The sequence below is a fragment of the Pleurodeles waltl genome, chromosome 12, assembly GCF_031143425.1.
Source record: "Pleurodeles waltl isolate 20211129_DDA chromosome 12, aPleWal1.hap1.20221129, whole genome shotgun sequence".
NCBI classification, from domain to species: Eukaryota; Metazoa; Chordata; class Amphibia; order Caudata; family Salamandridae; genus Pleurodeles; species Pleurodeles waltl.
The window spans coordinates 144868013-144940101 of record NC_090451.1 but is presented as its reverse complement, the minus strand read 5'-3'; the positions used below and the strand labels follow the sequence as shown (position 1 = coordinate 144940101).

The 72089-nt window shown below is 46.1% G+C and overlaps 1 protein-coding gene across 2 annotated transcripts; it reads left to right on the top strand.

Annotated features, from left to right (window-relative positions):
• Positions 1–16024: 16024 nt before the first annotated feature.
• LOC138268003 (E3 ubiquitin-protein ligase TRIM56-like) lies at positions 16025–62603 on the top strand. Of its 2 annotated transcripts, none has more exons than XM_069217309.1 (2): positions 16025–16157; positions 58303–62603. In XM_069217309.1, exon 2 carries the CDS (start codon positions 58303–58305, stop codon positions 60265–60267), a length of 1965 nt encoding a protein of 654 aa, XP_069073410.1. In that variant the 5' UTR covers positions 16025–16157; the 3' UTR covers positions 60268–62603. The 2 variants fall into 2 exon arrangements, 1 of the variants encoding a protein (XP_069073410.1); XR_011199900.1 differs by lacking the exon at positions 58303–62603 and adding an exon at positions 22742–22922 and having other exon boundaries at positions 16036–16157.
• Positions 62604–72089: the final 9486 nt, after the last annotated feature.

Here is a 72089-nt window from a genome sequence, read left to right as displayed (position 1 = left end):
TTTGTACAGTTGGGTAGGAGGATCTCTGTCACTTGGGACAAGAGGTGGGGTACAGGACCTGGCAATTAAGTTGATGGGGGCACCTCTCAATTACAAAACGGTAGGCTCTAGTTATTTTAAACTGACTTCTGCAGCCTTGTGAAAACTCTCTACAGATCTCAGCCAAGTCCACCTGTTAAATTGCCCTTTTAAATTTCTAGTGCTCAGGCTTCTTACATGGACCTAATGGCAATTCCACTACAGAAAGACACAGATTAACATGCATTTTATATACACATGGACAAACCAAGGCAGGTTGTATGACTACCTAGAGACTCGGCCTCCAGAGCCACATGTCTATTTCACTGGCAGCTGGTGACATTTAAAAGTGGTGGGGCGTAATATTTCAGAATGAGTGTCCAGAGTGCGACTTAAATCGTCTTAAGGGAAGTTTGGGGGGGTGTTCTCCCCTGAGAAAATTGTGAAAAAAGAGTGAGCAAATGGTGCATGTTCAAACAAATATGAGAAAACAAGCAGGTTAATTATGCACTTGATAAGGTGTATTATGACATTAATAAAGAGATTTCATATGATATTGACGTAGGTAGCTGCCTATTCAGAAGAGCTTCATTACAGACTTTCAGATACCAATGCCTTAGAGATTTTTTTATCTTTTAGGCCACAAAGACAATGACAGCAATTGTAATTGTGTAAAGAGCTCCAATGCCCTCTGCCAAATTTGTGCTAGATAAAACTGCAAAGAAAACATATATAATACCAGGATGTTTTGAGATTTGCCAAAAGTCATAAACACAACCTATGCCTAGCTATGTGTATACTGGTCACAATTACTAAGGGAGGGGAAATCTCCACATGCACAGCTGGACTTTTCAACTGGGCTCTGAATATTGTTCTTTTTTTTATGCTGAAAAGAAAGACAATTCATTACAAACAATGGGGAGAAGAAAGATCGAAAACCAATAGTACAATACATTCCAAGTAAAAGTGCTTTGTGCCATATTTTCCTTTCCCTAAGCCACTACCTAGACTGAACCCAATCCCCAAAAAGCCCACATATTGTCTGCCCCTTACGTCTAGGCTGACTCCTCTTGCGTTGATACAGTGCAATCTCCAATTGATATATAGATAAAGGTAGTCCCACCCACTGCTGACATGAGGGGGCTGTTATACAGCCATTGAAATAAAAATAAAAGCTTTGTGTGACATTCCCCCTCTCTCCGATACACCTGAAACCATAATATCCGGTGTAAGCACCACATCATATCCAACCACCCCTTTTTAACACCTATTTAATCTCTCCTTTCAGCGGCTTAAATTTTACACACGTAGCAAACATATGTATGATATCTGGCCCCAATACCTGACATCTCGGGCAGTGGGTCCCTCTAACCTTCCTCATTTAGCTATTTGAGATGGGGTATAATATAGCTTATATATTGTCTTATAATGCTGTGCTTGTAGTGCTGAAGAAATTAACATTGTATATCCAAATTCAAGGGATTCGTAACATTTGATACCTCCCTTATTGAGACTGCTTTCCCACTTCTTGCTATATTTCTCGAGATCATTGGGTTGATCTGACATAAACACTGAATATAAAAAGCTTCTTGACAGTCGGCCCCCTCTGTTACCTTCTCTAAGAATGTTTATTTTGCAAACCCCTCTATCCCTCCGTTTTTTTTAGCTTAAAAAGTCTCTTATTTGTAAATATTTAAAAAATTCCCTTTGCTCCAATCTGTAACTTTCTCGGAGATCCTCGAAATAACTGATCCCAGTACCCTCGTAAAAGTCTCCTAACCTTCAAATCCCTTGCAGGAACCACTTGGCAAAACAACAATCTTTGAATATCTCTGGGAGAATGGGATTATTATCTACTGGCGTATAGCGATTAAACCTGCGAAGTTCTGCTTTCTTCTGCCAGGGGCGCCAACATTTAAAAGCAACTTCTAAAACCTTGAATCAAACTTTCTTGTAGTAACTAGGTTCCACCAACACCAACAGTCCCCCGTTAGCTATTGGACCAACTAAAAGCTTGTAAATATTTGGTCGATATTCTACCCCTATTATACAATAATTACACACCATCAACGGACGCATACATTGGAAAGCCGCTGCCATTAGATACAATTTTAAATTTGGAACAGCCCATCACCCCTTCTCTCTCGCTAGGGGCATTAATTTACTAGCTCTTCTACTCTTACCGTATGCCCAAAAAAATCTGGCTACTAGCTAATCTATTGCTATAAACCATGATTTTTTAAAAACCAAGGGGACTGTCCAAAATAGATAAAGTACCTTGGGGAGAAATATCATTTCAATCATATTGCATCGCCCCATTATGGGCATATGCAAATTATTCCATCTGCTGAAATCTTGCTTTGCTTTCCCCAGAACCGGCTTCAGGTTCGAACTAACTATCTTCTCCACCACAGGGGTAATGTCTATACCTAGATATACTGCATGGTCCACCTTACGAAAATCTTGAGTAGTCGTGTACTTATTCACCAACAAATTAGTCTTTTCTCTATTTAATGAATACCCCAAAAACTCGCCAAACTTACTCGTCTCCTTGTCTATTTCTCTTAGAGCTTCATCCGGATTGGCTGTTATAACAGCGATATCGTCTGCAAATACCAATACCTTGGTATTCCATCCATACCTGTGAGCTGGCAAGATGGCTGGATTCTTTTCTAATGGTCTGCGCAACGGGTCAACATATATTACAAACAGCAATGGGAAGCATGGGCACCCCTGTCTGGTGCCTTTCCCTATTTGTATGCTATCAGATTGTCCTCCCATTAGTTGTATCCGCGCGCTTGGGTGCATAATAATAGCTTTTATTGCCAGCAGAATATTTTCCCCCAAACCATACATCTCCAGTATTTGCCACAAATAATCCCAGTTAACCCTGTCAAAGGCCTTCTCCGCTTCCAATAATGCCACTGCCATAGGTTCTTCTGCCATACCAGTTGCATCAAACAACGTGATGACCCTTCTGATATGATCAGTAGTGACTCTGCCGGGAATAAACCCATGTTGGTTTAGTGTAACTCATTTCTTAATAACAGTAGACAGCCATGTTGCAAACATTTTTGAGTAGATCTTAACATCGCTATGTATTAATGTAATTGGCCTATATGAACTTGGATTATGCAGCATTTTCCCCTTTTTTCAAAAATACTGCTATATTAGCAGAGGACCAAGAAGGAGGAGCTCTACTGCTTTTTTGCACCTGAGTTAGCAAGTCTAACATAGGGCTCTGAATATTGTTCATTGAAGGAGTAACGCGGCCACTTTTGAATCTGCCCAGACGCCACAGACTATGTGGACTGACTGTCCCCAAAGCTCTCAGGATAAATCAAATCCAAAGTTTTGGAGGTATGCACACTAAATGGCAGAAGCACCAAAACAATCCAAAATGTACAAACTGAGGGGCATATTTATACTTTTTGGTTCAAAACTGCACTAATGCAGTTTTGCATCAAGATGTTTTTCACCGGCTTGCACCATTCTTGAACGCCAGCCGGGCACAATATTTATGGAATGGTGTAAGCCGGCGCAAAGGGTAGGCTAGAGTTGAAAAAAAATGATTTTAGCCGGGTGGCGGTGGCGGTATGGGAGATGGGGATTTTGAATCAAAAAATGACATTAGGTAGGTTAGAGAAGAAAAAAAAGACTCTAACCAGCCTAGCGTCATTTTCTGATGCAAAACCATCCATACTACATGGCCATAGCACCCAGTGCCATGTAGGAGGTGCCATTTCTGGGCCCTCAACAGCACTTTAAAAAAACAATACTTACCTGGGATGGGGTCCTCCATCCTCTGCTGTCCCTCTAGTGTGGGTGGGGAGTCCCTAGGGCCTTGGGAGGGTACTTGTGGGCTTATTCCATGGTGTTCCACCATGGAAATAAGCCCACAGATCCCCTAACGCCTGCCCTGCCTTTGCACCAATATTTGACCCCTCCTCCCCGTGTGTGATTTTAGAACGGGGGATTAATATGGCACTGAGGCCATAGAGTAATTTTTTGCACTGGAATGCCTACCTTGCATCTCATTGACGCAAGATAGGTTTCCAAGTCCAAAAAATGACTTTAACTCCATAACTTTGGTGCTAGACGGGTCTAGCGCCAAAGTATAAATATGGAGTTAGTTTTGCACCGAATTTGCTTCAAAATAATGACGCAAACTCAGCACAAAACAAGTATAAATATGCCCCTTAGGCCCATATTTATACTTTTTTGTGCCGCCATTGCGTCATTTTTTTGATGCAAATTTACAAAATATAATTGTATTTTGTAAGATTGCACAACTTTTACGTCAAAAAATTATGCAAATGTGACACAAAAAAATAAGTAAATAAGGGCCTTAATCATCTGACTTTGTGTTAAGCGAAAATATCGAGCTTGAAGATGTGTTCCCTGTTCTCATTGCGTATTTTGTTTGTGAATGTGAATCTACACTAAGATGACAACATATAATAATCTAAGAAAAGACCATGGACCCTTTCAACAGCCTGACACGAACCATGCAAATTGGTCCAGGGCCATTTTCTATTAATCTACCACCCCTGCCCTCATTTAGGAAACAAGGAGAAACACCCTTGCAGTTTCTCATAGTTCTGGATAATGTGACTTGCTCTTGGCATACTCCTCTGTAACCAGCACTTAGCACTTGTTTAAACACTGGAAGCAAAGCCTGCAGCATCATTCAGCACAGAAGGACAACACATCTGAGCCAAGATTCGGAGAGGAGGGCTGAACTTGCCCACCGTTTTTTTTTTGGAAGGCAAAGGGCTGCACTATCCAGAGCCCTACTTTTGGGGCCAGACCAGAGTCTGTGCAGGGGGATCTTCACCCTCGCTGACCTGGAACATACCTGCAAACCAAAGAATAACTTCCACCGCGAGCGGGTTGAGAAGAATGTGGCTGCTGCCTGTTGGTATTTGAGCCCAAGGCCCACAGTACACACCCGGTGCGAGCGCCTAGGATCTTGTGTTCTGCTTGTATTTTGCAATGATGGTCACGTTGCGCGCTTCATGCTAATTCATCACAACGTACCAGCATTTTAACAATCATCGTCAGTGAACAGACCCCAACCTCACCTCGCTCTTCGAAGGTAGAGATTTACGTGATAAATCAATTCACATCTTTATTGGTTAAATTTACGCGGGATATGAATGCAAAGCTATTTTTTTATTTAAAGTTTAGCAAGGCTCGACCGAGGTGGATATGTCTGCACACTTACCTCTCTGTCGTTCTCCCTCCTTCTCTCTCTCTCTTTGTCGTTCTTGTAGAGAGCCACCCGACGCTCCTTTACTTTGTATTCTGTTCCGTGCGTCCAGACGGAGCACGGAACCGAGGTGATATAATAAAGTCGGGGCTGCGCTGCCGCAGTTCCACTTGAGACAGCAACCACCTTGAATGCGTGGTCCCTTACGAAATATAGTGTGGCCCTCGCTACTTTACAGTGGTGACGAGCGGGTCTCGGAACTCCCGCGTCGTGGACTATTCACACTACAGCTGACGAGTAGTGCAGAGTGCAACACAAAATAAAAATTTTAAACGCAACCGGCACAGCGCTCTCGTGCTGTGCTGAGAGGAACAGCGAAGAAAGTGTGACCAGGCGGGCACACAACCGTATACTGAAGAAGCGAGCCGTGCCCTGCCTTGTGAGGTGTGCCCCACCTCCCTTCCGGCACAAGTCTCCTGGTGATCAGTGTCACCGTCGGGACCAATTAGGCTGAGCGACGGTGCCCCGTGGGTCTTTGCTGCGGCCTGGACAGTGTGTGCACATGGCAGGAGAAAAAAGAAAGGCGGCCTTACCTCCGGCGCTGGATCAGACACTGCGCTCACACCGGAGGCCCTGCAACACCACGTGGGAGGTAGTGCGCGTTCAGAAACACACGTGCACACCCCGTTGTGGCAGCAACGTGACGCTCAGGCTGTGCTCCCCAGGGAGGGGAACGCAGCACACGGAGCCAGAGGGGCAGGAGCCCCGGACAAGTAAGGAGGGAGATTAGAAAGCCCAGTAGGACCCTTCAAAAAAGAAAAAAAAAACGGGGAAAATATAAAGAAAAGAGAATAAAAGAGGTGGAGCCCCTAAGGATCAAAAAAAAAAAAGAGAAGCAAGAAGGGCAAATAAAAAACCAAATGGAGCCCTAGAAAAAAAAAAAAAGAGGATAAAAGAGGTGTTACACAACGTGGGGGGGCACAGACACACAAGCAGCCAGGGATCAACACTGGAGAACACGCCAAAGAGTAAATAACATTTGAAAAAAAAAAAGGATATCACCATTGTTAAATAGAGACTACAAGAAAGGAACCTGCAGTACAACAGCAAAGCGCCTACATAACTAGAGAAATAATGAGCGCCCCACCGCAGGAAAACCCCCAGCTGCCCATGCAAGTAGGTACCAGTGCTCACTCCTCAATCACTGCGCTGCCCCCATTCAGCCAACTGATTGATCCGGCTACAGCAACGCCAAGATGGCGCCTCTGGTTAAACCGATTAGAAAACTATTTCTGCGCCACAAGAGAGACAGACGGGGCAGTGCGCAGATCTCTCATGCTGCTGATGGGAGGAGACGAACTGCAAGAACTATTCGATGCACTTTCAACGCGGCAGTGGAAGCCCTAAATAAGCATTTTGACCCACAGCTGAACTCAGACTTAGAATGTTTCAAACTCGGGCAGACCCAACAAACTGATGTTGAGTCAATGGACATGTTCTATGCACGACTAAGGAAGCTAGCAAGCTTGTGCATAGGCCTCAATCAACAAGAGGAGATCAGGGCACTGATTATTCAGGGATGCCGAACGTATGCACTAAGGAAGTTCATCCTAAGCCAGCAAGGCATGCCCCTCAACGACATCTTGGTTTTGGCACGTTCACACGAACTATCAGCAGTACGGGCGGATGCCATGGCGGCAGTAAGAGGACAATTGTTGGCAGCTGCGTCAACCACACGTCCAGTCCAGGTGAAAGAAGAGCAGATAGACCCCATCCAAACTCGTCAACCACCAGGACGCAGACCGAACTTCGTCAGACAGGGCGCGCGCACCTGCAGAAGCTGCGGGTATGAACACAAACCACCAATGGGGTGCCCAGCGAAAGGAAAAATGTGCAATAAGTGTGGCAAAGACAACCACTTTGCGAAAGTGTGCAGGTCAGGAAGAGGCTGGCAAGGAAACCAGAAAGGAAGGGACGCCAAGGTTAGGAGTGTAACCAAAGAAACTGATGAATCCAGTGAAAACACGGCTCAAAGAACCCTAGTCTTCGAAGAAGACGAGGATGTAGACATCTTTGTGATCTCATTCACTGGCGGGAGACAACAGAAAAAGCGACCACCACCCATGAGCAACAATCAGATCAACGGCAAATCGGCGACGGTGCTCATAGATACTGGAGCATCTGTAAGTGTAAGGGATGATACTATAGTCAGGCAGTTGACCCAAACACCATCGCGTGCCCCAACTACCACCAAAATATATAACTACGGGGGCCAAGAGCCGCTTCCTCTGAAGGGCACGGTGGAAGTGGCAGTATGCAGCGGGCATGTGTCAACACAGGCAAAGTTCTGCGTGGTGACCGGAGACTGAGGCACTCTGTTGGGGTGCCACACCGTGGAAGAGCTGGAATTAGTATTCTTCGCGCGGCAAGTATATGACTCCCATGCTGAACACCTGTTGACGAATTTCCACAGCTCTGTGAAAGGTTGGGACGACTTAAAGATAAAAGAATCAAACTACACATAGACCAAAGAGTTACGCCCGTTGCCCTAAGACACCGACGTGTACCGTTCCATTTGCGACCAGCAGTGGAAAAGGAGCTACAGCTGCTTGAAGACCAAGGAGTGATTGAGAAGGTGGAAGGACCTACATCATGGGTTTCGCCATTGGTGATAGTGCCAAAGCCCAAACAACCAGGCGCCATCCGTCTCTGTGTGGATATGCGCATTCCTAACAAGGCCATCAAAAGAGAGAGACACATAACACCTACGATGGATGACATCATAGTAGATCTGAATGGGGCGCTGTGGTTCTCGAAATTGGACCTTAATGCCGGGTAACATCAGTTGGAACTGGAGCCCGATAGCAGGAACATTACTACATTCTCAACACACGTGGGGCTCCGGCGATACAAGAGACTGAGCTTTGGGGTATCTTCGGCATCCGAAGTATTCCAAAATGTGATTAGAGAGATGCTGTCAGGACTGCAGGGGGTGATCAATTTGAGTGATGACATCTTCATCTACTCCAAAACCAGAGAAGAACATCATCGACATCTCAGGGCTACACTGTAGAGGTTAGCGGAGGCAGGGCTAACACTCCACAAGAAGAAATGCGCGTTCTATCAGACGTCGGTGGAGTTTTTTGGCTATGTCTTCTCAAAAGATGGTCTACAAGTGGACCCCCGTAAAGCTGATGCCATCCGTCAAGCGTCGGTTCAGAAAAATCCCACAGAAGTAAGAAGTTTCTTGGGCATGGTGACCTATTGTGGAAGGTTCATTCCGCAACTTGCGACAATGGCAGAACCTCTCAGACAGCTCACAAAAACTGGGCATCGGTGGGAATGGAGCCCAACAGCAGACAAGGCGTTTGCTGACATCAAGACAGCGCTACTAGACAAGTCAACAATGGCTTACTTTAACCCTCACCGATGTACTGAGGAGGTGGTGGATGCAAGTCCGGTAGGCCTTGGCGCTGCTCTTCTCCAGGAACAGAGCCTGCAGGAGTGGGTTCCGGTTGCGTATGCCAGCAGAGCATTGTCTTCAGTTGAAACACGATATGCCCAGATAGAACGAGAAGCCTGGCGATTCGGTGGGCGTGCAAACATTTTCACCTGTATCTGTATGGACAAGAATTCCAGGTGGTGACCGATCGCAAGCCCCTAGTCGCACTATTTGCCGGGTGCCCTCGTCTGGTGCCCCCGTGAATAGAGCGGTGGACTGTTCTGCTGCAACCTTACCGGTTTACCGTCATCTATCGACCGGGGGTGAAAAACCCCGTGGAATATTTATCTCGCCACCCATCCCCAATAACGACTGATAACTCTCAAGAGAAAGACGAGGAGAGCACTGAGGTGTTTGTCAACATGGTGTTACAATCGGCATGTCCCAGTGCCCTTGGTGTAAGAGACATTGTGAACGCTACCAAGGTGGATATGGTACTGAACCAAGTCAAAGAAGCACTGGATCACAGAAAATGGAAGCTTTTCCTGGAAAAGACAAAAGTGGCCAACCACGAGTGCAAAGTAGCGATGCAGGGGATGTGGAGGGTGTAAGATGAGTTGTCCACGGATGTTCAAGGATTGGTTCTTCGAGGAAGGAGAATTGTACTGCCTCAGAGTTTGTGGGCCCGAGTTGTGGAATTAGCACATCAGGGCCATCAAGGTGCTGCGAAAACCAAGGCAAGATTGCGGGCAAAGGTGTGGTTCCCTGGCATGGACAGTCAGGTGGACGAATTGGTGGGGAAATGCCATTCATGCGTCATCACATCAGGGGAACCACCCAGCTGCCCAGTCATCACTGAGCCCGTCAGAAGCCATGGACAAAAGTGAGCATGGATTTTGGGAGCTTCCCGGATGGGCGGCTGACCGTCGTCCTCATTGACTCATGCACAAAGTTTCCCGTTGTGTCGTCCACGGCATTCGAGAATGTGAGGCCAGTACTTCAAAAGGCATTTGCCATGTTTGGTCTCCCTGACGAGGTCAGACCAGACAATGGGCCCCGGTTTCATGGACAAGAATTTCGGTCTTATTTGGAAGGGCTAGCTATACATCATCGCAAGGTCATGCCCTACTGGTTGCGGGCCAAGGGGGGATGTTGAGAGGTTTATGCGAACTCTAAACCGAGCCCTCAGAATAGGTGTGAACAAAGAGAAGACAGTGAACAATGTCTGCAGCAATTTCTGGGTGCCTATCGCCAGACACCTCACAGTACTACAGGGTGTGCGCCTGCCACGCTGATGTTCAAAGTCCCGCCTCGGGATTGCATCCCATCTGGTCCTCATTGGACATCACCAGAGCTGGATGTTGAAGCCACCCAGCGGCGCCAAGAGCGCACTAATCGGAAAGCCACTGAAAAATGGCAAAGTCAATTCAGGGGCTTTCAGGAAGGAGACATGGTGGTAGTGAAGAATCGCCGGCCAGGAGGGAAATTCCAAACTCCTTTTGAGCCTGAACCCTGGCAGATCATCAGTGTGAGGGGTGCCATGATAACAGCAGCCCGAGGCAGGCAGAGGGTAACCTGGAACGTATTTACACTTCAGGAGAGCAGGGGTTTCAATCACATCGGGAGAGGAAGGAGAGGTTGATGACTCGATGGTTGCGCCCCTGGCTGAGGAGGTATGGACAGAGTTTGCTCAGGTAGTGGTGCCCAGTGAATGACACCCTCCGGGTGAGAACGCTGGCCAGGAAGAATCACTTGCCAGAGGTGGACGATATCATCTATGCCCCAACCCGGTGCCGAACAGCCAGCACAAAGACTTTGTCTGTACCCTGGGCCACGATGTCGTGGCATCGCTGCCTGTTCACCAGACTGAGGAAGAGCCTGCGTTAGAGGCTGAAGAGTTGTTTTTAGAATCCTGGGTGACCAGATGACCCTTATGAGCTGACAGGGGGTGTTATCCCCAGGCCTTTGTATCTTTTGGCATTTTTCTGTTCTGTTTCTCATTGTGTTTCTTTCTCATCCCTGAGTTTCTACTTCTCTTGTATTTGTTTGTTTAAGTCACAATCACTCTGGTGTGGGATTTCTCTTTGTTTGGTATCGGCCTGTATGTACATTCATTTCCTCTCCTGTGTGAAGTAAAACATAGAAGGGATGTAGAGAGCCACCCGGACTCTCCTTTACTTTGTATCCTCGCGGAACCGAGGTAATAAAATAAAGTCGGGACTGTTCTGACGCAGTTCCTCTTGAGACAGCAACCACCTTGTATGCGTGGTCCTTTACGAAATATAGTGTGGCCCTCGCTACCTTACAGTTCTTTCTGCCTCTCTCCCTCTCTCTGCTTTGTGTCAAGCAAAAAGTAAAGATGGAGGGCGAAGGTTGGGTCAAGTGGCCTGCTAGTAACGGGTCCTTCAAGATCCCTGGCACCCTTTATCCAACAGCTGATTCGCCAAATAGAAAAGTAGCCAAGACAAATCTTTCTTGGTCCCCAAGATATATAAGCGGCAGGACAACTCCCAACAATACCATGACAGTCTCTTTCTCACATAAACGCATCACCTGTGTAGTACACGAAACAAATAAAAAAGATGTTCTTCACACTTCGATCTTCCTCTTTGTCATGATTATTCCCTCCCGAATCTCGCTTCTCTTCCATTCCCCACCACTAAACACTTGCCTTCACTTCCCCTCCCTTATCTTTCCCAGCTTTATTGTGCCACCTACTTTTTTTTTCTTCTGAAGGAGGGTTAAAAGTGGCTGGCTAGACGTGTTCATTGTCCATTTGACAGTTTGTGACTCGACTCCACTGTGCCACTCAACTCCAGCCTGGCCACAGCATGAGGTCAGGTATGGTCTCGTCTCGCTCTCCGAGATGGGGGCGAGACAGGCTGGCACAATTGGCCAATCACGTCACTGCATTCCGTCTCTCAGCCAGTTCAGATGCTGCTCCAATGCATCACATCATGCAACACAGCATGAGAGAAGCATCAGGACTGGCTTGAGCGGGAAAACTCACTGTTCATTAGGATAGGGGAGTTGGAGCTTTGCTCAATCCCCGCTCACTAATGTGCAGGTGGAGAGAAGCTTCTAGGCCCATTCTGTGACACACAAGCGGTGCAAACGTACAAAATACAATTGAATTTTGTAAGTTTGCGCCGCTTTTATGTCAAAAAAAGTCACAAATGAGGCGCAAAAAAAGCATAAATGTGGGCCTTAGTACGCTTGTCAGCTGGCTGGAGAAAGCCAGCAGACCAACCCGGCATGCTGACTTTGTGGGATTATGTGTTGTGCTCTCACTGCGACTATATGTATGTGTCAGTGTCCATCATACTGAAGCCCCACCCCCTTCAGAGCAGCTGACAGCTGCCTACAGCTGAAGGCTGGTTGCCGTGGGTACATACATAATAAAGTATAATTATTAAAAGATTTGGGATTGTTTAATCATTCAGTGAATAGTCGCCTGTAGGAGGGGGTAAAATGAGTGCTCTAAGGCAGGAACTGCCCCTGGCCTATGTATGAAGTATACATGTACATGGGGCTGTACTGCGCAGTGACAGGCTCAAATCATCATGAGGAAATCATTGAAGCACACACTAAGCGCCCATCAATTGTTGCATGAAAGTATTCTCTGGCTTCTTCTGCCAGCCAGATGCAACTCCTATCAGTTAAAGGCCATCTCCTGGCAGAGAGGGTTACCTTCAAACTGAACATCAAAGCATTATGTGCACAACACCCCACTGCAGCCCTAAAACCACGCTGTGGCAACAAACCACAAAGCTGCCTGCACCTGATGACTACAGCAAACATAGCATGGCCCTATGTTGTGAAAAATGCAAAAAGAACAGATGATGGATTCACCCCCACTCTCAGATTTGGGTTTAAACCATCAGGTTTTTTTTTCTCACCATGCCATTCCAGTTTGAACCCAAACATATACAAATCAGTCTTGACCCTGTTCCCCATGAGAACTGTTCAGCCTGAACTGCCATCCCAGGTCCTCCCTGGCCCAGAAACATGCATCATGGGTCCAGTTTCAGAGTTTCACCCCTCCTCAGCCAGGCTAGCTTGACTCTGGTGGCATAGCAAGCACAGAACCCACATCTAGGCATACCCTTCCCACACAGGGCAACAAATGCAAAAAGAACAGATGATGGACGGAGTGCAGAACAAATCAAACATTCACCCCAAACATTCACCCCAGTCACAGATCTGGGTTTAATCCATCAGATTTTTCCTCACCATGCCATTCCAGTTTGGACCCAGCCCTATGCAAATCAGTCTTGAACCTGTTCCCAATGCGAACAGTCCAGCTGGAACTGACAGACCAGGTTCTCCCAGGACCAGAAACATGCATCCTGGGACCAGTTTTGGGTTATCACCTCTCTTCAGCCAGGCTACCTTGACTTTGGTGGCATAGTGAGCATGGGAGCCACGTCTGGGCATACCCTTCCCACATAGGGCAACAAATACAAAAAGAACAGATGATGGACGAATTGAGGAACAAATCAAACATTCACCCCCAGTCACAGGTCTGGGTTTAATGCATCAGTTTTGTTTGCTCATCATGCCATTCCAGTATGGACACAGCCATATGCAAATCCGTCTTGTTCTTGTTCCCCATGGGAACAGTCCAACCCAAACTGCCAGGCCAGGTCTTTCCTGGGCATGAAACAAGCATACAAGTCAACATCACAAAACAAAATAAAATGATGGATGGAGAGTTGAAACTCTGGTGGCATAGTGCACCCTAAGTGGCTAGGGTATGCCCAGACACGGGCCCCTTGCTCACTGCACCACTGGATTCAAGATAGCCTGGCTGATGAAGGGTGGTCCCCTGAAACAAGTCCCAGGATGCGTATTTCCTGTCCATGAAGGACCTGGCATGCCAGTTTCGGCTGGACTGTTCCCATGGGGAACAGGGACAAGACTGATTTGGATATGGCTGGGTCCAAAGGGGGTGATGTGATGAGCAAAAAAACAATGGATTAAAGCCAAATCTGTAACTGGGGGTGAGTGTTTAAAAAGTTTTAACCCTCTTTCCCTCATTTTCTTTTGTTTGGAGTTGCCTTGCACGCCCTAAGTGGCTAGGGTATGCCCAGACGTAGGTCCCTTGCTTCCTGTGCCACTTTATTTAAGCTAGCCTGACTGATGAAGGGTCATACCCTGAATCTGGTCCCAGGGTGCTTGTTTCCTATCCAGGAAAAACCTGGCCTGTCATTTCAGGCTGGACTGTTCCCATGGGGAACAGGGTAAAGACTGATTTGCACATGGCTGGGTCCAAACTGGGGTGACGTGCCGAGCAAAATACAATGGATTAAACCCAGAGTTGTCAATGGGGGTGAGTGTTTGAAAAGTTTCAACACTCCGTCCATAATTTTATTTTGTTTTGTGATGTCTTATATTGTGAGAACCAACTCATGAAGTCACTTGCTCTGTGTCTGAAGTCAGTTTGTGTCACTGCCAGCAAAAAACAAAAGGAACGTGCAAATGGTTATTAGCAATGAACCTGGTCGGCATAACCTCATAACTGATCAACTCTGCCAAATTCCTCGGATCCCACATCATCACTTTCACCAGCTACCCAAAGCAGAATAGCAAACAGGCAGGCAAGCCACAGTCTCACCTCACTTTGATAGTCATTGTAATCTAACTTGCTGGTAATCCCATTCTCCTGCCTGCATCCCATTTTATCACCTTCTCCACACTTCTCATTGCCAGCACCACCTTTGTACAACAATGTACTGATTTGCAATTAAGTCCATCCTATACCAAGCATTGGCAAAATTAATAGGTCTCACCTTTGCAAGAGCTATTGGCTTTGTCAATGTGGGTGGGATCTGGCGGGAATGGCATGTCCATACTTCTTCATTTAAGAAAAACAGATCCCCTACATTTTGTGAAAAGACAACAATCCCAGGATGGTTGATTCAGACAGTTAAAATGCTTCAGCTGAAAAGGCAGGGAGTCTCCTGTACTGTGAAATGGAAGGAGGGGCAGAAAGCTTATCAACCCTTCTTGCCAGGGTGCCTACTTCCCTGAAAGGAATGTAAAAGGGTGCTACTGGTCAATCTGCAAACATAAAGAGTTCTCAGATGCTGGTATTGGCTATAATTGATGAAATCACTCGAATCTTCCCAACGACACACATTTGTTCTTTCTCAACAGCATGGCAAGGGAGTTACTATCTGAGCTGTGAAGTGTGGGCTTTTAAAAGACAGTTATAGAAAATATTGCACTACGTATAGTCTGGGTATTGCTAAAAGCTATATTTGGAAGCACTTCTTATCCTAAACCTTTTTGCGCATTTGGTAGCATCCGATCTTATACTGTGTGTAATGCAAGTGTAAAATAATGACTTACATGTTCACAGGCTTTCTTTCAAAGAGAGGGACCTCATAGCCACTATACATATGCAAGTCACTATCCTCCACTGCACCAAACAGGATTCAGGGCCATATGTTTGAACACTTTTTCCCATAGACACAGAATGGGTAAAAACCTTTGCTACATCTGGCCCTCAGTTCTGTGTTCTATGGTTATGGAAGCAGACCTCGTTAGTGCACTAGATAATAGAGGTTTCATAATGTGCGAAGTGCCTTTCCCAATGATTAACTTAACTTGCATTTATTTTTCATTTAAGCTGTGCATTATTTTATATGTAGTTACCTGAAGGTGAAAGACCGAAAACATGTACAGCGTTGTGGCTGCTATGCCACGCAGCTGTATAACATGGTTACTCAAAACTTTGTTCTTTAATTTGCTTCCATTCTGATGCAATGCTGAGATCTCCAACTCTGGATGCCAGTTCAGTAAAACAGAATGTATCCCCTTTCAGGCACCAACACTCATAACTGGCAGTGTCAGGCCACGCACACTCTGCCATGGTTTACCCGGGGAAAATCGTGAATGCAAAAGCACACAGGGTGCAGAATTATTGCTTCTGTTAATTCTGCACGTTGTTAATCAACGCTTTGTTATTTCGGCAATTACTACCACGTTTGCTCAAATCACAATTTACAGGGCAAGTAGAATGAGGGCCAAAGTGTCGTGCACGAGGGATGCTGGCGCTGCACACAACCACAGTGCAACCACAGAAATGCCGAACGGGTATCCGACGACTTGGTAGCTGTGCCAGTAACTACCAGTAAATTGACATGTAAACAAGACAAGGTTGATGTGTTTGCATATCATCGGCCAAACCAGTTAATCCAGTTCTGCCCCCTGGTCTGCTCTGGGGACTGCTGCACAAACCATTCTCTGAAGGCATGGCGTGTGTGCCTTAGGTTTCGATTTCCTGCTTCAGGCAAGGGGCGGTAGCAATCATGTGATTAGAGTCTGTAGCTATATTTTCCGATACAGCTTGTTTGTAAGCGAACCCTGGTCTTATCTGGTGCCAGACATCCGTGCAAGGACAGCTGCAGAAGTCAGATGCAAACCTCACTTTCTGCAACAAGTAGGGAACTCAAACTGCTGTGAAAGACTGCTGGAGAGGTACGTGCACGTACTAAATGCGCAGTTCTTGTGCTTTCTTTATTGCCTGACCCCTAACAGATTACTATTGACCAGTGGCGGCCGGCAGCTTTAGGAGGGAGGGGGCGGGAAGCACACACACACTCACACACACACTCATTCTTTCACACACAGACACACACGCACGCACATCCATTTACAACACTCAAACCATTTAAACATGCACGCACGCACCAAACATTCATTTAAAAACATCACACACAAACACACACACACTCATTCTTTCACACACACATGCATGCACCTCCATTAACACTCATATCATTCAAACATGCATGCATGCACCAAACATTCATTTTAAAAGATCACACAAACTCATTCTTTCACACACAGACTCTCACGCACGCACATCCATTAACAACACTCATAACACTCAAACATGCACGCATGCACCAAAAATTTAATTTAAAACATTACACACACACACTTACCTTCAGCCTCCAGGTCCCAGTAGGGTTGGGACTGCTGCCTTCCCTCATTGGCTGACCTCAGGTCAGCCAATGATGGAAGGCAGCAGTCCCAGCCTCGTCACAGAGTGGAATGGGGTCAGTGAGACTGCTGACCCCAGCCCACTCTGTGACGAAGTGTCACTGATTTACCCTCGCCCTGGGCGCTTCAGGGCTTAAACCTGAAGCGCCCAGGTAGAAGTCATTGGGTGACGCTTTCCTCGTCACCCAGGGGAGGGCCTCGAGGCACCTTTGCTGAGCCGAGGAGGTCACGCCCATAGGAGTTGTGACCTCTTCAGCCCAGCAAAGTTCAGCTCAGGCAGCCAGGAGTCTGCGCAAATCGTGCATGTCTCACTCCTGGCTGTCAGCTGAAAATGAAGAGTGTCTGTCAGGCTGGCCTTTGTTCAGCCTGACAGACACTCTTCATGAGAGGCAAAAGGTGGGGGGGCATGACCCCTCCGCCCTAAAGGATGGGTGGCCACTTCTATTGACTTTAGATCGTGCTTTGGAGATGCAGGAAGTAGGTTCTTACTGCACAACCGGCCAGTGCAGATCTTTCAGCAGCAGAAGATTTAATATTCCTAACTCCACATTTATGTACCTTTAAGATATACGTATCACACAGATACATATATATGAAGTTGGTTAAATTCTAGACTTATTTACCTCTCAATATTGTTTTCTTATAGTTTGTCCTCGATTGTGTGCCCCATTGCTATTCTGGGATTGATATTGGGGGTGCACACCTTTCAGTCTGCCAGGGCAGCGTTAGGTGGAACCTGATTATATAATGCCAGTTCTCTGTGTAGGATTGACTTACTCGCAAACCTCAGAAGGTTTGGAAATGTCACTGTTGCTGGATCACTCACCAACAACACTACAGCATAGCTAGATCCGATGGTGATGAGATATGTGTGTGAAGTTAAGGCTCAGCACAGTGCTCAGAGGTCCCTCTCTTATGCCATCCAATGTTTCTCATGGTGTCATCTGGTTATTTCACTCTGATATGGGTTATTTCATATGATGTCCTGCAATGCCCAAGGATTTCCCGATTAAACTAGTGGATGCTGGGCACATAAAGATGCAAAAAAGTACCAGCTTGGCCCTTATTGTTTATCTGGTTGGCAGAGTTATACACCTTTGTCCAAATAGGAACCACAATCCTAGTCAGGGTAAATCACACACAATCCAAATTAGCCTTTGCCCACCCTCTGGTAGATTGGCACTTAGCAGCCAGGCTTAACTTAGAAGGCAATGTGTAAATATGTGCAATAAATCATACATTAACACACTGAAAACACCACAAAAATACACCACACAGTTTTCGAAAAATATAATATATTTATCTGGTTAAATTAAGGTAAAAATGATAAAGATTCAATAATCACAAGTTGAGATATCACTTTTGCAATATTAAAAAGTCTTAAATCTTAGAAATCAACAGTTGTCTCTTGTTTGCACAAGGTACCTTGTTTGCGTAAAAAATAACTCACATGGAGACCGCAGAGGAGAAGATGCGTGGAAAAATAGGGTGTGAGTCAGATTTTCCGGCGCAGCACAGATGATGCGTCATTTCTTTTCATACTTCAAGGGGCTTTGTGTCGATTTCCGCCACACACTCTTGGTTCCTCTCTGCGATGCGGGGATCTTTTTGATGCTCAAGGACAATGAGGGGAAATCCTGGGCTTGTGGGAAGAAGTCACAGGCATTGCGTCGATCCGATATGGCGATGTGTTGAATTTTCTGTCTTACACCAGGCGCTGCATTGATTCTTCACCCGGGAAGTCAGGCCGCGTTGTTCCAGTTTGGCTGTTCTGCAATTTTCTTGTTGCAAGGCAAGCTGTGTTTCATTTTCTGCAGGCTGTGCATTGATTTTCAGTGCACAAGGAGTTTCCTGAAGAGATGAAGTCTTTTTGGCCATGAGACTTCAGAAATCAGAAGTCAAGCTCAATCCAAGCCCATGGAGAGCCCTTCTCAGCAAAGTCAGAGGACAGCAAGGCAACAGGGCAACAGCAGGGCAGCAGTCCTTCTCAGCAAAGCAGTCCAGATGAGTCCTTTGAGCAGCCAGGCAATTCCTCTTGACAGGTTGCAGGTTCAGGTCCAGAAGTGTCTGATTTGGTGGAGTCATGGCCCCAGTTTACATACCCAAAAAAGCCTTTGAAGTGGAGGAGACTTCAAAGAGTAGTTTTGAAGAAGTGCACAAGGTCCCTGTTCACTACAACCCTGTCTGCCAGGGTCCCAGTAGGGGGGTTGGCAGTCCATTGTGTAAGAGCAGGCCACTAGCCTTTGAAATGTAAGTGTCGGGTCCTCCACCCTTCCAGCCCAGGAAGACCCATTCCGTATGCAGATGAGTGCAGGTGTGGCTGAGTATCCTGTGTTTGTGGTTGTCTGGGTAAAATGCACAAAGAAGCTGTCAACCAGCCAGCCCGGGACATTGGTTGGAGACAGGCTGTAAGGCAGAGATGGATTTTAAGTGCAGAGAAATGCTCACTTTCCAAAAGTGGCATTTCTAAAATAGTAATATAAAATCCAACCTCACCAAAAAGCAGGTTTTTCTATTACCATTCTGGCCATTATAAATATGACCTTGTTACCCCTTCCTGATCAGAATCTACCACTCAAACAGTATATGAGGTAGCCCTAATGCTATTCTATGAAAGGAGCAGGCCTCACAGTAGTGGAAAATGAATGTAGGCACTTTTCACTACCGGGACATATAAAACACAGATGTAGATGTTCTGCCCTTTACCTACAAAGCACTCTGCCCTATGGGTTACCTAGGGCCTACCATAGGGGTGACATATGTAGAAAAAGGGGAGTTTAAGGCTGGCAAGTACTTTTAAATGCCAAGTCGAAGTGGCAGTAAAACTAAACACACAGGGCTTGCAGTGACAGGCCTGAGACATGGTTAAGGGGCTACTTATGTCAGTGGTACAACCAGTGCTGCAGGCCCACTAGTAGCATCCAATTTACAGACCCTGGGCAGAAATAGTGCACTTTATTAGGAACTTACAAGTAAATCAAATATACCAATTAGTAATGAACCAATATTTCCATGTCTAAGGGAGAGAGCATACACACTTTAGCCCTGGTTAGTAGTGGTAAAGTGTGCAGAGTCCAAAAAAACAGCAACAACTGTCAAAAAAGTGGAGGAAGGCAGGAAAAAAGATGGGGGATGACCACCCTAGGGCTAGTCATTACAACCCTGGCGGTCAGTGTTAAACCGGCAGTAAGACCGCCAACAGGCTGGCGGTCTTACTTTGGGGAATTATGACAATGGCGGTTACCGCCATGGTCATCCGCCGGTTTTCCGGTCCGCCCGCCAGGGCGGAGACGACCGCTGGGCTGGAGACCTGGGTCTCCAGCCCGGTGGCGGTCACTATACTGCCGGCGGTATTTGGACCCGGCTACCGCCGTGGATTTCCAGCGGTTTGAACAGCCATGAAATCCACGGCGGTAAGCACTATCAGTGCCAGGGAATTCCTTCCCTGGCACTGATAGGGGTCTCCCCCAACCCCCACCCCTGCCACCCCCCAAAGGTGGCAGGGCCCCCCCACCCCGACCCCCAACATCACATCACCCATACCCACACGACACGCACACAGTCACCACCTACACCCTTACACGCACACACGCCAACATACATGCTAACATCCACACACACAGTCAGACCCGCACACCCACATTCAAACATACACGCACACATCCATACAGACATACCCACAGACATACACGCACTCATTCCCATACACACAACACCCCCGCAAGCATACACGCACTCACACACACCCTCTACATACACACACGCACACCCCCATGCACCCACACAACACACAACACCCCCCGCCACCTCCCCTAACAGACGATCTACTTACCTGGTCCGTCGATCCTCCGGGAGGGGACGGGAGCGATGGGGGCAGCTCCGCCAACACCACACCGCCAACAGAACACCGCCACAGTGAATCACAGGACGTGATTCGCTGGGCGGTGTTCTGTTGGCGTGGCGGTGGAGGTGGAGCAACCTCCACTTCCCCGCCTCCCGCCAGTATGGCTGTTGGCGGCTCACCGTCGGTAAAAGGACAGAGAGCTACCAACGGTCATAAAAGGCAGAGTGGAAAACCGCCACCACTGGCGGTCTTCTGCACGGCGGTACCTCGGCGGTCTTCAAAAAAGACCGCCGAGGTTGTAATGACCCCCACCGTACCTACATCTTGTTGTCCACCAAAAAGTATACAAGAATAATTTTAGAATGTTCTGGGTGTAGAAGTGTAGCCTGAAAGCAAAAGCAAACTGGCAAGGGCATGCCATATAATATATATTAGCATTCAACATTGCAAAATTTGCATATTTTAGGTAAAAGATGTTAAGTGCTCCCAATCTAAAAAACAAACGTCTCCAACTTCAATCATTATGATAGCATTTCCATAATTCCCCATGGAATTTTGTGAACTCTTGGCACTCCATTTTTAGACTGGAATCTATAAATTAAGAGACCCGGGTTCAGATTTACAAAACTCTGACACAACTCAGCACAGCACCTAAGCTGCATTGCTTGAGATGGAAAGAGAAGGACAGTGCCATATCTACAGAGATATGGCACTTTCCTCCTTTCCCTAGCACCAGCACACAATCATCCTGGGAGCGCCACGCATACATCTTTGCACCATAGTGCAAAGGTGTCTGCATTAGTCCAGCATAGGTTTTGTACTGGAAGGTTATGCTTCCAGCACAAAATAACATGCTTAGACTGACTTTGCAACTTTTACTACTTTGTATGAGTGCTGTACAGTGCACCACACATGCAAATTCGGAAACGAAAGGAGAAATGTAACCATTTTGACTTTTAACACCGCCTTTCAAGTGGCGTTTATTTTTGGACAAAACCCTGTGTACTATTGTTAGTAGAAAAGGTTTTACATTAAAAACCACGGGTGCTAGCACAGTAACACCCTTTCACCAATGGAATGCCACCTTGGCACAGGCATAAAGGCACAATTACGTACCTCTGTGGGACTTACCTGCATGGTAAAGGGTGGGTGGCAACGGCATTGTGTGGTAAAGTCTTCTTTTAAGGCTGTTTTACTTTTTAGACATCCAGTCTGCACCTTTCTGGATCTGAGGAGGGAAGAATGTTAAGAAAGCCAGAGGTCCTTTAACGCATGACACTGTGCACGACGTTCTGGGCCAGGGACACAAGATGGCCCAGATGATGAACAAAGGGAAGCGCCCATCATATGAGGCTAGTGCGTCTAGGGGAAGGTTATGACCTGAAAATGCTTCTGAATAGAAACAAAGACGGTTGGGTGGGACCTTGAGCTGTGGATGAAAAGTGAGTAGCTACTTCACAGTTAAAAAAATCATTGTGAAACTCTAAAGCAAACATCATTTTGCAGCTATGAATTCTAGGCAAATGATTACCAGCAGAAGAAATGATTAACTGGCAATACTGTGTTTACTGCTGGGTGGGGCACCAGCCAGGCCAGTCAGCTTAAGCTATGGCTTCGGCTTGTGTGTCAGAGGACAGGTTCCTAAATAAGGGGTCCCGCATACCCAAATGGGTGTCTCTGGCTCTCTCCCTTTGTACATTAATCACTGGGGAAAGAAAGTTATGAAGAACATGTATAATGCCAGGATGCTGAGCCAATGGACGGAGCACCAGTGAAATAGGTTTTCTGCAAATCATGGTCCTACAGTGCCTGCATTACTGAAATTTACCGTTCACTTGATGGCAGCTTGTTATGGTTTGGGACTTTTTAAGGTTGCTTAAGATGCAGCTGTATTCTAAAGGGTGATTGGCACTATTTGTGTTGGAGTTTTTCCTGTGATGTCCCTTTCCAGTAGTGATGCATTTGCTGCCTGTGATAATGTGAGTTCCGGTGGTAGACATGCAGACAGGATTTTACTGCTGACCCTCCTTCGCCCCTTGTTATGATGGGCAATATAGCGCTACCAGTAGTCATTTCATGTCTTTCTTTCTATTGTAACATTACAGGCTTATAAGTTTAGCGAACGATCACCGCAATACAACTTCTTGCGCAGTTAACAGATGGCAGATGTTTATTGTTACCCAACCTAGTGATACCCATTTTTTGCCCACAGACGATGAACGACTGAGCTACTGACTGGGATGTGAGCCTGAGTAATGGGGGCAAAACAGATACCATCAATGGAAGCGTTAGACCAGTGAACCACCAGCCCCATTTTGGTTCATTGTGCTGCAAACTCCTCCTGTTCTTTGTTCTCATCGGCTGGAATCTGTTATGCTGCTGACATACATATGGTAATTGCTTGTTGACTGGATGTTTATCTCTGTGCAGCGGGATGTACATAAGTAAGGACTTGATCACGAGTTGTTCGTTACTGCTGTGCCGTTTATCATACACAATAAATAACGATGCTCTAAATATTGGCATTTATGAGGTCCCCTGTGAAAATGGCGATTAACATGCTGATGTTGATGCTTCCCTTTAGCTGCATCCAAGCAGTCAGTCTGTGCCCAGAGCTCGCTGCCCTAGTGCTAGGTGCTCCAGTTCCCCTGATTGCAGCTCTGGGTAAGGGCTGTACATACTGGAGCCAGAGGCTACTTTGGAGGAAGCAGTAAAAGAAGACAGCCATGGATGAGGAGGTGGCCAGGCTCTGTCTGCTTCCACATGGTCCCAGTGGCAGCCAGTGCTCGGCAGCATCAGAGGGATCGGCTTAGAAGAATGAAGGAAACCAGACGTCCTGTAAACATTGTTTTACATTATTCACCATTACTCTGTTATCTTGACCAGATTTCACCGGGTCTTGTTGTCATCCGTTTTGGAGTAGCTAAAACAAAAAATAGCCAGTTCTATTTAATACACATGGATGATGTATTTCCTATATACAACAATGAGCGGCCATCCATCCCTTCGTCCATTCACCCACTCATCCATCTACAATATCACACAAACTAGCCGATGATGAAGACGAACCTTCAGTCAAAAGCCAGAGCTATTGGCTTTGCTACTTCTTGTTGTTAAATGAAGCGCGCCCAAGCTACCATCCTGATCACTGGAAGTTTTCGTCCTGCTTACCGATTATTGCAGGACAGAAAAAACACGCTAGACAGGCATTTCAAGCGAGGCCCTCTTCAGTGGTTCATTCCATTACAGCGCCACACAGTTTTGATGCCTTTTCTGCGCCTTTCCCCTAACGAGCGCGTAATCGAGTTTCTGCATCAGGCAGCCTGGAAAGAATTCATAATAACTGATTGTTCTACACAAAGGCTTGAACGACAAAGGAGGCTGTCTGCTTTACAATTGTTGAACATAATCTATCCCACTTTTTCAAAGAGGCATTGGCAAAGCCAATAGGTCTGGAGTTGGTCACAAGCATTTTGGCTTTGGCAATTTTTGTTTTTGTTTGTCATGGGTCTTTGTTGCAAGTGCCTTAATATTTGAAAAATAAATGAGGCTCTCCAAGCCGGATCCAGTATAGAACTTCTTTGTTAAGCCTTAAAATTAGGAGCCCACAACCAACATGACAAGAGCACCGGTGAGACAGAGTAAACTGTCATAACCTATGTCGCACTTACATATATCTTAGAGTTATCTCTTTCAAAATACAACATGTTACCGGCTCACAAGCTATTACTTTAAACTACCAAAACCCAAACTGAAACTGACAAGACTATAATAAAATAAAACATACACTATTTAAAAATATACAGCGCGCACTGCTACAGAGAACAAAATGACATAAACATGCAGCCCAAGTCACAGTGAGAGCTCACGCCAGACACAGTGCCCTGCAGCAGGAGCTCACACTGTGACAGCTGAAGCTAAACCAAAAGTAATACCTATGCAACACTCCCCCCTTTTAATTAAAAAAACAAAAATATATATATTTCTACATATATATATATATATATATATATATATATATATATATATATATATATATATATGTACATATTATAATCATTTTTACACAACTACTTAGAAACCAGTGCAGGACTTATAACTTAAAGCATATAAGCTAAGAAACATAATAGTCCTGAAATTTGACAGGCATACCCGCATTGCGAGAATTTCTGATTTTCACTGTTGAAGAAAGTTTCTCTGAATGCAATGATTGTCCCGAAGAACTACTTTCCTCACCCCATGGACCCACAACTTCTGAACCCTCCAACAAATGTGTTTCCAAAGTTAGCGTACTTAAATCAATTTGAGAGAAATTCATAAGTTGTTGATCACCCCAAAAATTATATTCATAATTAGATGTCCTTGATCTGACTAACAACATTCTCTTTGCTTGCTCTTTTGAAATTTTAACAATATCTCTCTTGCTCCACCAACCTTTGTTCCACAAAAGCACTGAGCCTTTAGAAATTCTCTCAACCTGGACAGGTAAAGAACATTTAGAACTTCTCTTTTTAACCCTGGAAGGTACTCTCACTAAGACCCAATTTCCAACCTGAACATCAACTAATTTAACTCTATATTTCTTGTCAAAAAGTTCTTTTGTTCGATTTTGCTTTTAGCCACTGAATTTTCAACTTTAGATAAATCCTCAAATTTATCTTTGTTCAGATTTCTAATCCAATCAGGTAACATATTAAATCTGGGCAACCTTTTGCGCAATAACACAAACGGACAAACACCAGTAATACTCTGAGGAGTGGTTAAATATGACCAAATGTTTTCTTTTTAAAACATTTTAACATCCTGACCCATCGCTAAGGCTGTTTGAACACCTTCCTTTAAGAATTTGTTAATACGCTCCACCAAACCATTTGATGAAGGTTGAGTAAAGAGCCACTTTACTATGTTTTATGTGATGCTGAGAAATAAACTCATGCATTTTGTGTGAAGTGAAATGTGTGGCATTATCTGTTACCATTTAATTTGGTGCACCTTCAATATTAATTATCTTCTGCAAAAATGTGATTACAGTGTCGGTATTTGGATTAGCAGTAAAACCAACATACACCCATTTAGAAAAATAATCAATTAAAACAATCATATACCTTTGACTAGATGGAAGCAACTCAAAAGGGCCTGCAATGTCTATTGCCACTTTTTCCCGTGCCATGTCAGGATAAGGAGTGTTGTGCAGAGGTGTCTCCTGCAATTTCCAATGTTTATCTGAGACAAGACAAGTAGCACACTAACCAATATCAGTGGCCACTTGGGATTCCATAGCTGGCCACCAATAAAATTGTTTGAGAGCTTTATGGGTGTTACTTATGCCCACATGACCTTTGTGTGCTTCTTCAATTAGTGACTCCCTTAAAGAACTTGAAGGGACACACAAGTCAGCACGCATTAAGACACCAGTCACCAATGATAGTTCTTCAGACACTTGAATATAGGGACGTAATGACATCTCTACATTTCTTTCACGAGGCCATCCATTCTTCATATAAGTTGTGACCTGAGAAAATACTGGATCATTGTTTGTAGCTTCAACCCATTTTTCATGCAAAAGTGATCCAGTATTATGTAAAATGTCCTTTATAGATGCCACCACGCATTCTTCTTCAGAATTTACTACAATTTCATCCGAAACTGGTTATCTTGACAAACAATCTTCTCTAATGTTCTTACCTCCAGGGGTATTTTTCAGAACAAAATCAAATTCATGTAACCTAGAAATCAATCTTACTAAGCGTGATGACGCTTTCCCCATTCCATTATCATTTAAGAGATTAATCAATGGCTTGTGATCCGTAAACATGTCAAATTGGTTGCCCCAGATGTAATTTTTAAATCTCTCCACTGCCCACCAACACGCTAGTGCCTCATGTTTAATTGTACTATAATGTGACTCGGCCAAATTCAGAGCACGTGAGGCAAAAGCAATGATGGTTTTTTTGCCATCAATCCATTGAGATAGCACAGTTCCCAGACCCATTTGACTGGCATCCACAGTAATTATACATTTTCCTCCAGAAACAAAAGGTGATAATGCTGGAGCTGATATAATCAACTTCTAGACATTCTGAAATGCTTCCTCAACATCATCAGCCCAAATATATTTGGAGCCCTTTTTTAACAAGTTTCTTAATGGCTGTACAACATATGCATATCCCTTAACAAAGCGTGAATAATATTCACTTAAGCCTAGAAACCACCTCAGAGTATCCTTATCCCTGAGGGGCTTTGGATCCTGAATTGCTTTAATTAAGAAATATTTTGGAGAAATACCATTTGGGGTGACCTTGTGACCCAAATAATCAAAACTTTGAACATTGATTTTGCATTTATCAGACGCAGAGTAACTCCAAATTCCCTAAATTTATCAAAAACCCTGGTTAAAATTCTATTGTGTTCATTCAAAGTTTCTGCAAAGATGAGTACATCATCTTGAAAAGCTTGAACTCCTTCGATGCCCTCCAATACTATGTCCATCAACCTTTGGAAGACACTGGCAGCTGAAGCCAGGCCAAATGGTAACCTTGTAAACTTGAAAGCAACAAATGGGGTTATAAAAGTGGTGAAATTTTGTGGCACCTGATCCAGCGGAATTTGATGATACGCTGATTTAAGATCTAATAGTGAAAAAAAACTTTCATGACCAATGTTAGCTAACAAGTCTTGCACCTTGGGCAATGGGTGACATTCTACAACAACGTTTTTATTTAATGTGCGAAGGTCACCACAGAGTCTTATGTCACCATCCTTTTTCCGTACGATCACTATGGGACTGACCCACTCAGAAGTCTCTGCCTGTTTAATGATACCCTCATTTACCATTTGGTCCAATAACCTTTTTAATTCTGCTCTGATGGTGAACAGTACAGGGCGAACTTTATGAATTACTGGAACTGCATTCTACTTTAACCTAATAGTGTGTGTGTGAGTTTTTAAAACAACCAATGGAGTTATTAAAGAGCTCAGGGTAAGCATCACAAATATTTTTTACTGACATTTTCTCCAGAACTTGAACATTGGTTACAGGAATGTTACATATTCTCACAGGCAAATTTGCTCCAGGAACAAGCATGAGGCCTAACTTAGCTAAATCACGCCAACCTACAATATTTCTCCCTTTAATGGCCACATGCACTTTAGTACATATACTTTTTCCCAAACAAGCGATTTGTTCTTCAAAATACCCAAAAGATCAATATCTTGATCCCATATGCTCTAGGGTGTACAACTGGTTCACTTAATATCACTTTACCTTTCCAATGAGAGTCAAACAAAGTGTCTGAAATTATTATCATGGGTGCACCAGAATCACAGGTCATATTGATAGAAATTATATTACCTAAATGTACTTGGCAAACAGGGTCTTTGATGACTTCATTTTTACAAGTTCCAGTACCTAAATTCAGTCCCATGCTAGATAAATTCAATAAATCCTCTTCTTCTGGTACTTCAAAACTATGTACTTTTACATTTTTGCTACTTTTGCAAAAACTGTAAAAATGTCCTAGTTTTTTACAGTTAGTGCAGAGTTTACCTATAGCAGGCCTTTGTGCAAAATTGCTCAAATGTGATTTAGAACCACATTGAAAACAATACTGATTAGTTTTCTTAGCATAAGGTTTAACATTCCTGCCCTTGGAACAAACTAAATCCACATGTTCTCCTTCACTAACTGAATTTACTACAACTGAAGATGACTTGGTATACTCTTGAGTTATTTCCTGAGTTGAAACAATTGAGCGTTCAATACTTTTAGGTAACATCAACACCCCACTTAACGATGGATCGCTGCAACTTAATAACCTTTCTTGAATCTTCTTGGAATAGCAACTGTAAACAAATTGATCACGTAAATACATATCTAATACTAACCCAAAGTTACATGTGACAGCTAAAGATCTCAACACTGAAATAAAATTCTCCACAGATTCATCTGCTGTCTGTTTTTTTATTTTTTATTAAATCTTTCTAACAAAACACTTGGTTCTTCGCAAAATTTATGTTCAAGACGTGCAATAGCTTCTGCAAATTCATTCCAATCACCGGCTGCTTCTTCAGATGGAATTACTTTGGGTAAATTATCAAACACTTGTTGCCCTTCCTGTCCGAGGTGACTAAATAAAATGGCAGGTTTACGCTCAGGCTGAAAACCATCAGCACCTACCGCAACCAGATAGTTCTCAAATGAACGTAGACAAATATGCCATTTAACAGGAGGTTTACCAGGGCATTGTGGGAATGGAGCAATATTAGCCAAACTAGAAGCAGAGTCAGAAGCCATAGCAACAAAAAATTATATTTTGTGTTCCCTTAAAGACCCAACAAATAACCACTCTGTAATAATTCAAATGGTAACATTGTAGAACTATAATATCTAAATACAAGACAACCAAAATTTCATGGCACTTAATATAACACTAGTGATACAGAAGTCTTTAAAATATTAAAGTTGTCAAAGGGGTGCATGTCACCATAGTGCAAGCATATAAATAGTTACCAAAACAAATGGTGTGCTCATCACTGTGGTGTACCTATCACCGATTAATAGGCTTTTAGTCCAGTTTCAAGGTGAAGTTTATCTAATCTTGAAGCTGTAACTATCACTGGAATGAAGAGTCCTTTCCCATATTCCAATCGGACAGGAAACAAATATGTGCTTCAAGGTGCTTGACAGTGAAAGAGATAACAATGCGAACACAACACGGAAATGTTGAAGAGCCAGAGGTCACTTCACTGCCTGATGAAAACAGCAAACAGAGCAATCCACTCAGAAACTCCAGGAACCATCCCAGGAAAGTGTGAAAAGTAAACAGGCATCAGCTTTGGTCCACAGCACACCAGGAGCCCAGGCGAAAGGCTGTCCGGAAAGTCAACAGCAGAAACAAAACAGACTGCACATCAGCAAATAAAGGATGTGCCCTCCAAAGTGAACCCATTCAAAAACAGAAAAGTGTTAAAAGAAACGATGCGGTTGTGAGCTCCAAAGAGCTTAAGGCAAACAAAAGAAAATCGTCGCCAAATGTTGCAAGTGCCTTAATATTTGAAAAATAAATGAGGCTCTCCAAGCAGGATCCAGTATAGAACTTCTTTCTTAAGCCTCAAAAATAGGAGCCCACAACCAACATGACAAGAGCACCGATGAGACAGAGTAAACTGTCATAACCGATGTCGCACTTACATATATCTTAGAGTTATCTCTTTCAAAATACAACATGTTACACGCTCATGAGCTATTACTTTAAACTACCAAATCCCAAACTGAAACTGACAAGACTATAATAAAAGAAAACATATACTATTTAAAAATATACAGTGCCTGCTGCTACAGAGAACATAATGACGTAAGCATGCAGTGCACGTCACAGCGAGAGCTCGCGCCAAACACGGTGCCCCGCAGCAGGAGCTCACGCTGGGACAGCTGAACCCAAACCGAAAGTAACACCTATGCAACAGTCTTGCAATTGTTTATTGCTGGGAGAGCTACTGAGCCCTCATCAATTTATACAATATCTTGGCTAAGGACAAAAGTATTTCTTTATTCTCAAATAAGCACACATTCATTTAGCAGTCCCTGGCACTGAAGGGAATTACTTTGTGTGTGGCTGTGGTCCTTGTAAAAGGGAAGCATGTTGTAACTCACAGTAAAGTCAGCAAATTGCTGAAGTGGACTGACCCACAGTCCCATGATACACGCACTAGTGGATAGAACAACACAAAGGCAGAATAATGTATGACGTATTGCAGAAAACCTGATAACTAACTATGATGTGTACCTAATTTTGTTACAATCTCAGGGTCATGGCTAACACTAGACCTAAAACATGCAATCCGGCTATAAGCCAGCCTCTTGCCTTTGCTAATGTTTTTAGTAATGTTCTTTTGTAAATCAGTATTAGAAATAGATAGAGAGGGTTGCAAAATCTTGCAGACAGGCAGATAGAGAGTATGTAAAGACAGATAGAGAGGCTTACAAGGATAGGTAGACAGACACAGATTGTTAAATGTCTATGTACACTATACAAGAGCACTAAAAGGAAATTAGACAGCCACACAAGCAGGACATAGTGGTTAAGTTGTTTTACAAGTATAACTGTACTTCTCCATCAAAATGTATACAGCATGACATACGTGAGTGTACATATAAATGCACTTCATTGTGTGCATTGTAAGACATGTATAACTTAAAAAATAGTAGTATACTATGTACATTAGCAGCAGTTAGATAAACAAAGGCCAATCATAATGGAATGTATAACAGCCATAGCAGGACACAAGAACTAATAAAGCTGGAAAGTGTTGCATGCTCACATTAAAAACAACATGGCGAGTTGGTAGAAGGTGTTCTACCATTACATCAGGCTCGAAGCAAAAAGGCAGGAGTAAAGTAATGGTAAAGTAAAAAAACAAAAAAAAACACTGGCTCTGCAGGGAACAACCTTGCGTGCATATGTGCTCCTTGTGACAGAGCAAAATGTAGTCAATCAAAGTGAAGTCATCCAGAGGCTGAAGTGAGCTGACCCATTGATCCAGGATGTATAACGTAGTGGGTGGAAGAAAAATATGAATGACAGACCAATGGATGAAGATATATGGCTGAAAGCCACTTTAAATAAGTATATTATACATAACATTTTAGTAAAATCAAAAGGTCTTGGCTAGTGCCAGGCCTATAAACAGCCCTGAAAGGAGCTTGCTAGAAATAGCAGGACATTGTGTGGAGTGCTACAATCATTAGTTCAGGGGTTTGGGTATTGATGTATTGATTATTAAAAAAATGCCCAAAGGCATCTAGGCTCTGCCTCAAGTGTCTGAGAGAAAGATACAAAAGAACAGGGATAGAAATAAAAACACCTAAATACTACGAGACGTTACCTAAAAACAGCACATTATAAAAATTGCTTAAGTGTGAGAAGGGGTAATTATGACTAGGGAAGCCTGTGTAGCCATGTTTTAAGAAGTTTTCTAAAAGATAGCAGGTTGGGCTGACTTCTGATGTGGACTCGTAAAGAAGTCCATAAAAGGGAGGTATAGGTGTACCAACGTTTACCACCCCAAGAATTTTTAAATGTTCTTGGAGTGGTTATCATTTTAGAGCTGGAAGATCTGAGATTATGCACAGGAACATACCATGCAATCCTGTTTTTCTAGGGCACTGAGCCAGATTGATAGAGGGTTTTATGCCTACTGCAAAGAGCTTTAAAAGCAATTAGCCAGTGGAGCTCTTCTCTAGCCTTTGAGACTTATTTGTGTTTTTTCAGATTCTTTGGTAAATGCACTGCAGCATTCTGAATTCTCTGTAGTTTCTTTAGGACCCTTTTAGGATCCCAATTTGGGCTCCAGCATAAAGGGCATACATACAGTAGTACAGCTTAGCATGGGCCAGTGAGATAACCAGTTTTCCAAAGTTTGAGGGCCAGAAAGTGGGAGAATCTTTTTTACTAGCTTCAGTGTGGAGAAACATGAGGATGTTAACTGGGTCGTGTGGTCTGAGAGGACATTCCTGGAATCCATCACAAGCCCAAGATTTCTAACTTTCCTTCCTGGGTAGGTGGTAGGCGAAGACAGTGTGGCCACCAATCAGATTTCCAAAGGGATTCATCCAGACCAAAGAGGAGAACCTCAGTTTTATCCAAGTTTAGCTTCATGTAATGAGCACTCATCCAGTCAACAATTGCTGACATGCAGCTCTTGAAATGGCAGGTGGTCTTGTTAATATTGTCTGTAATGGGAATGACAATTTGAGTGTCATCTGCGTATGAAATGGTTATGTAACCAAAATCCCTAATTATGTTCAAAAGAGGGGCTTTTTTAGATATTAAACAAGGTGGGACTCAGGAAAGACCCGTGAGGTATTCCACATGGGAGAGTAAAAGGATTAGAAGTAAAGTCTTTCATTGCCACTGATTGCATTCTGTCATCCAGAAATGAACTTACCCGGTTTAGAGCTGAAACCTGGAGTCCAATATCGGCCTGATGTTGCTTTAAGATTGAATGATTAACAGTATCGAAGACAGCAGATAGGTCTAACAGGACCACTACTGCCTTCCCACCTTTGTCCAAAAACTCCCTGACTTCTTCAGTCATGGTGATAAGAGCAGTATCAGTGCTGTTAGCTTTCCTGAAGCCAAATTGTGCATGGTCTTGGTTGTCATATTTCTCCAGATATTCTGTCAGGTAGGCATTTAGATGTCTTTCAAGTACCCTGGCCGAAAGTGGTAGTTAAGACATAGGCCAATAGTTTTTGTCCTTCAGGAGATCAAGGGTGTTCTTTTTCAGAAGCAGAAAAATGTACGCTTTTTTCCAATCATGTGGAAAAGTACCTGCTGACTAGGCCAGTGGATGGACAAGGACACTCTGCAGTTCGTGGAAAAACTTGGCTGGACATGGGTCTACAGGACATCCTGATTTAGTGAGATGCATAAACTCTGTTGTGCGAGTGGGGGAGATGACCAGAAACTCACTAAAAGGAGGGTGGTCAAAGATCGGCTACCCCATCACTTTCCTAGAGGAATCCAAGCAGATAACATTACTAAGGTAATGAAAGAGAGGCTAGGCTGTCACTGCAATCTTGAGAAGGAGGTGACAAATGGGCTTTAAGTACGGGAGACAGCTGTAGCACTGTTTGAAAAAGCTCTCCAGCTGAGTTTATAACCACGCAGATTTTACCAATGAAGTATACTGTTTTCTCCAATTTAATCAAGTTTTTATACTCAAGTATGTGCTGCCTATATTTAACTTTATCCTCTGGAGAGTAACAAGCTGTCCATAGTTTTTCCTGTATTCTGCACTTTTTCGTCATACCTCCCAGCTTAGTTGAGAACCAGGGTGCTGTGAGCTTGGTTCTCATTTTTTGTTTGATCAAGGGATCCCATTTATTTATGGTCATATGAAGCCAGTCCACATAAGTGGCTGTGGCTGCTTTGACCTCAACCGAGTGAGAGGGTGTAGACGTCGCAAGATTAATCTTCAGCTCAGGAAGATTCGTCCTACCCCACGCTTGTGTCACTTTCGTTTGGGGCTTAATAAGTGCTGTGGGCTCTGAAAACCTTAGAGGACAATGGTCAGACCAGATGACTTCCCGGCAGTCATCCAGTTTGAAGCTGTCAATGTTAGAAAAGATGTTATACAGAGTATGACCAGTGGCATGAGTTGGGACACTTACCAATTGTTTCAGACCAAAGTCCTGGAAATCATCACACAGAGCAGTGGTTTCCCTATTACTAATGTCCTCAAAATAGAAATTAAAATTTCCCAACATAGTAAGGTTTCCAAGGGAGGGTCTACTTTCTACGAAATTGGTAAGGGACTCAAGAAACTTGGATTTGAGGCCTATAAAGCAGTAGTACATATAGGCCTTCATTACAACCCTGGCGGACGGTGTTAAAGCGGCGGTAATACCACCAAAAGGCAGGTGGTAAAAAAATGGAATCACGACCATGGCAGAAACCGCCAACACAGACAGCCACTTTAACACTCCGACCGCCACGGCGGTAGCAACAAACACCATGGCGGTAACCGCCAACAGACAGGCGGAAGTCAATGTACCGCCCACCACATTACAACCTGCCCATCCGCCAGTTTTCTGGGGTGGTACCATGCCATCAAAAGCACGGCGGAAACAGTACACAGAAGGGAAACCACTCACCTCTCGACACTCAACGAAGAAGTAGGACGCCATGGAGCCCAAACTACAGGTGTTACCGATGTTGTTGTATCTTCTCATCTACTTGGAGTACGAACGGCGGCAGCAGCATCGACCGCGGTGAGTACTGCACCTAGCACACGGGGAGGATAAAGAAAGTGACACACACATGCAACACGCAACACCCCCACCTCCACCCTCACCCCCAACACCATACACACAAATACATGTATCAACATTACATATACACCCAGTAACACTCTGGAAGAACGCAAGGACAAAAGGAATTGAGTCAACTGAGTGTCATATTGGAAATAGTCAGATATACATTACAAATTCAAAAACAGTATTTACAATATATACAATATGTACATAAGGCGGTACGTTGTCCACTCAAAATGTCCGTGGGCCACTGGGCCAAAACTCATAGGCCAGGCCCACACTTGACTCCTGCCTCAATACAGAAAGAACACTGCAGGGGCATCAGGTCGAAAACACACAGGCACCTCAGGGGGACAGGGAAGGGGGGGCACCTCACCCGGAAGATGGGACAACGCCACTGCTCCTGGAGGGGGCTCCATGCCCACAGTGATGTCCTGGGGAGTACAGGGCCACAGTCTCTCAAGTCTACCAAGTGGGTGGTTTGCCCATTGCCTGGCCCAGGGGAGTACAAAGCCACAGTCTCTCAAGTCTCTCAAGTGGGTGGTTTGCCCACTGCCTGGCCCTGGGGAGTGCAAAGCCACAGTCTCTCAAGTCTCTCAAGTGGGTGGTTTGCCCACTGCCTGGTCCTGGGGAATGCAAAGTCACAGTCTCTCAAGTCTCCCAAGTGGGTGGCTTACCCATTGCCTGGTCCTGCGGAGTGCAAAGCCACAGTCTCTCAAGTCTCTCAAGTGGGTGGTTTGCCCACTGCCTTGTCCTGGGGAGTGCAAAGCCACAGTCTCTCAAGTCTCCCAAGTGGGTGGTTTGCCCACTTCTTGGTCCTGGGGAATGCAAAGCCACAGTCTCTCAAGTCTCTCAAGTGGGTGGTTTGCCCACTGCTTGCTCCTGGTGAGTGCAAAGCCACAGTCTCTCAAGTCGATGCCTTTCTTCACCGGTTCTGAAGGGGGCTTTGTGCCCAGTGTACTTCATCCTGCCAAGGATAGGGTGAGTGGATGCCTTTCTTCACTCGTTCTGGAAGGGGCTTGGTGCCCAGTGTGCTTCATCCTGCCAAGGATAGGGTGTGAGGATGCCCTTCTCCACTGGTTTTGGAAGGGGCTTGGTGCCCAGTGTGCTTCATCCTGGAAAGGATAGGGTGAGTGGATGGCTTTCTCCACTGGTTCTTCAGGGGGCTTGGTGCCCAGTGTGCTTCATCCTGCCAAGGATAGGGTGAGTGGATGCCTTTCTCCACTGGTTCTGGAGGGGGCTTGGTGCCCAGTGTGATTCATCCTGTCAAGGATAGGGTGAATGGATGCCTTTCTCCACTGGTTCTGGGGGGGGGGCTCTGGGCCCAGTGATGCAACACTTGGGGTGTGGCAGTTCACAGTCCCTCACCTGGGAGTCTGAGCCATGTGATTTGCAGTGACTGGATGCCTGATAGGCCATGGAGGCAGGGCTAGAGTCCATCCGGCGGCAGCTATGTTTGCACTGTGGTGGTAGTGCTGGTGCTGTCAGTGGTGGAGGGAGGCTCCAGCCCCTCTCCTGCAGGCTCGGACGGCTGCCCACTGGGGCTGCTGCTGCTGGCAGTGGTGCTACTGTCAACGGTGCAGGTGGCGGGGCTTGCGGCGGTGCTGCCAGTGGTGGGGGGGGGCTCAAGTCATTCTCCTGCAGCCTCAGACGGCTGCCCACTGGGGTTGCTGCTGCTGACAGTAGTGGTGCTTGCGGAGGTGCAGGTAGCAGTGCAGGTGGCAGTGCTTGCGGCAGTGCTAGCGGCGGGACTGCTGGCAGTGCTGGCCACGAGGTGGAAGTGATTGTGGCTGTGCTGGTAGCCACCAGGCCTTTACCTGCTGCCTCGGACGGAGTCTTTGAGGTGGCCTTGCTGGGTGGTTGTGGCTCCTTCCCCTTGCTGGATGCTGTCCCCTTCTTCACCTTGCCATGTTGCGGAATTGATTTTGCCTTGGCAGGGGTTGGTGGCACACTGGCTGGGCAGATGGGTGCCCCCTTTGATCCTCTGACAGCTGCAGGAACCACAGTGGACGTGGACTTGGTGGCTGAGGTGCTGGGCTGGGTTTTGGCCACCCGGGTATGAGAGGAAGGACTTGGGGGAGGGGTAGGGAAGAGGTTAATGTTTGCAAGGAAAATCTTCTTAGGGACACAGGGGCAGGAAGAGGGAGAAGGTCTGGGAGTGGAGGAAGAGGGAGTGGTTGTAGGAGGTGTGTGTCTGCTAAGTTTGGGAGCAGGTGCAGGGGCTGGAAGCTGTTGTGAGGTGGATGGCTGTTGGGTGAGTGGGTGCTTGCATTTGTGTACTTTGGGAGGAGCAGTCACAGACACACTGGGAGAGGACACAGGGGACGTGTGCATGGATGTGGGGGTGGTGACTGCCAGTGAGTGGTGTGTAGTGATGGGCGTGCTGGGGATGGAGGTAATGGATGAGGATGTAGTGCATGCAGGTGTGAGTGGAGATGCTACTGTGAGGGAGGTAGATGAGGAGGAGGAGGGGGACACAGTGGAAGCAGTGGATGTTGGTGTGTCTGCATGGGGATGGTGCTTGTGTGAGTGCCTGTGCGATGACGTGCGGTGCTTGTGTTTGCCTGAGCCACTTCTGTGTGTTTATTTGGGTGAATGCTGGTCTGCAGGTGTGCTTGGGATAGGCTGGAGTTGAGGGGATTGGGACTGGGTAGAGGAAGTTGGAGGGTGGAGGCTGGATAAAGGGACAATGGCTGCCATCAGTGTGGAGCCCAGAGGCTGAAATGCTCTCTTTTGGGCTGCCAAGCCAGAGTGAATTCACTCCAGGTATGCATTTGTTTCTTGCAAATGCCTCTCAACACCCTGTATGGCATTCAGAATGGTTGACTGCCCAACAGTGAGGGATCACAGGAGGTCAATAGCCTCCTCACTGAGGGCAGGGCCTGAGGTACCTGGGGCAAAGGAGATGTCCACCCTCCTGGGTGAGCGGGCACGGGAAACATGCTCAGGGGCTGCTGGGAGGGCGGTGCTGGTAGGGGGGGGTGGTGGCTGTACCTGTAGTTGGGGTGGGCACAGAGGTGTCCGCCACCCCCGGGGAGCTTCCATTGGAGGAGGAGTCTCTGTCTGTGGTGTCCCCTCCTGTCCCCGTTGTGGTGCTCCCCTCGCCCTCTGTCCCACTGGTGCCCTCACCGTCAGTGGATTCAGCCTCCAGGCTCATGTGGGATGCAGCTCCCTCCATCGCCAGTGCCTTTGCTCCTCCGCCAGATTATGCTAATGCACACAAGGACAGGGTGACAAAACAAAAAGGGGGGGAGAGACAGAGGATACACTTGGTCAATGCCAGCAACAACTTACCTTTGGCGTACACAACTCACAGGGAACATCCCAATGCACGAATCCATGCACTACCAGTTACAATGCCAGTCACCAACCTATGGGGTACAATGCCTAACACCATCAGCTGCACACCTGAAACAAATAGGGCCCTGACCAGTAGTAGATGCCCACTAACACTATTGGGTTTGGAGTGCTTCAGAGCCTGCCCAACAAGGGACCTACCCTGCCATGTTCGCCCTGGCCTAGGGGCGCCCACAGTCCACATCCCCACCCAGGTAAAAGCATAACGCATGCAAAGTACGGAATCAGAATTTGTACTCACCCCCTTGTGGCTGCTGTGATGCCCTCAAGCCCCATTCAACTCTGGATAGGTCATCGCCAGGATGCAGAACATCAGGGGGGTCAGGGTACGATGGGCACGCCTTCCTCGTTGGGAGGCCAGCCCTAGCTGGGCCTCCGCTGTCTTCCTTGCCCAGCGGCGCAGGTCCTCCCACCGTTTGCGGCAGTGGATGCTCCGCCTGTCAAAGACCCCCAGGGTCCGCACCTCCTTGGCGATGGCACACCAAAATACCCTTTTTCTGATGGGCGCTGACCTGCAGGAAAACAACAGCAGAAAAGGGAATTAGTTAAGCGTCCAGACCGTCACACTCATGGCCCATCATATCCCTGACGCACATACATTGACCACCATACATGCAGCACTCTGGCCAGGACGCCTCAGCAACCCCCCTACATGTGGCTTACATACCCAGCACTCCATACATTTATGCCCCACGCATCATGCTCACAGTGTACTCGCCTGTTTATCTGGAGGATCGTAGATTAGCATGTACTGGGGTAAGACCCCATCCACCAGTCTCTCCAACTCCTCCGCAGTGAAGGCAGGTGCCCTTTCCCCAGACACATGAGCCATTGTTGCTTCCAGACACAAGTCACAGCAGCACTTGCAGTGTAGGTCCTATGCTGTTGAATGTCAGGTAAAAAAAAAAAAAGAAGGTCAGGTAGCAAGTGAATGAAGAGATAGAAAATGGCAGTCACGTCTGCGGCGGTGCGTGCCGTCACCCCCGGCATACATCGCCATTGGCTCCTGGAACCCACAGGCCCCAATGGTAACCAAAGCGAAGATGTGCGACGGTCATCGACCGCCTACTGCAATGGCGCACAACACCAGCGAAATCACCTCATTTGCACTTGTCCCCCCTCACAGGTCAGGCAGCCGCCATTTCAGGGGGGCACAGCCCATGGCACCTAACTGCGTCACAGCTGACTTTGGCACAGCAACTGACTCTCGGATTCACATACTGGTTCTGTAAAGGAAGAAATGCATCATTATTGCAATTGTGTGATTATAACCCTCTGCTTACAGTTTTCCTCCCTAGGCTTCACAGCTGAGGATGAATATGAGATGGAGACATCCTCATGTGTACAGACCCCTGGTGGACAATGGAGGACAGACACATTATACTAACATACAGACTTAATCAGGCCCCAATCCAAGAAATGTGTGCCTAATTGGAACCAGACCTGATGACAGCTATCCGTCAGCCCACAGGTATCCCCCCTCTAGTGCAGGTTCTGTCAGTGCTCTATTTCCTGGCAAGTGTTTCCTTCCAAACAACAGTGGCCATGGCACCAGGGATGTCTCAGCCAATGTTCTCCAATGTGTTGACCAGAGTGTTGTCAGCCCTGCTTAAACACATGCACAGCTACAGTGTATTCCCCCAGGTGGAGGATCTGGCCACAGTGAAAGCTGACGTTTATGCGCTGGGACATATCCCCAACATCATTGGTGCCATAGATGGTACACATGTAGCATTTGTAGCCCCCCCCAGTGAGATGAACAAGTGTTCAGGAATAGAAAAAGCTATCACTCTATGAATGTGCAGATGGTGTGTTTGGCGGACCAGTACATCTCCCATGTGAATGCCAAGTATCCTGGCTCTGTGCATTATGCCTTTATCTTAGGGAATAGCAGCATCCCATATGTGATGGGCCAACTCCAGAGTTGGCTAGTGTCAGGGGCCCATTGTTGTGCCACTGCCTCCCTCATGGTGTTGCCCATGTCTGCCAGCACCCCTGCAATGGTGACCAGGATGGTGTAGATGTTTTTTAGTTCCTCCAGGATCCCAAGGTATTGTCCCTCCTGTAGCCGCTGGGTCTCCTGCAACTTGTATAGTATCTGGCCCATGGTCTCCTGGGAGTGGTGGTATGCTCCCAGGATGTTGGTGAGGTCCTCCGGGAGAGTGGGTTCCCTGGGCCTGTCCTCCCCCTGTCGCACCACAGTCCTCCCAGCTTCCCTGTTGTCCTGTGCCTCTGTCCCCTGAACCGTGTGCCCACTGCCACTGACCCCAGGTCCCTGATCGTCCTGTGTTTGTGGGGTTGCCTGGGGTCTCTGTAGTGGTTGACACACTGCTGATTGACGTGTCCTGGGGACAGTGGCATGGGCCCACTGGGTGGGTGCTGTGCTGGTGGTTCCTGAGGTGGGAGGGTCTGTGGTGGGTTGAGACTGTGGCAGGGTAACCAACTGTCCAGAGGTCCCTGATGGTCCAGGTTGGTCATCGTGATCCAGGCGTGCAGAGCTGCTGTCATCACTGTGGGCCTCCTCTGGGGGGGGGACTGGATGTTGCTGGCAACTCCTCTCCAGTGACGTTGAGTAGGGGTCCTGTTGGGATGAAAATGCAGTGTTATTGTATCTGTGTGTGCCATCTTGTGCATGGTTGTGTTTCCCTTTATGGTTGATTGCCCTGTCAGCTTTGCCTTCTGTGCGTGGTGATTTTGTGAGCTAGGTGATTCTCTCTAATGGGCATGCTGTGGTGATGGGTGTCCATGCAGGTCTGTGATGGGGATCTATGGATTGGTCTTACATGCAGGGCTTGGTTTTGGGATGGGTGGGTTGTGATAGTGGGGTATATGTGAGGTTGTAGAGTGATGGGGGTGAGGGTAAGGGTAGGAGTTTGGGATGGCATGCAGGTAGGGTGGGGGATATAGTAGTAAAGATATGACTTACTAGAGTCCAGTCCTCCTGCTACTCCTGCGAGGCCCTCAGGATGCATTATTGCCAAGATGTGCTCCTCCCATGTTTTTACTTCTAGGGGATGAGGTGGGGGTCCACCGCCAGTCCTCTGTACAGCTACCTGGTGTCCTGCAACAACGGAATGCACCTTCCCTCGTAGGTCATTCCACCTCTTCCTGATTTCATCCCTTGTTCTGGGGTGCTGTCCCACGGCATTGACCCTGTCCATGATTCTCCACCATAGCTCCATCTTCCTAGCAAGGGATGTCTGCTGCACCTGTGATCCGAATAGCTGTGGCTCTACCCAGATGATTTCCTCCACCATGACCCTTAACTCCTCCTCTGGAAACATGGGATGTCTTTGGGGTGCCATGGATGTGGTGTGAGTGATATGTGTGGGGTGATGTGTTGTGGTGTGTGCTGTGAGGTGCGTGGATGGTGTATGGGTGATGGTGTTCTGTGGCTCAATTTGAGTGGGTGCTCCTGGCTTGTGACTCTCTCTGTTGGCAATCTTTATTTTCGTTGAAAGGGTTTTGGGTGTGTGTTTTATAGTGGTCTGAGTGTGTGGGTGTGGTCTGTGTGTATGTGTGTTGGGTGTGTGTAGTTTGAATTGTCCAATGTGGTGGTGTTTTGTGAAGATGTGTGTATTGTGAGCGCGGCAGTGTGTACTGCCAATGGTTTACCGCAGTTGAAAGACCGCTGTGGTGATTCGTGGGTCCTAATACTGTGGGCGTATTCCTGTTGGCATAACGGTGTGGGTTTTGATACCGCCAATTTATCACTGACCTTTGGTCTGGCGGACTTGTGTGGGTGTCTGTATGGTGGCGGATTTCTCTGTGTGGCTCATAATACCCGTAGCGGTATTACACCGTACTCACAGTATCTTGGCGGCCGTCAGCACGGCGGTGAGCGCCATTTACCGCCAAGGTTGCAATGAGGGCCATAGTGTGGTATGATGGTTTGCTTTACAGCAAAGAAAGAGGGCTTCACAGTCAAAAACGACTGAAGGTTTGGTGGAAAAAAGTCAAAGAGTCTTTATGGACTACTGCTAAATCTCCCCCTCATTTACCAGACCTGTCCAATCTGGTAATGGAGTAGCAGGGCAGAAGGGCTTGTATAAATCAGGGTCAGAGGATCTGTCTTCCCAGGTCTCTGTTATAAAAATGATATCTGGCCTAGTTGAACCTAAATGAATTTAAAAATCATGCGTATTCTTAAAATTAAAAGTTGGCTATCTAATCTATGGGAGCACAAAGCAAGATGAGTTGATTGAGCTTTTTCAAGAAGCATAATATGCTTAGAAGTGCTTTGAATCTTGAAATGAGGCAAACATTCAGAATTACAGAGTTTACACTTGTGCTGGGTCAAGGGTGTGCTGAAATCGAAACAAGTACCACATATAGCCTTGCCCTGGTTGTTTACATGAATGCACATTACTAAAATACTTGAGATGAGGGCCGGGGTCCCTGGCGCAAGCCATAGTCTGGGCATGGACGGGTGCAGATTGGCTTGACCTTGGCGCGTCTTTAGGGGGCCTGCAGGGTGCCCGCTTCACTGATGCGCTATCATGGCCCTGTAATGGGCCAATAAGGAGGAGGAGGCGTGTCTTGGGACATGACCCAGAGCCCTCTAGTGGTGCATGTAACGTGGGGGAAAGGCGAGTGGGAAAATGAAATTACAAACTGGGGTCCGAGCCTCCCCCTCAGGACCTTGCGAGTTCACTCCCAGGCAGCGCGATATTTAGAAATAAACAGTAAGGATAAAATAATAATAAACAAAGCAAAGCATAAAAGCAATAAAAAGGGTCCAAGACCTCCTCCAAAAAGGCACCAAGTCTCCTTGGAGCCAGGCAACTCCAAAAAACAATGGCACAACGTGCCAACAAGGAAATTAAACTGAATAAGTAACCAGGTGCACTGGGGCTGTGCCAATGCGCTATGATGGCCCTGAAATAGGCCACTGGTGAGAAGAAGGCATGCTTGGGCCTTGACCAAGAGTCCTCTAGTGCTGCATATAATGTGAGGAAAGACGTGTGAGAAAATGAAAATCCAAACTGGGGTCTAGCCACCCCTCGGGACCCTGGTAGCCAGATACTTAGAAATAAACAGTAGAGTTAAAATAATAATGAGAAAAGCAAAGCATAAAAGCAATAAAAAGTGTGCATGTCAGCCATGGAAATCAAAGGGCAAAGGGGCACGGCACTGGTGCATGGACTGTGCAGGGGCATCCAGGGGCACAGCACAACACCAACAACCTTTGCATGGGGTACACCGCCATGCCAAGGTTCCTGGAAAGGCAAAGCCAGTCCAGGAGGGTAGGCTAGAATGTAAAACAGGGCTGCTGTCACAGGATAGCTGGTATTGTCAGAATGTGAACTAGAGGACAATGCCCAGTCTCAGGCCATTGCCTCAAGCAGCATTTACCATTGACAATATTTGCCACTAATACCTGTGCTGTGTGTGTTGGTCAATTAGGAAATGGCAGTTAGGTGCCCATGACACAAACACACTCAATTTCAGGATTCAGGATGACTACGTGATCAATCCCCTTCAATACCTATCCAAGTGCAACCCCTGTCAAATGCTCATGTCTGTAGTCTCAATAAACATCAGGCATTGTCACTTACATCATGAAGTACACAGAAGTAATGTCATACCCATGCTGCCCATTCCAGGGTCTACCCCGTGCCTGTGTTACAATAACTTTAATGCCACCTTGCAACATCTCAACTGTTATACTGCTAAGACAACAGCATTGAGGGGGAGGACATATGTGTGTAGCTAGTGAAACACAACTGCACATTCGTAAGAGGAAATGGAACTCTGCCAGGCCCACCAGTGCAATGCAATGTAGCACACATTCGCAAGCATCAACATGACAAACTACCAATGCTGACACCTGTATTCTGTCATGCCAATGCAATACATAGTATGTGCTAGGTCTCAGCAACGTATAGGTGTATGTGAAATATCATAGAGCGGGTCAGGGCCATATTGTTATGTGTGGTGCAAGTGGCATCAGAACACCAACAGGCATTGCAAGGCCTCACCATGCTAATGGTAGTAGAGGGAGGGTTGAGTAGGACAAAAAGGTGGCAAGACACAATTTGAACAGAACCTACACCTAGAGGATGTGGCGCAGACAATTCCCCAAACTACCCCCACTACATGTGACATGCAGGTGGGGCATAGGCCTGTGAAAATGCATATATTAATGACAGGAACAATGAACGGGAACCCAGATTACAATGTTTCACTAATAGGAAGTCAGTGACATCACATTACAACTGGCACAACAAAGACACACTAATTGTACAATATCTCATGGCTTAGGACGACGGTTCTCCTGTGGATGTGCCTGTCCTGGACTACCCTGATGACATGGATGTCGATCTGACAACCATGAGCCAGGAAACCCTCCAAGATGTCCTGGGAACCCTCCATACCCCACCTTCAGTCGCAGGGAGGAGCACAGATGTAGCAGCCGTCCAGTAGTACGACCTGCCAGCTCCAACACAGCTGAGGACTCTGATGACACTGGGACCACCTTTGAGAGGACAGTTGTGGGAGTACAGTGGGAGCTGGCCAAGGAGGTGTGGGTGGGGATGCAAAATATGGCAGCCTGCCTTGAGGGGATGCGCATGTGCATGATGACATCCGCAGAGCAGTCAGCAGCCATGCAAGTCCTACTGCAAGGACTACAACAGTGTGTGAGGGACTTCACCACTGCAGTGAGGGAGTTGCCACAACACCTGGCCTCCCAAACTTTTCACTGCATGCATGAGAACAATCAGGACTCCCTCAGGGCTGACCTGGCTGCCTACCACAGGGACGTTGCTGCATGCCCTTAATAGTTACACAGTTGGCAGCTACCGGGAATTCAGAGTCCACTTCTCCAAATACTGAAGTGTGTGTTCCCCCTCAATCCCACCACCACCACCACAAAAGGCAGAAGAGACGACACATACATCAGAAGATGAAGGCGTGGAACAGATCACCTTCACCCGTAGGAGTACCCGGTAGCACCAGCCCATGCTACATGGGCAGTGATTTTACTATGTCCTGTGCTTGACAACATGCAAGTCTTGCTACAGTTGGTAACATGCACTGTTCTCCAACACACTGTTTACCTTACCACTATGGACTGCAATTGTCTCTCACTACCCAACTGGCAATTCATGTTCCTCTGCACTGAATGGCACTCCATCGCAGCATGTCCAATGACGTGTCCCTCAACATTGCACTTGTGTTGCGTCACAATAGAATGCGTCACACCAATGGACTTACAAACCTGGATGTAAATATTGCACTACGGCACTTTCAAATAAACAACACCTACACAACCACTTTGTCTCTGTGTAATGCGACACATCTACTGTGCAGGAATTTTGTGATACATGTAACATGTAAATGGCCACAGAATGTCAATACAAAAGCGTAGAAAGAATGTGGGCTGATATCTATGCACAAGGGTCTGGATTTTACAATCATCTGTGCTGCTTGTGCCTCATTTCTAAAGTTAAAGCACCAAAAAATGCTGTGTAGAAATTGTATATGTCAGGCCCAAGGTATCTACAAGATTAAACTCAATGCTGGCCACATCCCCTACAAGATAAGCATTGTGTATGTGACATATGACTCTAAACATAAATCCCACAACCACAACATACAGCAGGAAGGGATGTTTAAGAGTATTTGGACAATAATGTCACCTGGCAGTACAATGAAAAAATTCATAGGAGTAATTTGTGTATACTGAACCTCATAAGATTATGACACCACTCAGTTTATGAGGGTTCACATGAACATCAGGCTGCAGGCAGACGTCCCACAGTGGTGAAGATTTCCAACTCAGGACCCAAACGATGACAGTTTTAAAATCACACATATCTGTCCAATACATGAGAATGATAGTCACCTTGAGTGGTGGGTACAATGGATGGCAGATGCATAGAGATGTAGCTTTGTTGTAGCTGTCAATGTGACAGCTGATTTGGAAGTGGGAATAAACATGTCAAGAATGGGATGTGGCTGGAGGATGGAATACACAGGCAAACACAAATTTGCCACTGCACACTCATGCAAAGGCCCAGATCCCCAAGCATATGACACATACCATAAAGGAGTACGTACAACTTTATTACATATGTATGAAAGAAAATGTAAACTATGTCGCACACCTATACTAACCTAACCTATCCTAACTATACATTACCCACAACTGGCTCTAACTACCCTATGCTAAACTTACTTACCACATGTAACTATACACTCTAAACATCAACCCTCCACCCCCCTTATATGATGGGACACGTGTTGGACAACATATACTAACCTAAACAGATACTAACCAATACTAAACAAATATATATATATATATATATTTTTTTTTCCGGAATACACCTAAACCCCAACATCAACCCCACCCACAAACTAACATGTAATAATATAACTCCCCCACGCCCAACCTACGTAAACTAATAGCTTATAAAGAGGAGGGAGGGGTCGGAATTAGGGGTGAGGCAAAACTGGACTCAGAGGTTTGCCCTCCTCAGAGTTTTTTTAATTGATTTGAGTCTTCAGCTGTTGTGGGCTACCTCACGCTGGAGACTATACATTTGCCTTATGACCCTAAGCATGTCCTGCTGTAGCTGGCGCAATGCGGCCATGTCCATATCACCTGCTGTGGTGGTTTGTGTCACTGTGAATGTAGCAACTGCAGGTGTTGGTGCTGTCATTGGCTGGTGGTTGCATAGATGGTGCAGCAGTTGTTGTGCCTTGTGTTGCAGATGTTGAGGGTGCAGCAGGTGTGGCAGAGATACCAGTGTCCACTGTGCCTGCATTCGGGATGGTGGCAGCACCTGTTGTGGCCAATCCCGGGCCCCCTTGGCTACAAGCCCGCCATGCTCCTGTCACTCTTTCACAGCTATAGCATCTTGACATCATTCGATACCCAGCCTCCACATCAAGGATGTGCCTGTATCGCACTGCCCACCTCTGAGACTCTCAAATTTGTTCCGAATTCATGTTGATGCATGTACAGATGATAATCTTACACTTCCTCACAAATTGCACATGCAGTCCAAATCACAGTAAAGGTGATAGAATGTCCCTGAGGAATGACGTGCCAACGCAGCTACCCATCAACTATCTAACAGCACAGCAATGCACAACAAGGTGTGTACCAAATTAACTGATCTGTGCATATATGTAGTGTAATTGGTCACATTGCAAATACAGAAAGTACTTAACATGTGCCAGGGCAACTAATCCCTATCATCTGGATCAACTTCAAGGCACACAAGACCTGTGATTTGTATATGGAACTGGCAGGATGGTATGCAGTTGCTAATCATAAGGAGTCAGTGCAGTTTGGCACACATGCATGCTTGAATTACATGTCTGTCATCTACACTGTGACCATCACAACTAACTACATATATTTTCTCCCTGTAATGCTGTGCCTCAGGCGGGATGGGCATGCAATACATATTTTCAACTGTCAAGGACAACCACTAAGCTTTGTCCATCTGTACATGGATTTAGTGAGTGGAACACATGTAAGGAGGCCTGCCAACTAGGAGTAAGTAAACCATTGGTCATTCACATCTACACTCATGTTTCCATTTGTGGACAACCATCAATATCAGATCACACTGACACATTTCCTAAATCACCCACATTTATGCAAGCACACATCTGGCCTTGACCTGCATGAATGCCTCTAACATTACACTTAAGTTGTATGTAAATGGAGTACAAAATGTGGGGCTAGATGCTGGGGGACAGTCACCCATGCAGTCCTACATGTTTATTACATTACAGTGATGCACAATTTTGTGTGTTAAAATGATGCATCACTATTTTGTGTGAATTAGGGTATAACTTGCTGACTGAATTATGACACTGGACCCCTCCAAATCAAATGTAGGCATACATGTGGCTACAAATCACCTTGTTCACCTGCCCATGCCTATTGCGCAGCACTAGACTCCCAAGATATGACTGTCTGCTAGTGAATGTCTAACTCTTCCATATAACACTATGTCAACCTCCAGTCAAGTCACATATCAGATCACGTGCCAGCTCATTATATCTTGCAATGAGTCCAACACACAAGAGTCAATCACACAACAGCTGCAATCACAACACAGGACAAACATTTTCACACTTACAGGATACATCTGGGCCCTCAAATCGAGCCACTTCACCAATGGTAAAGGGGGCTGGTCCACCTGTAAAACATGGAAGGGAGATATATGCTCAAAGTCTGATCACTGTACAAACGTGGGAACAACATATCACAGTGTGTGACATTTTATATGATAGAGCTGAACATCAGGCATATAGACACTCCAACTGATATACCACTGCGAACTTGCATTTACACTGTCACTCCAGTGAGTGATAGACACACATATGCACTCATGCACTAGCCCTAACAATCATGTGGTGCTAAACCCGACTACACACTTCTGTGGCTAATCCATTTCAGATGGTACTCCATTTCATCATTTGCAATGCAACTTTCCTGGTGCGCTGCAATACCAGTGACTCAGGTATTGTGTCTTGTTCATGCAGGGATCATGAGTAACTGTGTGATGGACATGTGGGTTGATTTGCTTTCAGGAATTATCGTGCTTTCAGTGGTCCATAATAGGTGTGCCGGTGTTTGCAGTGTCCCCTAAGCCATATATGCCCCCTATGACAACATGATGGCAGGGATCCTGTGTGTGAAATTATGACAATGTAGCACTAAAACATGGATTGGCCACTTTGCTGTTGCAAAACTGTGAAATAATGTATGCTGACAGTGTCTTAGCTGATCATCGTTGACAGAATGTATGGGCACAGGTGTAGTCATTGCACCTGAAATGTGTCACTCAGGGCCATGTGTACCTATATTAGGTATTGTGAATCACACATTGCGAGACACCGCAACTAGCAATTAGCAAGTTGGATGATCAGAGGTAGAACACCCGAAATTACACTGTTCGCAAATAAAAAATGAGGTAGCAAATTACCTACCTCTTCAATCATGATGAGGTAGGTCTCATTCTGAAAACCCCTTGGGAATTGGAGCACTTACAGGAATGCTGGCCTGCTGAGCTCAGCAGACCACCATGTCTGTGTCTGCTTTCATATTGAGATGTTAACATTTGTTGAAATGCAATAATATTTCAGCAGGGGTGTACAGAAAGTATTTTAACAACCTATTTCATTACTAAAATAGATTTTTGGAAACAGTCAGTGGTCCCTTGCACACCTTCATGCTCTGAAATAGTTTGTGGCCATGCATTCACAAAGATGAGGGACGCCATGCTGACCCTTTCTCTTTTGAAAATGGGTTGGCACCAATTTGGCACAGATTGTAACTGCAATAGCTCAGTCCCGACAATTGTGCCCAAGAAATAAATGTCATAGGCGCCTGCGACTCTATGATAGGATTTCAACGCCTAATCCTAAATGCCACTAGAAGACCTTGTTTTGTGATTGTGCAATCTGATAGCAGAATGGGCCATTTGGGTTTGTCCATGTGAATGAATATTTGTCCTGAAGTAAACACAAGAATTCAGTGAACTTAAATATTAGTGATGGTTCTAAAGAGCTTGGTACATATGGCCCTGAATACTGTTCGGACATGGCTCAATGAAACTGTGGACTGCATTGTTAACATGTATTACCAGGGGTAATACATCACATTACTGGTACACTTACAGTTTGTTCAACTTGCATTCCACATGGCCACAAACATTGCATGCAGCATGTCACAATATCTGCTACTGTCACTCAGGAGCATTGAACTGTACACATTTGTCAATGTGATACTCACCAACAGGGCCACCAATCACCACACCCAGGTGGTCCAGCAGGTCCTGCTCTCGGGCCACCAGATTGGCCCAGCGATGCTTGAGCTGGTGCTCATTCCGTGCAGTGTTAAATATCCTTCTCAGGTGGAACAGCACCTTTGACCAGCGCAGCCGTCTTGCCTCCTGTATACCCCTGTATCACATGGCCCCCAGCCTCCAACATATTGGGAAGGATGTGGCACACCAGCCACACAAATGCCCCAAGCTCCTCCTCACCCATGCGCCCCAGCCTTGCCCTTCCTGACATGGTACAAAACACAATTTCTGACAGTAAATAGGGAAAAATAGGAAAAGGTAGTAGAAAAAAAGAAACTTATAAAACCCAATTAAAGACCCAAACTACCCCCAACTAATCCTACCCACGAACAGACCCCCAACACTACAAATACAAATCTAACAACAATAAAAGACACAAAAACACTTACACAGGTACAAAATAGAGTTAGTGAACACCAAACGACAAAAGACAGACCACACAGGAGACAAAATCCACAGAAGAGCAAACCAACACACAGCCACACAGTCTAGAAAAATCACTGACTGCAAAGTGAAAGTGAAAGTACACCCACTGTACCATTTCTGTAAACAGGATATCCTATTACGTCACTTCCTGTCTCATTTGCGCCCTGTTTTCTGTCTTGTGTCAAGTTTTTTGAGGTTTACATAGTTTGCATCAAAATCTTTGACGCATAGGTGTCAAAATCCCACACATTCATGGAACAATACATTTTCAATGGATATCCGCATGCCTAGGATGCGCTGGCGGAATTAATGCTAGGGACCCATAGAAATAATTTGAGCATTTGCTTCATTTTTTGATGCATTTGCGTCAAAACGTCTGACTCAAACTGTGTTTGCGTCATTTTTAATATTTGCGCAAGTGTTGCGTCAATAGAGGACAGCAAGTCTACGCTACAAAAATATGAATCATGGCATGTGTGTTTTGTGTGTGAATTGACTGTTAAAACTATTTGTGTGCTTCTGTTGGAACGGCATGCAATACATTATGCATGATGTTCATGTATGAATGTGTTACAAATGGGTATCAACATCAGATGCCAATCAATTAGGTACAACAGTCATGGTATGTGTTTGTAATATGTTGACTCTTTTGCTGTGTGTAGTTGCTTGACTTTGGGGACTATACAATTCCCACAACAAACAATAGCCAGGGAAGATTAAGGATGGCTGATGACGTCACTAATTGTTGGCTACCATTTCATGGTCACTTGTGTGTATACTACCCATGAGTCAGGCATTTGAACATGTTTGGTAGGTACAGTGTTTGCAACACAGAGCATCAATTCCAATCATAAAATTGTTATGTACAACACAGTTTGACTAATGTAAAAGACCTATGTTCCTCCTGTGGCTGTGGTGGACCAGCAGCCCAGGCTGCATATGTTCACATATTTTCAGAGGTTCATTGCACAAAAATGTCCAGTTCAAGTGTGTGGCCATGTGTATCCTGTGTCAGTATTGGCCTCCATGGTGTAACGGTTACGTGCAGGTCTAGTCAGGAGTCTGTGGAGGCAACCCTTGAGTTCACAGAGAATCTTTCAAAGCAGATTTGAGCTAAAGCCAAAGATCTGCTAAAGGCATACAAGGGGATAGGGCAGCTATGGTACAGCAGAAAATACAGAAGAGTGAAGACAAAGCAACCTTGGTGTGGACAAATATGTAACAGATCAGTAATGGACAAACATGCAGGTCTCATCAATACATTTGTACACAGGGTAGGGCTCTGAACTTCCCACAGTAACAGGGAACATCAGTGTCTCTGTGCAGATTAATCCCACAGCTAGTCACCACCCGAGCCCAATCGAAAGGTGGCGGCAGAAGTTAATCTGTGTCTGGACTGTCAGGGTACAAACATGGATTGTCCTTACATACACATTACCAGCCCTTGTTTGTTAGGCTGGAGGCACAGTACCAAATTCAGGAATACAGCCATAGCACACTGTCACTGTTTGGCACTAATGAATACATTCAAAACCAGACAAAGGATGGGGACTGGATTCGCCCCCAGGAAAGCATGTACCAGTACAAAAACAAAATTAAACTATTCTATACAGTTGAGGACGGATCGTACACTTACCAGACACAATACCCCAGGAGTAAACGGAGGGCATAGAAACCAACTATGAGGCAAATGTGGGTACAGGGAATGGCTCTGGTTGACGCAAAGACCGGAACCGGTCTGGCTAACAGGAAGCGGGCTCTCCTAGGAACAAACATGAACAAGGCAGAAAAACAGGGAGCAGAGTCTGACTGGAACAAGCAGGAACAACACTGTGGAAACAAACAACAGTTTCAGAGGTACTCAGCACTGTAACAAAATCCAACAAAGGCTCTGGTACACAAATGAATTGTACTCCAATGCACAACAAGGAGTTTCAGGGAATGACAGCTTCTAAGCAGTTCCAGGCAGCAACAAGGCCAGGGCAGAGTCAAATGGCTCGGCTGCATTAGAGAGCTCACAGGTGTGTGCAGCTTCAGTCTCTCACAAGTCCTGGAGGAGAGAATCCAGTATAAGGGGCCAACCGGACTTTTCCCATGGGAAGCAATGGACAGAAGATTACAGGTCTTACTGACTACCAGGCAGTGCATTATGGGACATGAAGTCCATGCAGGCTGATGTAGTTGAACTATGGCATGCCATACTGAACAGGGAAGCACACAGGAGTCAGAATGAGAGTCTGGGTGAGTGAAGATGATGATTCTCAGGGTACATATAGTCAATTTACAACACCCCCTAGAGAAGGGAGGGCAGAGACTTAAAATATGGCAGTGGCAGGACTTATTACCTGGAATGGACTGCGCAGGGCATGTCTTGTGAGCATTGCTTGTCATACCTGGGACACTCGTGCTATCCATTTTCAGGATTGATGCACCACTTGCACCCAAGCTCCCTCAAAGGTGTGTGCAACTACAGTCTCTCACAAGTCCTGGAGGTGAGAATGCAGTATAAGGGGCCAACCAGACTTTTCCCATGGGAAGCAATGGACAGAACATTACAGGTCTTTCTGACTACCAGGCAGAGCATTATGAGACATGAAGTCCATGCAGGGTGATATAGTTGAACTATGGCATGCCATACTGAACAGGGAAGCACACAGGAGTCAGAATGGGAGTCTGGGTGAGTGTAGATGATGATTCCCAGGGCACAGATAGTCCATTTACAGCGCCCCCTAGAGAAGAGATGGCAGAGACTTAAAATATGGCAGTGGCAGGACTCATTACCTGGGATGGACTGTGCAGTGCATGTCTTGTGAGCATTGCTTGTCATACCTGGGACACTTGTGCTATCCATTTTCAGGATTGATGCACCACTTTTCACCCAAGCTCCCTCACAGGTGTGTGCAGCTTCAGTCTCGCACAAGTCCTGGAGGTGAGAATGCAGTATAAGGGGCCAACCCGACTTTTCCCATGGGAAGCAATGGACGGAAGATTACAGGTTTTACCTACTACCAGGCAGTGCATTATGGGACATAAAGTCCATGCAGGCTGATGTAGTTGAACTATGGCATGCTATACTGAAAAGGGAAGCACACAAGAGTCAGAATGGGAGTCTGGGTGAGTATGGATGATGATTCCCAGGGTACAGATAGTCCATTTACAGCGCCCCCCTAGAGAAGGGAGGGCAGAGACTTAAAACGTGGCAGGACTTATTACCTGGGATGGACTGTGCAGGGCATGTCTTGTAAGTATTGCTTGTCATACCTGGGACACTTGTGCTATCCATTTTCAGGATTGATGCACCTCTTGTCACACATGCTCCTTGCAGCGATAGCTGATGTCACACTTGCTGATGTCAAGGGCCTGATCATACATTCCTGTTACGAATGCTACTTCACATCCACCGCCTCATGTATAATGCGCTTATTTACCTTATGATTGATGATGTCATAGTTGTGTGTCATATACTGCAATAGACCATGCTGGCAACATGGATGTCTCTCATAGCTGTGGTCCTATGAATTTGCCATTCAACTGTGAACTAAAAATATGTTTTTCATACAAACTGTGTGAGATGTTTGCTGTACAATCATACCCATCAAATGTGATGTGGCATCAGAAGTAGTCAGATTTGTTTTTGTGACATGCTCCCTGAGGTAATACTCTGATTCCTAGAGAACATGTGATGCATACATAATTACCCAGAGGAGGATTGAGTGATAAAGTGATGTGTTTAATTCCATATCTTAACAATGTATTGATAGTGACAATTGTTTAAAAAGGTTTTGAACTACCTGTTGTCTGCGACGCATTCCTGCAGCTGTTAGGATGTTCTCCCCCATTTTCCCGGTCAGCATCCACCTCCTCCTCTTCCTCAGGCAGTTCTTGTTCTGGTTCATATAGGGGGTGTTCCTCCTAACACAAATGTTGTTCAGGATGGCACAGGTCAAAATGATCTTGCAGACCATTTCAGGAGAATATAGGAGGCTGCCTCCGGTGATGTCCAGGCACCTGAATCTGGACTTCAGGATGCCAAAAGTCCGTTCAACAATGGTACGTGTCCTCTGATGTGCCTCATTATAGGCACACTCTGCTGCTGTGCTTGGGTTGGCAAATAGAGCCATGATCCATGGCTGGATCCCGTAACCCTGATCAGCTGAAAGAGAAAATAGGGGTAAGTATTTTTGTTGTTGCTTGCATCAGGAATGTCATGTAGCATGGCAGTTCATATCTTGTGTCGTCTGTGACTCATATGTGTTTGTGGTATTGTGTTGGATCCTGGGCCCCTGTGAGGTTCTTTCTGCATTGGGTTGTTTGACTTGAAAAATGTGTGTTTGGCTAATTGACCTGATATCTCTGGTTTATTTTCAAACTTGGAGTTCAGCGTGTATTTCCCATGCGTTATGTAGTGAGCAAGATGTTTTAGTGTGCGTTCACTGGAGGTGACATGATACTTCCACACACACAATAGATTCCACTGTGTTGGCAACATGGTTGCGCGACATGGCCTAGACATCCCATCCAATTAGACATGTCATTGCAGATGAAATGCAACAGTGAGGCCCGTTGATTAGGCTGGGTGACAATGCACAACACATCTCCATAAGTTGTCAGCACTGAGGTGTTCAGTATTGACAATGCACAATTGTCCCATGTGTGACTATGCTCTATGCATACCTTTGTTGTTCCCTCTGCCAGTAGCTCATGGGCAACCGTGCACCTACACTACTGAACTTGCTGCAGATGAGCAGGCTTACTTGGTTGTGGAGGTGGATGTATGTGTGCAGGAAGGGCCATCTCTCTGTACATCTGTTATGTAGATGGAGAATTGTCTCTTTCAGTATGTGCAGCAGTGTGCACTTTGCATTAGTGTCACATCAACATGTTTTCATAGCACAGTCCACTTCCTTATTGATAGATGGCAACATCACCCCAGGAGTGATGTGAAATGTTGGTACTGCCTCACCTACATGTGAGTCAGCATCATCATGCTATGTGTCTCACATTGAACCCCCCTTACACAGTACATATTGTTTGGGAGGGTGTGGGATTGACTATGTGGCCTTATGTGATATTGAATGGTTTATCTTCCAAGTTGTACTGCCAGTGCAGGCCATGTCATTGTCACTGTGTGGTTTTAAATTGGTCCTTTGTGGCTCTAGAGTGGCATCTATTGTTATTGGCAGCCGTCATTTGTCCATAGGTGTGAATCCCATTAGGTCAGGATATGAAACTTAACTACCAGTGTCACACCTCATTGTCTTCCTGGCCACAGGTCAATGTAGTGGTTTATGTCTTGTGTGTCCTACAGAGTTGCTGTGCTGTGTGTATATTACTAGGTTTCTGGACTTACCGACAAGAAGGCCATTGCCATATCGTCCATCCTGGAAGTGCCGATTGATGGTGCTGTGTGGAAGATGAAGGAATCATGTACCCTCCCAGGATACTTTGCCATGATGTTGGTGAACAATCCCTGGTGGTCAACAATGGCCTGCACATTTATGGAGTGGGTGTGCTTTCTGTTGCGGTATAGGTGCTCTGTTGTAGAGGTGGTACAATCCGGACTTGTGTGCAGTCAATGGCATCAATCACATGCGGGAAGCCATTTATTTGGTAAAACTCCTGTTTGGTCTCCTGTAGCTTCTGCTGTGTGTTGGGGAAGCTGATGTGACAGGGTGTGAGGGAGATGATGACATCAAGGACCTTGGGAAGGAAGGCTGAGAATGAGAGCTTTGATACCCCAGCAACCAGGGCACCCGTAGTTTGGAATGAGCCACTTGCCAACATGTGCAGGACAGCTAGCAGCATGGTCTCTGGTGGAATAATGTGGGGTGTCTGAAGGCTGCCTGTTAATTGTGGCCCAATTTGGCGCAGCTGCTGCGGTATAGCTTGCCAGTTGAGTCTGTACCTCTGGATGATATTCTGTTCCCTGAGGCCCAGGAGGGTTGTCCTGGTCCTGAATAGCCTCTCCTGCCTTCTACATTGCCTTTGGGGCCCAGGTTGGTGTGGTGGTAGCTGCTGCTGTTGGTTCTGTGCTCTGCGTCATCTGGCATGCTGCATGAGAAGCACCTCCATGTCGTCCTTCTTGAGCAATGATGTTGCTTGTGTGTGTTTTCCTTCAGTAGTGGTGTGTTTGCCCCATTTTAATGCCTGCTCTGACCCAGGCATAAAAATTTGACGCAAATTGGGCTTTGCGAAATTTTTTGAGTCCGCTTCCCAGCCATGCGTCATTTTTGCCCAGTTGGATGAATATGACGCACAGGTGTTTGAGTCATTTTTTGGACGGGAATGCTTACCTTGTATCCCATTGATACAAGGTGGTTTCACGCATCCAGAAAATGACGCAAACTCTGAAATTTTGACGCTAGACGGGTCTAACGTCAAAATATAAATATGGTGTTAAGTTTGCGCCGGATTAGCGTAATAAAAATTACATTAATCTGGAGCAAAGGGAGTATAAATATGGGCCTAATTTTAATGTGTGTGACTCTCATAATCAATGTAGTGCTAATATATGTAATATCACTGAGGTGTGGGCTTTGCCCACACCAAGTATCAGTGAGTTTTAGTTTATATGTCATTCACCCCTAAAGTTTTCAATCATGAAGAACATCACTAACTGCATATGCCGCAACTAGGAAAAGCTTTAGTTTTTTACAAAGTTGAATCCATTTATCAGAAACTTTTATGGATATCTGTAACACCAGTGCATAAACATGGACATGGACACTTCGGCCCTCATTTAAGGGGATTTGGCATAGGGCAGCAATTTACCTTGCTGCGCTGCCCTACACCAAAGTGAAAGGGCAGAAGTGCACAATATTTGTGCAATAAATGTCTTTCCCCCTGCACTGGTGCTGTTTCTGCATCCTAGTACCACCGCAGGCACCCTTGCACCCTGGTGAAAGGGAGCCTGTGTTGTTGGCAGGATTGTTTTTGTGCAGGGAGGGCCCCTTTCCTGCACAAAAACAATCCTGAGAGGCGTTTTTCTCTTTCTATGTGTGCTGTAGAATACGGAAAGAGGAAAAAAAGCTATTTCTCCTTGTTACACCTCACCTCTGGAAGCTTAAGATTTTGGGGCATCCCCAGGTTTACATGGTTTTGTAAATCTGGGGAAGTGTCAAAGTCAATGGTTGTTGCTTAGGAACATTCAAGGCCACACAAAGTGGCTTTGCATGGCCTCAAAAATATGATTTTTTGTGTGTGCTGCCAGAGCATCACAAAAAGTGACACTCCAGCGGTGGAAGAGGATCAAAAATATGCCCTTTGGTTTTTACATGATGACTACAAAATGGCTGATCGAAAAGTCAGCAACCCAAGAAAAGGTACCAACCAGCAGCAAAAATGTCAGACCTGCCAAATTTGGCCTACTCTGAACTCGCCCATGCCAGTTTCCACGTTATTTCAAAAACTGTGAGGATTTCAGATTCTCTCCCATATACCTGTGTCCCCTTTCACCAACCAGAACAAAACTGAACATGTGCAAAGGTTGTGTTGTGTAGGCCGTTCCCAATGATTGTGTTGCAGATTGGTCAGGAGGTGGTAAATGTATACAGGGTGAAAAAATGGGATTTACTATGGGGTGAAGTGTCGACTTTAAATACACAGGTGTAACTGAGCCTCTGCAATCTACATGGAGAAGCAAAGAAGGATTTTTAACTGGGTGTTTGAACGTTCAAGGGATAGTGTTATGAAAGATTCAAGCAGAGTTGTAAGGATGGGCACAGAGAAATGCAAAGCAGATGTGTGCTATGGAGCATATTGAAGTACAGTACCTTTGAGAAATGGTCTAGGATAAGATAAGGGAGAAGCATTATATTTGCGCAGAAGTATAGTCTGGGGTAAAGGTAAGGTAGACATGAGAAAGGATGCTCAGGTAGGTTGAGAGAAGGAGAAGGTTATAAAGGTGTTACATTTGTTCAGATATGTCAGGTGGCCTAAAGGCTCGCAGAGGATTGAGCAGAGACAATGGATGAAATAAGAGATTGCAGTAAATTTGGGCAGAGGTTCAGGAAGGGTTATTGATTTTGAGCAGAATTATGAGAGACAAAATGGGCGTGAATTTGACTTTAGTAGTACGACAGAATGACGGGTACTACACAAGACCCACACATTCCTGATCAGTGAATTAATTCATAATCCTCCCTCCTTCTCTGTCCACCAGTATTGTATACTTATTCTCCCATTAAATATTGAGAACAATTGCTATCAATGGAGCTGTGCAAGGCAGGAATTGTGTATTATTGATGAGTCTAGAGGTCTTTCTCTGGTTGCAGATTGCATGTTTTTTTGATTATCTTTAACAAGATATTACTAATATACTCTGTGTCTTTATTACAGATGGCTGAAAGAGCATTTTCTTTATCCGATGCCCTCACACAGGACTTTTTGACTTGCAAAATCTGTTTACAGAAGTTTCAGAAGCCTAAAATCTTACCCTGCTTACACACTTACTGTGAATCATGCTTAGAAAAGATGATTGTGGATGACCGCCTCAGATGTCCTGAGTGTCGAGAAGAAACATCAGTGTGCCAAGGGTCTGGAAGTCTCAAAACAAACTTTTTCATCAATAGCTTATTGGATCTGGTCCATTCAAGTTCAGAGACTGATCTGGCCTGCATATTGTGCCCCCTCATCAAGAACAATATAAATCAAAATGCTACTTCCCGTTGCTTGGACTGCTCAGATAATATGTGCCACACTTGTGCTAGTGGACATAGGTGCTCTCGTCTAACCCATGACCATCAAGTCGTTGATATCCATGATTACTTGGCCGGCAAGTATGATGTAGAGATCAGAAAACGTCATGCAGTGAAATGCCAAATTCATAAGGGTGAAAACTTGCGCTTCCAGTGCAAATCCTGTTGTAGCGTCATCTGCAGAGAATGTCGACTTGATGAGCACCTTAATCATGAGTGCCTGTCCCTCTCAGAAGCTGTAGAAATCCACAAGCCTGTCATTGAGGAACTTCTGAAAGGGGTGGAAGGAAACTTGCAGCTCATTTCAAACGAGAAGACAACTATGGAGGAGAATTTACAGAAACTCAAGGTACACAATACCTCTATGAGGCAGATTATGCAAGAAACCACTTCCAAAGTGATCACACATTTGCTTTGCCATCAACAAGATATTCAGAACAAGCTTGGCGACTTTGTGAAGGAACATGAAAAGGCCTCAGATCTTTTGAGGTCAGATCTAGACTTGCAAGAGATGGTAGCTAGGAGTACAATGGCATTTGCTGAAAAGGTTTTGAGTCTAGGAAATGAGATAGAGATTCTGTCATTGGAGAAGATGATCACACAGAGGCTTCAGCAACTGCAGAACTTCAGATGGAGAGCAGTGCAAGAGGCCTCTGCCCAACTGGTTGTCTCCGGAGACCTTCACAGCTGTAGAAAATTGTTCCAGCTTTCACTCAGCAGCAGTCAGCAATCTACACATGAAAATGACATGGTTACTTGCAGCCAACCTGCAACTCAAAGAGGACAACAAGATCCCATTAGCATTTTACCAACACCCAGTTGCCTTAGGCAAACGCCAAGATTTTTCTGTAGCTTTAGAGTTAAGGTTTCAAGTGATGGAAAAAGGCCAAGGATAACAGGGATATGCTCTTCTGGTCCCCAAGAAATTATTGTGGCAGATGAAGAAAATAGAAACTTAAAGAGGTTTTCTCTGCAGGGAGAGTTTAAGGGAAAGCTCCAAGTGTTCAACAACAGGGGTCCCTGTGGAATCACTACTTTAGGGAAATATGTGGTCTACTCTGCAGCCTCTCACCTTTGCCTGGTTAATGATGACGGTGAATTAGTCTGGCAAAAAGTTCTACCAGACACCCAAGCCAGCCATGCCATTACAGCTGTCGGCACAAAGCAAGTGGCTGTCAGTATTTCAGGATATTTAGAGGTTTACAATCTAGAAGGGGAGCTTGTGAAAAAGATTGTGCCTCCAGATCAGTATGATAGGAAATTTGTGTTTCTCACATGCAACCGGAAGGGCCACTTTGTTGCCTCTGACTGGTTTAGAAAAAATGTTATAGTGTTCAATGAAAGTGGAAGGATTGTGAGCTCTTGTGATGAGAAGTGCTTAGAGGGACGCCAACCGGGTGCCATCTCCGTGGATGAGGATGGAAACATCTTTCTGACCATTCACGAGACGAGTAAAGTTATTATGTACTCCCCGGATGGCAGATATCAGGGAGAGTTCCTTAGCTCCAGTAATGGAATAGACAGACCCCGGGTTACTGCTATCCTTGAGAAAACATTTTTTGCTGTTGCTTTAAACAATGGTACTATTCACATCTTCAGATTCTAGCTTCAAATTCAGAATGAGAATTGTTGTGTACACGTTAATTCTATGAACAATGATAATTATACCCTCAAATCTTTTTTTTGGGTGTAAATGTGAACTGCTTATGATATAATTCAGATTTTTTGTTTTCCTTAATTCTCATTGGAATCTTGAAGGAATTTTGATACAAACATCATTCTGAGCCTTAAAGACTGGCAATACATGAACAGTACCATGATGAACATATTTGTATAAGGCACAATAATTCACTCTGGGACACATCTCAAGATAGCACTGTGATGTCTGTTTTGACTGTACATTAATTGAGAAAAGGCCCAGGAGCTGTGCTAGGCTATGTTTAGGGTAGATTTCAGATATCTTTGGAGATGCAGCTGTTTGGTTCCTTATTGCTATTATTATATTTACCATCTTGCACTTACATAGTGTTTCTCACATATATAGGGTGTATTGACCTAGTACATTTGTCCCATATTTTATATTAAGGAAGGAGTTCTATGTATAATAAGTAAAAATCAATGTTGTATCTATGACGTATATACATAAAACATAGACGCACTTTTGTAAAAAATACAGGTTAATCAGGAAACCTAAAAACAGCATTATAATGTAATACATGGAATTGAATGAATGAGCAAAGTCTTCATGATAAAGATCGGGGTTATAGGTCATGTGTTAAATGGCACAACAAGAAATATTAGTGAGCAAACAACATGTGCCAAATAAGGACTGTGAAAATTCATAAAATATGTTACACTGTGTAACTGGACAATGCCAGTATGACCTCTGGCCTAAGTCCTGTGTCCACATGTCTTTGTTTGATGGTACATGGAGTTAAGGAACTACAAATAATGAGATGCCAAAAAGCACAGCAGAAAGAATGGATTGTATTGTTCAGGAAAGGTTACTGTCTGTGACCAACATCACTGTTATTCATGGTACCCATCCAGAATTCCATATATCTGATGTCAAGATCCAAGAACATTCCACAAGAGGGAAAGGTTCAAGCCACTGACAACATTAATCATGTAAGAAAAGTACTAAAGCAACTTGAAAAAGTCAGTCTTCTTGTTGTCAAAATAAATCCCAGGGTGATTTTAGAAGTGGCTAAAGAAGGGTGTCTGTAGAGAGTACCTGTGGTGTTCGAGACACTCATGAACATTAAAGAAAAGAGGCGTGATTGACCACCCAAACCCCATTCCAATCATCATACTTTAGCTGAAAAATCATTGCATTAAGCACAAAACAGCCATAACTCATCCTTCTCCATGATACCACAAGGGATAGTGTGGTCCAAGGGAAGCACTGGTGTTTAAGAAGCTGGGGGAGGATATTCTGCGAGTAGACATAGACTTACTTCATAACTATTTATTCATTAACTTAATCTAGAACACCTCCATTGATTTGATTAGTTCAAAATGGCTGCTGATGTGTGCTATGCAATCATACACACATTCAGCCTATTTCTATGTTTTTGAAAAGAACACACATTTCATATTAAATAGATTCTACTATAAACAACAGCAAGAAACAGCTCCATTTATTAAAATATTTCAGATTTTGAAGGTTTCAATTCTCAGTATAGGGCGTATTAGCCCCCCTGTCAGTATCAGAAGAAGAAAAGTTTGGGAATCTTATGATGTGCACTAGTTGAAGAGGTAGTAAATCATGTTGGGCCTGATTTAGAGTTTGGCGGACGGGAGAGGGGTTCCTCCATCACAAATTTGACGGATATCCCTTCCATCGTATTATGAACCCATTATAAACTATGGAGATCTTAATACAGCGGACGGGATATCCGTCACATTTGTGATGGTAATCCATCCCTCAAATTCTAAATCCGGCCCTATGTTTTTAATATAATGCTATGTCTAGTGTCTGTGCCAGGCTGGAGTGGTCTAACATAGGTACTATCCAAGTTACAATGTAGAGTTCTTTATACTTTTGGCAGTCAAACCAGATGAATGCCATTGTTGGATGTATCCTGCTATTGTGGAGGCACCTACTTGCTATGTTGGTGTGTGGGAAATTAAGTGCATAAAATTCACTTTTGGGACCTCATGTTCACATAACACTGGTGATGGGTCTCACACACATGTAAGGATTTGTACCCTGTGTTGTGACTCTGTCTGCTAAAGGTAGAGTAGACTGGTCATTTTGTCAGTGTTCTGGCAACAGGGTAGCAATGCCACCTCTCATCTTCCTGCGGAGGAGCTGTAGATATCAGAAGATCATGATCAATTTCTATTGTAGATGAAAATGTGCACGTTTTACGCAAAATGTGTGAAAATTTCTTTCTTCTGCAATTGAACCTCTAAATAAATTATGGATGAAAAGTTCAACATCTCTTTAGGGTTCTGATTAACATAATGCTTTTAGGTAGGTGAACTACTGCAAGCACTGTGCTTCAAGCCTTCATGCAGGGGCTCAGGGTTCATGTTACAGTGGACAAAGTTGACTAAGGCCATGGGGCTGTGTTGCTGCAAAAGAGAGGCAGTGGTGAGTGAACAGAGGAATTTGTCTTGGACACTGCGACAACAAGAGTACCATTATTAACTGATCGTGAAGGAGATGCTGTTGTGCATGTGGGAATTCGCAAGTCCTACCTCTGGGAAACATGGATGACTGTGGACATGGACCAAATGTCACAGGTCTACAATTGACATACTAAGCAGTAACAATGTGCTCAGTAAATTTATGCAGAGTCTGACCAGACTAAGCAATAGACTCCCGGAGTACTATTTTACTGTAAAACATACCCCAGAAACCAGGATTCTTTATCAAGACAACTGGTGGTGGTCAATGGGTTCGAAGGTGTTGAAAATGTGGAGGAAGGTGTCGAAGGTATAGTGACAAGTGCAGTAAGCCAGATGGCACTTGTGTTATATAGGAAGAGGGCTTACTAGTAGATTTATAGTACCTTTTAGTTGAGGATAAGGTTAATATATTTAGCCCATGAGGGTCATTTAGTTATGAATAAATAGAACTTGGTTGCAAGGAGGCGGATCCTGGCCATGTCTAAGATGGCTGCCCCCTGAATATGCTCTGCAAGTTGACACCTTTATTTGGGCTGTGACACCCTCTTCAGAAACTGTTGTTACTGTTAAGTTTCACACTTGCAGTCCTTGAGGGTGTTGCGTCACTCCTTTTCCACCCGCCGGCATCGAACAGCTGGGGTGAGCAGGACTTATTGCTCCTGCCTGCAAAGGAAGCATCAGGAGATTCCTGGTGGAGATGGCAGACTATCTGAACTCCTTCCTTAAACTCACCTTCTTGCAGCCAGCCACTGATCCGTTCCTCTTTTGCTGGGTCTTAGCCCACGGGTAGGTTGGTGGTCATGAAGGCTCCATGTTGCTTCCACTTATTCTTCCAAGAGTTCCTCTGTGAAGTTTCAGGGAAAGAAATGTATCTTCCCAATTCAAAATCGTGGACACTTGTCAGAAACCCTTTCAGAGGGCCATGGGGCATGCAGGCGATACTGTGCCCAACCGTGGTGGTTGCAGCCTTTCACTCCTAATGTCCCCAGACCCAATCTACTATGATCCCACTCAACTGGTCTAAATACCCCTTCTGCACTTGCCTCTAAGTGGTAGCTGTAGTCAAGCAGTCAAGGCTCCTTGAGGGAGAGTGTAGGTACAAGTAGGTAAACATGACTCATAGCTCAAAGTGCAAAAAGTACAAACAATATCAATGACCAGTCAAATACTTGCTTTTATATGAAAAATAAATATTTTGTCCCTCATTACAACCCTGGCGGTTGGTGTAAAAGTGGCTGTAATACTATCAACAGGCTGGTGGTAATTACCTCCAAATTATGACCATGGTTGGATAGATCCCCAATAGACAGCAACTTTACTACACTGACCACCAGGATGGAAACAACAGGCACCACAGCAGTAGCCGCCTACAGCCAAGTCGGAAGTCAAAGTTCCATCCACCATATTAAGACATGCCAATCCGCCACCTTTTCGGGGCGCCACCAACAACATCAAAAGCCTGGAAGAAACACTGCACAGAAGTGAAAGGACTCACCACTGGAGACACAGGGAACAACCACGCCGACCTGGAGCCCGAGCTGCATGTCTTCCCCGTGGTCTTCTACGTGCTGCTCCACCACGAACACCAACAACGGCGAAGACGACGATGGTGAGTACAACCGCCTAGCACACCAGGGAGGGAGGGAGGAAAACACACACGCACAATACACACCCAGCATACGCACCCCCTACACACAACCAGATGCACAAGAAAACAAGTTATTCCTCCTAAATCGGCTGAATAATGCAAGGACAAAACAAATTTACTAAAGTGAGTGTAATAAGATCAACACAGTATAAATAATAATCTAGCCAATATAACAGATATTTAAAAATGTACAGTTCAAGGGACACTGGCAGTCTTCAACTTGCGTGTGCGACATACCACAGGCCAAAGTCCAAGGCTTCACCTGCATCAACACGGAGAGAACACTGAAGGGGCATCAGTTGCCAAATAGGCAGGCACATAAGTGGGATGGAGGGGATGGGGGGGCACCTCAGCCAGGAGATGAAACAAGACCACTGGTTCTGGAGGGGGCATCGTGCCCTGTGCACTAGATCCTGGGGAGGCTGGGGTAGGTGGGTGTCTTACACACTGATTCTGGAGGGGGCATTGTGGCTTGTGCTCTTGATCCTGGGTAGTGCACAGTCTCTCAGGTAGGTGTCATACCTACGGGATTTGCAGGGGGCAGGCCGCAAAGCAGCCCATGGAGGCAGGATTACATACCGTCCGCTGGCGGTAACAGCTGCTCGCTGGAGGTGGCGGTGTTGGTGCTGTTGGTGGGGGAAGGCTCCTGCCCATCCCCTGTAGCCTCGGACGTCTGCCCACTGGAAGTGGCGGTGCTGGTGCTGCTGGTGGGGGGAAGCTCCTGTCCATCCCCTGGCAGCCTCAGACAGCTGCACAACCATGGTTGGTGGTGGGGGCCCTGTCACAGTTCCTGCCTCAGGCCCTTTGCCCTTTCTGCCTGATGGTGCTGGCTCCTTGCTCTTCCTGGCAGCAGCTGGAGCAGGCTCCTTAGTCTTCCTGGCAGCAGCTGGGGCAGGCTCCTTAGTCTTCCTGTCAGCAGCTGAGGCAGGCTCCTTTTCATTGAGGCTGCCTGGTGCAGGCTCCTTAACCCTCAAGACATGTGCCCTGGATCCTTTCCCACCATGAGTGGGTATGGTGATGACTGGTCGCGTGGACTGGGTGGCTGAGGTGCTTGGCTGGCTTTTTGCCACCCTGGCCAGACATGCAGGACCGGCGGGGGAGGGGAAGGGAAGAGGTCAGGTTGGGCAAGGAAAAGCTTTTTAGGGACACTGGAACAGGAAGAGGGAGAAGTAATGTGAGTTGAGGGAGAGGGAGTGGTTGTTGGAGGTGTCTGTCTGCTGCTTTTGGTTGCAGGTGCATGGCCTGTATGCTGTTGTGAGGTGGGGTGGACGCTGTTGGGTGTCTGAGTGCTTGCGTTTGTGTACATTAGGAGGGGGGAGAGACAGACGCAGTGGGAGATGACACAGGGGACGTGTGCATGGCTGTTGTGTAGGTGTCTGCCAGTGAGGTGTGTGTTCTGCTAGGTGTGGTGGTTTTGCTGGTAGTGGATGATGGTGTAGTGCATGCATGTGTGAGTGTAGGTGGAGCTGGGAGGGCGGTAGAGGAGGAGGGGGACACAGTGGAATTGTGGCTGTTGGTATGTCTGCATCTGGATGGTGTTTGTGTGAGTGCCTGTGGGATAAAGTGTGGTGCTTGTGTTTGCCTGAACCACTCGTGTGTTGTCTTGTGTGCATGTCCATCCCCCTGTGTGCTTGGGATAGGTTGGGGTTGAGGACTATGGGATTGGGAAGAGGAAGTTGGAGGGGGGAGGGTGGAAACAGGGACAAAAGTTGCCATCAGAGAGGAGGCCAGAGCCTGGATTGATCTCTGTTGGGCCGCCAATCCAGTGTGAATGCCCTCCAGTAATGCATTAGTCTGTTGCATCTGGGCTGCCATCCCCTGGATGGCATTCACAATGGTTGACTGCCCTACAGAGATGGATCTCAGGAGGTCAATAGCCTCCTCACTCAGGGCAGCAGGGCTCACTGGGGCAGGGCCTGAGGTGCCTGGGGTGAAGGAGATGCCCACCCTCCTGGGTGAGCAGGCACGGGCAACTCGCTGAGGGGCTGCTGGGAGTGCGGTGCTGATACGGGGGCGGCTGTACCTGTAGCTGGGGTTGCCACAGAGGTGTCTGCCACCACCAGGGAGCTCCCATCGGAGGAGGTATCTGAGCCTGTGTTGTCCCATCCAATCTCCGCTGTGGTGCTCCCCTCACCCTCCGTCCCACTGGTGCCCTCAACGTCGGTTGCCTCTGCCTCCAGGGTCCTGTGGGATGCAGCTCCCTCTGTCGCTGGTGCCTCTGCTCCTCCACCAGATGAGGCTAATGCACATAAGGACAGGATGACAAAACAAGAAAGGGGGGAGAGAGACAAAGGATACACTGGGTCAATGACTGCACCAACACCACTATTGGCGTACACAGCAACCTCACACACAGGGAACAGCCCTACGCACTATGCATTGCACTACTAGTGATATTGCTAGCCACCAAGGCATGAGGAGGGGCACACAATGCCAAATGCAGCACACCTGGGACCCACGCAGCCCTGACCAGTAGTAGATGCCTAAGAGCTAGGTAGCTAAATTTGCTCGTCTGCACCCTAGCCAACAGGGGACCTATGCTGCAATGTCAGGACTGGCCTAGGGGCACCCACTGACACACATCCACCACCCGGATACCTCCCCACCAGGCATTGATAGTAATGATGGGCACTGTACTCACCCCCTTGTGGCTGCTGTGATGCCCTCAAGCGCCCATCCAGCTCAGGATAGGCCATCGCCAGTCTGTGGGCCATCAGGGGGGTCAGGGTTCGACGGGCACCCCTTCCTTGTTGGGAGGCCATCCCCAGCTGCGCCTGGCCATCTTCCGTGCCCAGCACCTCAGGTCCTCCCACTGTTTAGTGGGTGCTCTGCCTGCCGTAGACCCCCCAGGGTACACACCTCCTTGGCGATGGCACGCCATATATCCTTCTTTTGATGGGCGCTGACCTGCAGAGGCAATACACATAGGAAAATAGTATTAGTCAGAGAGTCCTGACTGTTACACTTATGGCCCTCCATACCCCTTCACATCTCCATTTGCACACACATTGCCCAGCACACAGCCAATACGCCGTCCAGAGGACATCCACCCACCCCCCTTTAACGAGGCCTTCACACACCCCACCCCATGCATTCATGCCACATGCATCGTGCACAGTGTACTCACCTGTTGGTCTGGAGACCCATACAGCAGTCGGTACTGGGGTAGGGCCCCATCCACCAGTCTCTCCAACTCCTCCGAAGTGAAGGCAGGGGCCCCTTCCCCAGTCACACAGGCCATGGTAAGTTCCAGACACAGGTCACAGCAGCACATGCAGTGTAGGTCCTCTCCTGTTGATGGTCAGGTAGCAAGTGAGGAATCATATAGAAAATGGTGGTCACGTCAGCGTCGGTGCATACAGTCACTGCCGGCGTAGATCACCATTGGCTACTGTAACCCATGGGGCCCAATGTTACCCAATGAGGAGTCTCACGGCGGTTCCTGACCGCCTCCCGCAACAGCGCCCAATGACAGCGAAATTACCTCACTTCCACCTATCCCTCCACACAGGACAGGCGGACACCATTTCAGGGGGGGGGGGGCAAGACCTGGATAATTGCTGCATCACTGTCTAAATTTGGACATAATGGACAATTCACACTGACCCATCACAAATTAACTGCATGCAATGTTCTGTTGTAGCCCAATTGTTCAGTTTGTGACCCGCTCCTCACTCTTTTGCCCCCTTAAATTGCTATAGATTGCTACCTCTATGGAAGAATAGGGGATGGATACATACCCCGGTGTACAGACCACTGGTGGACTTGGCAACCCTGGAGGACAGGTATATTATCCTCACCTATAGACTGGACAGGGCCACAATCACAGAGCTGTGTGCCCAATTGGAGCCTGACCTGATATCGGCTATCCTTCACCCCACTGGGATCCCCCCTCTTGTGCAAGTTCTGTCTGTGCTCCATTTCCTAGCAACTGGTTCTTTCCAAGTCACAGTGGGCTTGGCAGCTGGAATGTCACAGCCAATGTTCTCAATTGTGCTGACAAGAGTGTTGGCTGCCCTGATTAAACACATGTGCAGCAACATTGTATTTCCCCAGGTGGAAGATTTGGCCACAGTGAAGGCCGAGTTCTATGCAATGGGACATATCCCCAACATGATAAGGGCGATTGATGGTACACATATTGTATTTGTTCCCCCTGTCAAAATGAACAGGTGTACAGAAATCGTAAGAGTTTCCACTCTATGAATGTACAGATGGTGTGCTTGACGGACCAGTACATCTTCCACGTCAATGCTAAGTATCCTGGTTCGGTGCATGATGCCTTTGTCCTGAGGAGTAGCAGCATTCCGAATGTGATGGGCCAACTACAGAGGCACATGATGTGTCTAATAGGTGAGCCCTGGTCCCCACCCAGTATATGTTGGTGTATGGGTATGGTGTGGGCCATATGGGATAGTGTGTGGCTAAACGTTGTCCCTTAATATTTGCAAGTGACTCTGGCTACCCCAACCTATCTTGGCTGCTGACCATTGTGAGGAATGCCAGAACCAGGGCAGAAGAATGTTACAATGAGGCACATGGGCGAGCCAGAAGGATTATAGAACGTACCTTTGGCCTCCTGAAGGCCAGGTTCTGGTACCTCCATCGAACATGTGGATCCCTGTGCTACTCACCCAAGAAGGTCTGACAAATAATAGTGGCATGCTGCTCAACCTTGCCCTGAGACGCCATTTGCCTTTTCTGCAGGAGGTGGAGGCTGGAGATGCCCGTGTGGCAGCAATGGACCCTTTGGACAGGGAGGATGAGGAGGCAGAGGATGAGGATGAGGAAAACAGAAGTCATCAGACAGTACTTCCAGTGACACACACAGGTAAGACAGTGTTACTTCACATTTCATTGTAATTATTTTTATATCTGTGGCACTGGCATGCTGTTATTTCCCACCTCTGTGCCCACTTACTGTACCCCTTGGCAATTCATTTTACAGATGTTGGTGCCTCACAATAGTTCCTGGTCTGAACACTGCAGCCAGCTACAGGTCATTAACATAAGCTAATTTACTGTGCAGTTGAATTGTATTGTTTGAACCTGGTTACATGAATACATTTTTGAAAAATGTGACATACTCCATATGTCTATTTTTTCCAAGGGTGTTTATTGAAGCACTAAGGAAAAGAGGAGCAAGTGCAATGGGCTGGGGTGATGATGGAGCTAAGACCAGGGTATTGTTCCAGTCTATTTGTAGCACATGTGCATTGTCCAAGGGGACATAGGAAGGGGAGAAATGGCAGTTCAAGGTGGACAGGGTGACTGTGTAGGACACATGGGGGACAATCAGGAGAGTCTCATTTCCTGGCAGGGGTCTTGACAATAGTTTCTGGCTTCAGTCCTGATCACTGGGAACATTTGCGGGGTGGTTCTCCTTCTGCCGGGGGAGGGGTGCTGGTGACCTGTTGGTCCTGTGGCGTGGCTTCCTGTTCAGTAGGGGCAGCGGAGGTGGAAGGCAGTTCAGATGTCTGGCTAGTGGCAGGGCCCTGCTGTTGTGAGACTGCCTCCCTCATAATATTGGCCATGTCTGCCAGCACCCCTGCTATGGAGACCAGGGTGGTGTTGATAGCCTGCAAGTCCTCCCTGATCCACTGGTACTGTCCCTCCTGCAGCTGCCTGTTCTCCTGCACATTGTCCAGGATCTGATTCTTCGTGTCCTGGGAATATTGATAGGCTCCCAGGATCTCTGCAAGTGCCTCCTGGAGGGTCAGTACCTTGGGCCTGTCCTCCCTCTGGCGCACAGCCGTCCTCCCAGTTTCCCTGTTGTCCTGTGCCTCTGTCCCCTGATCTGTGTGCCCCCTGCCACTGCCACTACCCCAGGTCCCTGATTGTCTTGGGTATGAGGGGTGCCCTGGGGTCCCTGTAGAGGTGGACACACTGCTGATTGACGTGTCCTGGGGAAAGAGGTATGGGTACGCTGGGTGAGTGCTGTGGTGGGGCTTTCTGATGGGGGAAGCTCTGTGGTGGTGTATGACTGTGCCTGGGTAACCGACTGTCCAGAGATCCCTGATGGGCCAGGTTGGTCCTCCAGATCATGAAGTCCAGAGTTGCTGTCATCACTGTGGGCCTGTTCTGTGGGGGGGCTGGATATTGCTGGCACCTCCTCTCCGGTGACATTGGCTGGGGTACCTGTGGGGATGTAAATGCTGTGTTATTGTTTCTGCGTCTGACATATTGTGCATCTGTCGATTACCCCCCTTTGGTTGTATTTGTCCTGGCAGCTTTCACTTGTGTACGTTGGTATGTGGTGGGATAGTGGATTCCCTCTAGTGTGCATGATTTAGTGATAGTTGTCCATTCAGTGCTGTAAGGGGTGTCCATGCATTGGTATGGCACACAGGGCTTGACAATGGGATGAGTGAGATGTGATGGTGGTGTGTGTGGGAAGTGGTGGAGTGATGGGAGTAAGGGTGAGGGTGGGGGTATGTGATGGCATGCAGGTAGGGGGGTAGTAGTAGTATAAAGTTGACTTGCCAGAGTCCAGGCCTCCTACTCTGGCCAGGCCTCAGGATGCATGATTGCCAGGACTTGCTCCTCCCATGTTGTTTGTTGTGGGGGAGGAGGAGGGGGTCCACCGCCAGTCCTCTGTACAGCAAGTTGGTGTCTTGGTGCAATGGAACCTACCTTCCCCAGTAGGTCATTCCACCTCTTCCTGATATCACCCCTGGTTCTTGGGTGCTGTCCCACGGCGTTGACCCTGTCCACGATTCTCCGCCATCTTCCTACTTATTGATATCTGCTGCACCTGTTCTCCAAATAGCTGTGGCTCTACCCCTAGCTACTCCTCTGAGAATCGGGGGTGTCTTTGTTGTGCCATAGTTAAGTTTAGTTCAGTTTAAAATATGTATAAAGCGCATGGCTACCTGAAGGCCTCCCAGCACTAAAAGGTAAGTAGCAGCCCAGAAGCAGGAAACACAGAAGAGCTGTGATGAATATAAGAAGGTTATGTCGAATATAAGAAGGTCTTACATTTTTTTCAGAATGGTAGTTCCAAGGGTTCTTGCAGAAGTTCTAGGGGTAGGGAGTTCCAGAGGCGAGCTGCCTTACCTGAAAAGGAGTTACCTCCTCATGACGATCTCTTAAATTGTGATATATATAGACTAGCTGGGAAGTAGAAGATCTCAGAGTTCCTGTAGGAGCATAAGGTGAGATGCATTGCCTGAGAAATTTTGGGCCTTTGTTATGAAGAGCTTTGTGTATCATACATAGGGACTTGAAGCAAATCTGCTGCTTTATTGGTAGCCAGTGAAGGGAGACTAAAGCTGATTTGGCTGATGTCTGGGTATATTCATAAGTAGTCTTGTGGCCGCATTTTGAACAACCTGCAGTCTTTTCACTATATAATCAGGGGAGCTGAGATGTAGTGGAAGGTGGCATAGGTGTTGTGTGAGTTGTGTAGGTGAGGGTGTATAGGGTGATGTGTTGGGGTGTGTGATGTGGGGTGCGTGGGTGGTGTAAGGTATAGGTAATGTGTGGCTCTGGTTTTGTCTGTGGTCATGGTGTCTGTCTCGTGCCAATGGTTTGTAGTCGTAAAGGGTTGTGGGTAATGTGGGTGTGTGTTTTTAAGTGGTGTGGGTGTGATGAGTGTATGGGTGTCAGGTGTGTGTTGTATGAATTGTCCAATGTGGTGTTGT

Excerpts from the sequence above, each read along its gene's own strand:
- LOC138268003 (XM_069217309.1), top strand. The coding sequence starts at position 58,303 with ATGGCTGAAAGAGCATTTTCTTTATCCGATGCCCTCACACAGGACTTT.